This window comes from Symphalangus syndactylus, chromosome 23 (genome assembly GCF_028878055.3).
Source record: "Symphalangus syndactylus isolate Jambi chromosome 23, NHGRI_mSymSyn1-v2.1_pri, whole genome shotgun sequence".
Lineage (NCBI taxonomy): Eukaryota > Metazoa > Chordata > Mammalia > Primates > Hylobatidae > Symphalangus > Symphalangus syndactylus.
Window position 1 is genome coordinate 44,390,808 of NC_072445.2, and position 70,330 is coordinate 44,461,137.

Sequence of the window (70,330 nt, forward strand, 5' to 3'; positions counted from 1 at the left end):
TTTAGAGAAAATAAAGTATGTGTTTCTGCAATAACGCAACATATTATTTTCCTGGAAAGAAAAAAACAACAAACACCTTGAATTCTGCAAATTCTCAGACCCTTCTCTTCTGAGAGAGGGCCCAGTACCCATTTACAGATGACTCCACAGCCCAGATCCCATTCTTAGGAGCAAGGAGAATTTTCTTCATCACATTCTTCCTACAGACTCCAACCAACCATTATTTCCCATCTCCCACCTCCACTTCCTGGTAATGTCTCTCCGAGGTGAAGGCTTCCAGGCCTAGCACACAGGGCCAGGAGTCACATCTCTCTGGTTTTTCAGGCACTTTCTGACATGAATCTTTCAGTCAAACAGATTTGAATCCTAATAAAGAAAGAGGTGAGGGAGGGCTGTGTTTGGGTCCAGAGTCACTTCAACTGGAGAGAAAGACAGAAACAAAAAGTCTGACCATTGGTGAGTGTTATGGCTACAGGACTATTTTTGCTTCTAAGAAACAGAGCACTGCTGTAGGAGTTGACAGGTCTCCTCAGGGGGAGGTCTGTTTGGCCTGCTCAGGGGTCTCCATTCCCCCAGGCTCCCTCTGTCACCAGCAGCCAGAGGGTGATGTTAGAGTTGACTGTGCCCAAGGCTTGTAATGCCTTGTGAGATAATCTCACAGGAAGCTGGACTCTTGGCCATCTTCCAAAGCCCCTCTCTGTGTTTCAAGGAAGTATTAGGCTTTTTTCTTTTTTTTTCTTCCCACAACTTAAAATCTCTGTGTTCATCACTAAAAGGGTATCAGCATTTTTCATTTCCACTTATCTTAGGTCTTTGGATACCTCAGAGGTTAAATCTCAGCACCCAGAGGAGTGCCCAGCCACTGACCTGCACAAGATCGAGACAGTTTCCATTCTATAATAAAACAGAAATAAGAGTCATTGCCAGGTTAAAGAGAAAATCAGCTGGGTATGGTGGCTCATGCCTGTAATCCCAGCACTTTGGGAGGCCAATGCAGGAAGATCACTTGAGCCCAGGAGTTCGAGACCAGCCTTAGGGAACATAGCGAGTCACCATCTCTACAAACAATTTAACATAATAAAGAGACAGAGAGAGAGAGAGAAAAAAAAAACCTTGTGTAATTTAAAGTAAAAGACAAAACTAAACTTCCTCGTTTGTATAGTGGTGTGAAGAAGAAGAAGAGGAAGAAGAAGAAGAAGAAGGAGGAAAATAGACAAAACTCACATAAAAATTACAGGAGCTTCTTTGTAAAATGAATAGAAATTCTTCAATAGGCCTCTGGGGCTGAGATGTGAGGAGGATGAGGAAGAAAACAATAGTGGGAAGGACGCACTGGAGGACTGTTACTATCTGAATCCTATCGCCTACAAAACATCAACTGATCAATCAGGCACAAGAAATGTGTTCTGCTTCTTTCTGTTACCTTAGAAATAACCTGGACGTCGAACATTGGTGAAAAGAAGAGAAAAAATAAAAATTAAATAACTTGGAAGCTCCTGATGATTTGAGATCAGATCTTTACATACTAAGAGATGGTTGCTATATCTGGGGGCCTTGAGTGAAAGGCAGCAGTGGGAGCCCAGCACCCATTTCCAGACAACTCCACAGCCCAGAGCCCAAACTCAGGAGTTATGAGTTGAATTTATTTTGTCAAACAAAAAGGGTCAAACTCTGTAAAATATTGCAAGAGGTTTATTCTGAGCCAGATATGAATGCCCAGTGGCTTGTGACACAGCCCCAGGAGATCCTGTGAACATGTGCCCAAGTGGTTGGGCTCCAGCTTCTTTTTATACTTTATATTTATTGAGATGTTTTAACTCTGCAGGCCAGAGAGAGAGACGTACCTGAAACCAGCTTGGGCAGCTGGAGGAGAATGAGGGTGAGCAGATATCTGGGCAAGCCAGAGTCTGGGAAAACTGCCATCTTCGACCTTTCTGGAGCAGCAAGATACTGGTGTGAGTCTGTCAGGAGCTTCAGCCTAGCTGATGAATGGACAGGAGAGAGCTATGGGCTCTATAGACCCGCTCAGCAGTTCTTTGCAACTTGGAGTGCTCTGGTCATTTGCATCTGAATCCTGCTGTGTCTTCTCTCCAGTGGAGATTTTCAAAGCAGGCTGCCATCAGCACCCATTCACCACCCTAAGTTTGGTAAATGATATATAAAACTTCAAACTGGCCCTACAACTCAAAAAGAGACATAGGAGAAGGGAGGCGTTCATGGGTTGCATATAAATGAGCAAAGCTTGAAATCACTACACTAAAAAAAAATCTTTCAACTATAATAATATGTTATTTACTTTCAGCAATGAGTCAGTCAGGAATTTAGCCCAGGAAATCAACAGAAAAATAGACTCCTCCCTCCCCTGAAACGCTGCCTGCACTGGATTTATGCGAATTTAAATATAAATTTATATTGATGCTCTTTCACCATCCTCCCCCATTATCCTTCTCTCACTTCAATCATAAATGCTCTTCTGTTTGCATTATAAATTTTTCCCCTCAATCCAGTACATTTTTCTTTTTTTCTCATATTTATTTTATTTTATTTTATTTTAATTGTTTAGAGATGAAGTCTCACTATATTTCCCAGGCTGATCTTGAACTTTTGGGCTCAAGTGATCCTCCCATCTCAGCCTCTCAAAGTGCTGAAATTACAGGCGTGAGCCACTACGCCCTGCTGATCCTGTACATTTTTTTGAGTTCATTGTACCAATAGTTCCTCCATTAGCTTGGTTAAACAGTCACAAAACAAAACGAAATGACCCCAAATGTGACAGCTGTGTCCTTGTAGGAAAAATCCTTAAGTGAAGCTTAGTATCTTGGGGTTCATTGCATATTCATATATACATACCTGGGGACCCATGCACTAAAAAGACAGACACCTTTTGTTTACAATAATTCAGCATTTGCTGTTAAGGTGATTAAGGCAAGTGGGTGTGGGTTGCAGAGATAGTGACAAAGGAAGTGAACTAGAGGAATAAAGATCAAAAGATGGGAGGAGGTCACTAGGTCACAGTTAAGCAAGGGCAAGCAGGCAGGAACCAGCCCTGTTGCACTGGTGTACTTGGTCACCTGGGCAGGGTGTTGACAGGCTGTTGTGGGGATGTTGAAATATGGAGTTGAAAATATGGAAAATATGGAGTTGAAAATCTAGAAAATATGGAGTTGAAAATTTACAATATACATATGAATCTTTAAGGCACATCTCTTTTTAGAACCTTTTGGAATACGTTCCTAAACATAACCAGGAGATATTTTAGGAGTCTTTTCCTCTCCTGGCTGGGGGCAGTGGCTTATGCCTGTAATCACAACACTTTGGGAGGCCAAGGTGGGTGGATCACTTGAGGTCAGGAGTTCAGGACCAGCCGGGCTGACCAGACTGGCCAACATGGTGAAACCCCATCTCTATTAAAAATACAAAAAATTCGCCAGGTGTGGTGGTGTATGCCTGTATTCCCAGCTACTCCGGAGGCTGAGGCCAGAGAATTGCTTGGCTGAGAAGGCGGACGTTGCAGTGAGCCGAGATTGTGCCACTGCACTACAGCCTGGGCGACAGTGAGACTCTGTCTGACAAAAAAAAAAAAAAAAAAAAAAATGTCTTTGCTCCTTTCTGACCGTAGTTAGTTCCTAAGAACAAGCAGTTGGAAGGTTTCTCCATTCAGGTTGTCCCTCTTCAGCCAAATCTCAGCCTCTTCAGGTCCTTACCCTTTGCATTCTACCCTCTCCATCCTCACCCCTTTCTCTATGCCAGTTCCCCTCTCAGCTTTTCAGTCCCTCTTCTTCCAGGCCTTGTAGCCCTGGCTCTAAGCAATTTTCCCCACTTACTCCTTAATATTCTTATCTGAAAATCATAGCCCACAAAAAAAGGTAATCAATAGTTTTCTGTTGTTAATAAAAACTTTAGACAAATTAAATTTAGCAGGGTTTAATTTGAACCAAGAACAATTTGCAAACCATCAGAATGATCAGGCAGCCATCAGAGAGGTTCAGTGAGCTCCATTCCACAAGGGAAGTGACATACAGAAACAGCTTAATTGGTTACAGCTCAGAGTTGGCCTTATTTGAACATAGTCTGATCACTTGGCTGCAGGGTTGACTGCAGCCGACTGAAGTTCCGCTACTGGGATTGGCTGAGACTCAGCTATTTGTTACAAAAGTACACTCCCATGCCTTAAGCTTTCAGTTAGTTTACATACTAAGTTAGGTTGCAGTTCATTATTTAAGGGCTCAAGTAAGGAGCCATCCCTCAGGCTAAATGTATACATATCTCATAACAAATTTAGTTTAACACAATTATTTCTGCTTTAGTTAAGATTCTCTGATCCAGAATAAAGGAAAAGAAAGGATGTGCTGTACACTCGGTCTGAGAAACACTAAGAGAATCCTCTTTGTAGGAATTTGTGTTTTGATTGGCTCAGAGGTACCATTTCTCATCAGTTGCTGGGCAGAAGCCACTGGGGACGGTTAGAATGAAAACTGAAACGATATTGAATTGTACACATTGACGAAAAGTTTCAGCCCTACCTCTCAAAGTGTTTGCAGCTCTCTGTGTTTACATATTTGAATCATTGTGTGTGTTATGTGTATAATCAGTGTTTCTTCACATTCAGCTGTCTTTTATATCATAGCAGAAATATCAGGAGAACTGAGTGGAAAAATGAAAAGATTTTAAGAAGATAGGAATTAATTAAAATGATACTGTGGCAGTTTGCAGACATCCCCTTGCATGTAATTGTTACATGGAGGATATTATCATCTTTTTTTTTTGATATTATCATCTTTTACCACAGAGCCAAATGAAAGTATGAACAGAATGAAAACTAGATCTATTGCATCTATTTTAGTACCTCCAAAATTCAGGTCTCAGATCCATTACCGAATTATAGAATTTTCTGGTATCCAGAGTTAGTGCTGTCTGTAACTGCATAATTATTTTTCACAAAATTATTTTGGGTGTGACTGAGGCTTTCTTCACCTCTTGCTCCTTATTTGTGCCATACTGTATCTTCACGTGTATTTGTTTCTCACTCTGACAATGAAATATGTTCTAAGGTTAACCTTTGGGTAGACTGTGGGGGATGTCTTTGTAAGGGGTCCTTGCTACAAACCTTGGGACCTAGTGATAGCAGACAGGAGGCAGTCAGATGCCTAGGCAGGTAGCAATGGGTCCCTGGTGAAACCCCATCTCCAAGCTGAAGACAATTTAAAGCCTGAAAGCCAAACTACAAGGTAAATCCTCAGCCCAGATTGAGAACTTGTTGAGAATTTGTCTTCCTGTTTGGTGCACTTTCCTCTGATTGGTCCCCACCCTTCAACTACTTTCAATATACCCACCCTTTCCTAATTGTTTTTTTACACCACTGTGGCCACCTTTGGGTGGTGTCTTCACTTTAACCTTTTTTGCATACTCACAAACCATTCAGCACACACTTCCCATTCTGAGTCCATAAAACAGGCCTGGACCCAGCCACACAGGGGGAGCTTTCCTGCCTTCAGGTAGGGGTGCCAGCATCCCCTCTCCACTGAGAGCTGTTCAGTCACTTGATAAAATTCTTCTCAGCCCTCCTCACCCTTCAATGTTTAGTGTATCCTCATTCTTCTTGGGCATGGTACAAAAGCTCAGGAACTGCCGAACGTGGGTACAAGCTATAACACAGGTGAGCTGGGGCATGGCAGTGTAGCCAAGCGAGGCTTGGGTGGGGTGTTGCTGGCCAGAGGTCCCCTGCTTGCAAAGTGACAAATAAAAATCCTATATCACTAGCACTTGCAACTTTAGTTGGGTCACAAATAAAATATAAAGGCCTATCATTTGTTTATGTCATAAAACAGACCCTTAAAGTAATTAAAACTCCTAGGACTTAGCTGAAACCTTGGCTGATAGCAAATGATACTACAACAGTTTGAATTTAGGCTCTGTGGTAGAGTTGGCTGGCTGCTTGTTCAATACGAGATCCACTTTTCTCAGTAATAAAATCCCATTTTCTTATTGCAAGGTGTCCATCTCATTTGTAGACAGGGGAAGCCAAGGGACTAAATTTGAGCCAATTGCTTCAGGGTGGAAGTTTATCAGAGAGATTATTTAAGGGGAGGCTAAAACAGCTGGTAGACCCTTACACTCCCCTTACTTTCTACTTCCTCTTATCTAGAATATGGACTTTGGAGCTGGGCAGCCCTTTTGTGACCATGAGGCAACAATGAAGATGCAAGCCACATGCTAAGACAGAAGAAAATAAAGACAGAACTAAGCTGGGGCATGTATGACATTTCAAGCTCTCAGATCAGCCCTGGATGGCCACCATCCATATTTACTGACATGAAAAGAAGTCTTCATTTTGTCAAAGCCAATGATATTCAGGACTGTTATTAATAACAAAATGCAATTCTTCCCTCTACCCACTACAGTGTATCATGAAACTCTTCAAACATATAGGAAAGTTGAGTATGGAATTTCTATCTCCAGCCTTGAGGTCTCACCTGGACTCTTGGTTATTCAATGGACTACTCTGCATCTCCATGTGCATCTCTAATAGGCTCCTCAACCTTAATGTATCTATAACTGAACCTTTGGTTCTGCATCACCCCCATCTTGCTCCTTGTCTCTCCATTTCCCCATCTCAGAAATTAACAACTTCATCTTTCCAGTTACTTTTCCTTCCTTCCTTCCTTCCTTCCTTCCTTTCTTCCTTCCTTCCTTCCTTTCTTCCTTCCTTCCTTCCTTCTTCCCTTCCTCCCTTCCTTCCCTCTCTTTTCTTTTTTGACAGTCTCACTCTGCCACTCAGGCTAGAGCACAGTGGTGCACTGCAATCTCCACCTCCTGGGTTTTAGTTGAGACAGGGTTTTATCATGTTGGCCAAGCTGGTCTCGAACTCCTGACCTTAAGTGATCCACCTGCCTCGGCCTCCCAAAGTGCTGGGATGACAGGCGTGAGCCACCACGCCCGGCCCATCTTTCCAGTTTCTTGGGACTAAAACCAGACATCTACTTTTCTCCTTTGCCATATGAGGACACATTTAAAAGGCTGTGAACAAGGATGCAGGCTCTTACCAGTTACCAAACTGCTGGTGCCTTGATCTTACATTTCCCAGAGTGCAAGAAAAAAATTTTGGTTGTTTATAAACAGCTCAGTCTTGGTATATTTGTCATAGCTGTCTGGACAGACTAAAACATGCACATAAACAACCCTGTTTTTGGCCTTAACAAATCAGGTATTTTAATATATGTTCCTGATTCTTCCCATAGTGTGTCATTTGTAATTTCAGTAATATAATTTCAGACTGTTTAAAAAGCTTTTTGTTCAACCCAGTTTCACAACTGGATTACTGAGTTGTCTAAAATCCAAAACACTGTCATTTAAGCCAGCATTTTAGATGCCTGATTGCTTCAGTCAGGGTTCTCCAGAGAGACAGAACCAATAGGGGATACAGACATGAGAGGGCATTTATTAAGGGAATTGGCTCATGCAATTATGTAGTCTGAGAAATTCCATGACGGGCCATCTGCAAGCTGGAGATTCTGGCAGCTTGGCTCGGTCAAAGTGTGACAGCCTCAGAACCAAGTTGATGGCGTAACTCAGTCCGAAGACCCAAGGCCTGACAACCTCAGGGCCACTGGTGTAAGTCCCAAAGACCAAAGGCCGGAGAGCCTGGAGTTGTGATATTGAAGAGCAAGAGAAGAGTGTTCCAGACAGAGAGAGAGAGACAGAGAGAGAGAGAGACAGAGAGAGAGAGAGACAGAGACAGAGAGAGAGAGAATTCACCTTTCCTCTGCCTTTTGCTCTGTTGGGCCCACAGCTGATTGGAAGGTGCCCAAAGATATTGATGGCAGATCTCTTCCACTCAGTCCACTGACTCACATACCAGTCTTCCCTGGAAAGACCCTCAGAGACACATCCAGAAATAATGCTCCATCAGTTGTCTAGGTATTCCTTAACCCAATCAAGTTGAACCTAAAATTAACCATCACATTGATTAACTTCCCGAATCCTCTATCCCAACTCTCAAATATGGTTTAAGGATTCCTGGGGTGGGGTGGGGGGGGTCTCTGACATAAGTTTTTTTTTCCCCCCCTTTGTTTGAGATGGGAGTTTCACTCTTTCACCCAGGCTGGAGTGAAGCAGCACGATCTCGGCTCACTGCAACCTCTGCCCCACTGGGGTCCAAGGATTCCCTGTCTCAGCCTCCTTAGTAGCTGGGATTATAGATGCCCACCACCATGCCTGGCTAATTTTTGTATTTTTAGTGAGATGGGGTTTTGCCATGTTGACCAGGCTGGTCTTGAACTCCTGACCTCAGGTGATCCACCCACCTCGGCTTCCTAAAGTGCTGGGATTACAGGTGTGAGCCACCGTGCCCGACCTGTGTTTTGCTTTTTTTTTTTTTTTTTTTTGAGACGGAGTCTCGCTCTGTCGCCCAGGCTGGAGTGCAGTGGCGCAATCTTGGCTCACTGCAAGCTCCGCCTCCCGGGTTCACGCCATTCTCCTGCCTCAGCCTCTCCGAGTAGCTGGGACTACAGGCGCCCGCCACCACGCCCGGCTAATTTTTTTGTATTTTTAGTAGAGACAGGGTTTCATCGTGGTCTCGATCTCCTGACCTAATGATCCGCCCGCCTCGCCTCCCAAAGTGCTGGGATTACAAGCGTGAGCCACCGCGCCCGGCCTGTGTTTTGGTTTTTGGAGACAGAGTCTCACTCTGTTGCCTAGGCTGGAGTGCAATGGCAGGATCACAGCTCACTGCAAACTCCAACTCCTGGCTCAAGCAAGGAGTTGGAGTTAGTCTTTTTAGTCTCCTGAAGCAGGGACTACAGGCGTGCGCTACCACACCTAATTTTTTTTGTTTGTTTTTGGTAGAGACAAGGTCTCACTTAGTTGACCAGAACTGTTTTAAGGGGCCTGCAAGGTTAATAATCTTATTTTCATATTAATAATAAAACACAGTTTGTTGTTTTTAATCTCATTCTGTCACTAGAATAAAGTTTTCCTGAGCCTATATAGTCTACGATATCTCAACAGAGTGAGTATAAAGGCAGATATGAGAATCTAGTCATAGTCTTTCAAGACACACATTAGATTTGGAAAAAGTTAATCAATGCCACACTTCTCAATAAAATTTATTTTGCTTTGGATACCATACTTTTTTCACAAACATTCTACTTATATTAACCCGTAATTGGCTTATTCATGCTATTTTAACATAAATTAATAAATGTTGTAAATGTATGTATGTAATGTAAATAAATGTTGTAAAGGTAATAAATTAAAACATTTCTTAGTTTCAATCTCAAATGCCATAAATACCAACAAATGTTAACCCAAATAAACAAAAACTCTTTGGAATCCTCCATCATTTGTAAGATGTCTCAAGATACCATGAGACCAGGAAGTTTGAAGCCACTAGTGTCCCCACTGAAGCTGAATACTGAGGTAGATCTGGTCCATTACTCCTTGGCTCAGCCAGGACCTCAAACTTCAACCACACTCAGGGACTGAGTACTGACTCCTTGCCAACTGCAGGGACACCTGAGCCAAACCACATCCACGTGCATCCATGTTCTTCATTCATCTTCATCCCAGGTCCAGGCCTGTGGATGTGCGCTCTGGAAATCCTGGGGTTGGGTGGAAATGAGCCATCATCTCCCAGGTCCCCTTAGCTGTTATGGTGGGACTTAGCCACCCTTACAACCTTGGTCCGTCCCAGCTCTCTGGTTCCACTTCCTCTATCTCTGACCTGCATATCTTGTTCCCTCTCCTCTCCGGTGGTCCTGTGGATTCCTCTCTCCTCTTACATCCTGGTGAACCCTGTTGGCCTCATTCCAAGTCCATATCATCTGGTGCCAACTGGAATACTGGGCTCAATGTGGCCACCCTGATGTTAAATAGCAGGTTCGCTGCCCATCAACTTCTCACACTTTCTTCTTGGCTGGGAGCTGTGTAATAACTAGTTCCCTATGCCTGGATCCCATCGCATAGTTACAAGCAAAGGAACTACTAAAAACACAGCTTAGTGAGGAGGAGAAAACTGGGGCTGAGGTCTGGAGTGGGTGTGAAAGAGGCAGCTGGAAGACATTCTCTTGTGTGACCAGAGGGGAGGAGGGCGTGTCTTCCACCAGGGGCGTTGTGCGGTGGCTGCTGAGATGACCAGGGCTTGTCTACATGGCTGTGAGACCAAGGAATTGATTCTACAGGCTCTGGTGGGTCCCCACTCTGTGAAGTGTCAGGCCCTCTTCAGGCACCGTGACCCCATTGGCTCCTGCGAGTGCAGGGCAGATGAAGATGGGGTTGTCCTCACACCCCAACCTGAAGAAGGGCCTCACAGGCATGGAAAAGGCTGAACGGGGACATGTGTAGATGTGCGATCTGTCCCTCATGTCGTAGAAGGAGACATCTCCAGCTTCATAGTCCAGGAAGACGCCCACCCGGCAAAGGGACTCCTTCAAAGGGAGGATCCTATCAGGGGAGGACATGGCCCGGTATTGCCCTTTATGCATCTCCAAGGTCCAGAAGCCATTCTGAGGAATCAGCAGGACCTCCCCTTTCCTCTCAACACTGTCTCTACAGACCCCCACGGTCCACTCAATCACTTTTTCCACCTCCACCTCCCAGTAATGTTTCCCTGAAGCGAAGCTCTCCCGGCCTAGGACACAAGGCTGACTGTCGAATCTCTCTGGGTTGTCAGGCACGCTCTCCCCTAGGTGCCTGAAGGGGCACCTTCTCACACTTCTCCGGTCCTCCGACAGGAAGAGATCGGGATGAGCGGTGTCTGGATCCAGGATCACATCGACTGCAGAGGAAGTCTCAGGTTTAGGCCTGGGGTCTCAGGAACCCTGGGGATTGTGTGGTTCCTGATCCCCAGAGAGGTCTCAGATATGTTTGAAGGATCCCCATGTAGTGGCCACTTCCATGAAGGCTCTCTGATCCTAGGCAGCTCACACACTGAGAATTACTGAAGCTGCATGTCTGTCTTTCCAGTGACAGAAGCAGTTCTCTCAGTTCGAGAAGAATTGGAGCTCTAAGAAATCCGGAAAGTTTAGCAAATGAAGTAAAATCAATCATTCTTACTTTCTCTCAGCATTCTAAGATGTGTTCCCCTTTCTATTCAAGACATATGATCTCTGGCCAGGCACGGTGACTCATGCCTGTAATCCCAGGACTTTGGGAGGCCGAGGCAGGTGGATCACCTGAGATCAGGAATTCGAGACCAGCCTGGACAACATGGTGCAACCCCATCTCTACTAAAAATACAAAAATTAGCTGGGCATGGTGGTGCACATCTGTAATCCCAGCTACTCAGGAGGCTGAGGCACAAGAATTGCTTGAACCCGGGAGGCAGAGGTTGCAGTGAGCCCAGATTGTGCCATGGCACTCCAGCCTGCGTGACAGAGCGAGACATCATCTCAAAACAAAACAAAACAAAACCCCAAATGAAGACCTATGATCTCTGGGATTTTCTTTACTTAGAAACTTTCCAACTTGGCTCAAATCAGCACAGAGGCTTTATGTCCTGCTCCTCCTCTCCCCAGTGGATCAACTAAGGTGAGTCTTTCCCTTCACACTATCCTGGAGGGTAAAGGGTCTCTTCATTGGTCCTATGTGTTCCTTTTACCAGATCACAACTGACTTAAATGACTGACAAGGGCACCCTTCAAAAAATAAAGAAGGAGAATAATGTCCCCAAAAGAAAACCTGTTGCCTGAGGGGTAATGTAGGGAGGAACTATTCCCATCAAGTTTTGCTTCAACAACATGGGTCTGATGTCTTCACGTATCACTTCTGTAGGTATAAGAAATGCTCCAGACTCCGGGCATTCTGCAGACCTCTCCCATCTGTATTTATTCTTACTTATTCAGTCTACCTTTCTATTGTGTTAAAATTATTTCCTTCATTCCCCAAGTTAATATGTCTGGCTGTGACAATTTGCTATTTTGTCCCAAGTTGACAGTGGCAATTTTGAAATTCACCTAAAGAGGAAAGCTCCATGTGCCATGGTATCTGGTAAAGCTTGGATTCTGTGGTGCTTACGGGCAGAGGGGCTGAATCATAAGATGAAAAGTGCTCACTGGGAGTGGGCAATTGGGTTCTGTGCTCTCCCACCCACCCGAACCTCCTCCCCTGGCAGGCTATACACAAAGTATCAGTGTTCTCTTAGGAGCAGGAAGGCATTTCTGGCCACCTATTGGTACACCCTTATGTCAGGCTTACTAGGGACCCTCCTGGCCTCTTCCCCACATGGGTCTTCAACTTGGCACAGTCTACACCATCCCCAGGATATAAGCTGCTAAGATAGCATTGTCTTTTTTCAAATTTATCCAGGATCAAAGAACAACAACTACTGAAATGTAACTCTTAGGAAGGCTACTATATATGGGACACCTCTGGTGATCATGCATTAAATTACTCCAAAAGATAGAGGATCCTGGGATGTAAACCATAGGGTTGACTGAGAGCTGCCGGTATTCCCTGACAGAAGAGCCATGATGCATAATTGCTGGGACACTGTTGATGAACTGACCCCCGTTCCCTGCTGTCCCCACCTTCCCCTGGGCCCCTTGCTCATTTCCTCTAAGAAGTCCTGTTAGCTGGCTAGTGGGGAGAAAGCTGAGATCTGAGGGAACATCAGAGGCACTCACCAGCATGTAAGAATGTTCTTCTCCATCCTGCAAGGGACAGACAGAGACGAATGTCATGAGATGTTGCTAATTGAGCAGAACTCAAATTGTACATGGAGTAGTTCAGGAAACGCTAAACTTACGCAATTCTTCTTGAAGTTTCTCTGAAAAACAAACAGAAAGAAAATCATGTCTTTGACAGAAGAACTAAAAGAAGTTGGGTTTATAGTAAACAATGCAGGAACCATCCTTTCTATGAACAGCAACATCTCCTTTCCCTCATGCCTAGGGCACTGTCAGAAACCAGAACTGATGTATGATCAGGTGGCTGGGTAGTACCAGTACATTGTTACACTTGCTTTTGCTCAACCATTTAGTACTTTATGTAGCCAGATGAATGAATGCAAGGTGGGCAGAGTGTAAGAATGAAAGCTCTGAGAGATTCATTCCAAGGACATGAGAGCTCCAAGTCCTTGCTGCTGCTGCTGTGCATTTCCTCTCTCTTCTGTATGCTGGTACCTGAGAGAGTTGTGTCCTTTCTATGGTGGTGAACTGTCCTCCTACTCTTTTTCTTTTCTTTTCTTTCTTCTTTTTTTTTTTTTTTAATTAAACAGGGTCTCACTTTATTGCCCAGGCTGGTCTCCAACTCCAGGGCTCAAGTGATCTGCCTGCCTCAGCCTCCCACAGTGCTGGGATTCAAGCCATGAGCCACCATACTCAGCCTCTTTTACCTTTTACTTGAAGTTCTTCCTCTTTTTGCACACGTTCTTTCTCCAGTTCCTTTACAGCAATTTCTCTTGTTTCCCGTTCAAACTCCTTTTCCCCTGACAGAATCTTTTTTTCCTTTTGGAGTTTGTTGATCCAATAGATGCATATGGCAATGGGTATCATCAGAATAGCCACAATGATAGGCAGGGCCACTGCCCAGGGAGACACACTGGGCATAAAGGATTCTGAAAAGGCAGCCAGAAACGTCCACTTAGTTTGAAACAGAACATCTGGGGTAAGAGTGCCCCTAGGAGCACACCTAAAGAGCTCCTCAGCCACCTGCTTTGTTGCTTTCTCCCTCAGAAAACTCAGATGGAGAAAGTGATGCTGGCTCACACCTGGCTGACACCTCAGTGGCTTCCAGGGCCAAGGCCCAGAGGTAGCAAACCAGTCACCATGGGAAGGACCAGGATGAATAAAGCTAACCCGTCATGCTGAGTCAGCATAGCCACCACCCTGCCTCAAGCTACCATCACTCACGCCTGGAATACTGCAGTGCCCTCCTTCTTATTCTGCCCTTACCTTCTGTATTCTATTCTCAACAGACCAGCCCTAGCGTGATCATAATTCTTAGCTCAAAACCTTCCAATGCTTTCCCCGTCACTCGCCCTAAAAAGCAAAGACTGTTTGTGGCTTACGATACCATGTATAACGTGTTTTCATTGCCTCTGTGAATTCATTTCCTTTCACTCCCTGCACTCACTCCATTTCAGCCACACCAGCATCGCCTTCTGGGGGTCCTGGAAACTGCCAGAGATGTTCCTTCCCCGGGTCCTTTGCATATGCTCTTCCTGTAGCTGGGTTGCTCAGTCCTTAAGCATCTGATGATTCCTTGCCATCAGAAGGGATGGCTCAATTCCCATCTTTACAGTGAAGTCTTCCCTGACCATTCTGTTGAGAATTGCAATGTCTCACATTGCCTCTTTATTCCTTCCTTGCTTAATGTTTCCTATAGATGTTCATCACCATCTGATAGAATATATGGTTAACTAATTATTTAATTACTTTTTGAGGGAAGAGTTCTTAATATAATTTGTTCAATGATTTACCTTTGGTAGAACAGTGTCTTGAACATACGATATGCTTCTTGACCATTTGTTGAATGAATTATGAGTGTGTGTCTATAAGGAATTTGCACAGCTCTGTCCTGTGGAAAATCCCCTGTGCAGGAAGGGATGGCTACAGCATACAGGAACACCAAGTGTAGAGAGTCACTTATCCACACCACCCTCCATGTGTTATGGTTGTTTTCAATGTCTAAAAATTGCTGGCCGGGTATGGTGGCTCACGCCTGTAATCCCAGCACTTTGGAAGGCTGAGGCAGGTGGATCACTTGAGGTCAGGAGTTCGAGACCAGCCTGGTCAACAAGGTGAAATCCCCATCTCTACTAAAAATACAAAAATTAGCCGGGTGTGGTGGCATGTGCCTGTAGTCCTAGCCTTCAGGAGGCTGAGGTATGAGAACTGCTTGAACCCGGGAGGAGGAGGTTGCAGTGAGCCAAGATTGTGCCACTGCACGCTAGCCTGTGTGACAGAGCAAGAACTTGTCTTAAAAAAAAAATTGCAGCAGCGTGAGGACCTCATCGGGGGGAAAACAACAACAACAACAACAACAAAAACAGGTTTACCCTCAGAGAAGAGGCACCTACTCCTTAGTTTTGGGACACTTTGATTCTCCTTTTGTGAGAAGCGGAAAGGCCTCAGCTCAGCTGCAGCCTCCAGGTCCTTAGGGCCCAGGACCATTCCACCCACACTGCTGCCCCCATCCCCGCTCTGGGCTCCATCTGTGTGCTGAGGATCCCCCATGCACTTGACGAGTCTCAGAGGGCAGAGAACTAACCTGGAATAAAAATGACACTTTCTTTCTTCTGGCCGAGCAGGGTGTTGTTGATAGAGCAGGACATGTTCCTCACAGACTTGTCTCTGATGATCACAGCTGTGGTGACCATGAAGAGGCCGTCTGTATCAGGCAGGGAGACCTCCTTCAGGGCAGGCACAACCCCACCACCATAGGGGTCCCTCCACACTGTGAGGGGCTTTGGGTACCACCCTCTAGATGTGCACTCCAGCCGGATGCCCCCGTCCTCGTGGCCCCTCATTTCAACTTCGGGCTTAGAGCCCAGTCCTGTGGAGGGATACCAGGGTTCAGGCAAAAGTCAGTGCCTTTTGCATCTCTTCTGTGCCTATTGCATCTCTTCTGTGAAGCTAGAAAGTAAAGGTAAAAAAGAGGGAGATAGGAAGCAAGAAATAGGAAGGAAGAAAAAAAGGATGAGGATAAGGAGGAAAGAACATTGATGTTGGAGAACACCAGGAGACCAATGGGCCACATAAACTGTAAGCTCTCTAAGAGGAAAGGATCCCATTGCACCCTTTTCTTTGTGGTCCACCTACAGGCCCCATCACAGCACCAAGCATCTATCTGTCTGCCATAAATGCTTGTTCAATGTATCCTGCCAGACTAATTTTCTCACTTCGAGGTGGATGTGTCGACTCCAACTTCAAACAGGCAAGTTTTGGATTTCACTTTCTGCTTCTGGGACAACTTCTCAGTAGACCTCAGCTTCCAGAAGCTCTAGAATAATAACGAGAAGGACGAAAGTCTGCCAGGCGGGCAGAATCCTAAGAAACCTTTTGATCCAAAGACATTGACCCTTCTGTCTAGTTCAGAACTTCACATAACCACCGCTTTCTACCGCCCATAGGAGGTGATGGTTTTTAGGAGACTTGACAGATCTAGCCCGCAAAGCCAACTGTAATCCTAACTCACACTATTTACCTCCCAGAGGCTCCATCCATTAGGCAGTATTGCTTTTGTTGTTTTAGGGACAGGGTTTTAGCTCTGTTGTCCAGGTTGGAGTGCAGTGGCAAAATCATAGCTCATTGTGCCTTGTACTCCTGGGCTCAAGAGATCCTCCTGCTTCAGTCTCCCAACTAGCTAGGATTACAGGCATGTTCCACCATTCTTGGCTAACACGTTGCCCAGGCTGGGTGATTTTCTTATAGTACTTTGAGAACATCAACTTATTAGAAAGATCTGGATGATCCAGGGACTAAGATAACCATACCACTTTTTCAATATCAGAGATCATCACCAAAAATCCTAAGAAACTAGACTCACCCTAACTACAATCCATCTTTAAATGAATCTTCCATAAGAGTGAACACCAGGTATGGAAAAGCTGCAAAAGTGTGGTCCTGGGAGACCTTTCAGCCATGTGTGACCATCTAAACTTCTTCTGAGTAATTCCTTTGTAAAGTCTCCCAAAGAATTTTACCAAAGACAGGAAATTAAACCAATAACTTAAGTCTGGTGCTTTGGCGCAATTTAATTAAAAAAAAAATTTTTTTTTTTTTTTGACACAGTCTCACTCTATTGCCTGGGCTGGAGTGCAGATGCATGATCATGGCTCACTGCATCCTCGACTTCTGAGGCTCAGGTGATCCTCCCACCTCAGTCTCCCAAGTAGCTGAGACTACAGGCATGTGCCACCATGCCCAGCTATTTTTTTTTTTTGTATCTTTTTGTAGAGACTGGATTTTGCCATGTTGCCCAGGCTTAGTTTTATTTATTTATTTATTTATTTATTTATTTATTTATTAGACAGAGTCTTGCTCGGTAGCCCAGGCTAGAGTAAAATGGTAAGATCTCAGCTCATTGCAACCTAGGCCACCTGAGTTCAAGTGATTCTCTGGCCTTAGCCTCCCAAGTAGCATGTGCCACCATGCCTGGATACTTTTTGTAGTTTTAGTAGAGACGGGTTTCACCATGTTGGCTAGGCTGTTCTCCATCTCCTAACCTCAGGTGACCCACCCGCCTTGACCTCCCGAAATGCTGGGATTACAGGCATGAATCACTGCACTCGGCCCAGGGTCACTTTAATTTTTATCAAGAGAAAAAACTACTTGTACATTTAAAGGCTCAGTGGAATAAGAATTAAAATAACTCAGCAAATTGGAAAACGAAGTTCTTCAAAACATTCCATGAGGTTCAATACAGGCAAGCATGACAAAACAGATTGAAGGGCAAAATCAGCCACCAACCAACCTAACAAAGAGAATACAATAAACAAACAAACAAAAAGTCCTAAGCAATCCAATTCAGAGTGGGAAAGGCCAGGCCAGTGTCAGTTTTATAGGCAAAGAATGGCAGATTCCTGCCTCACAGAAACGATAACTGGTCAGCCCTGGAGTGCTGCTACGAACACAGTCATGATGCAGGGTCAAGAAACCCTCCTTCCATGATATTCTGCTTTAATCAGATTCAAGGGTGCCTTTGTGTGTAGCAAAGATGGAGTCTCCTACCTGTTATGATTTGAGGCCCCCAGGGAATGACCCAATTCCCTAGTCCTCACCTCCTCTGGTCTGATGGAGTGAAATGCCACCACAGATTATCCTGTACCTTAAAGGCTTTTTCAGTCCTCAAATATATCTTTTTTGTTGTTGTTTAATTTTTGATACAGTCTTGCTCTGTTGCCCAGGCTGGAGTGATGTGGTAAGATCTCGGCTCCCTGCAACCTCTGCCTCCTGGGTTCAAGCAATTCTCCTGCCTCAGGCTCCCAAGAAGCTCAGATTACAGGCACACTCCACAAAGCCTGGCTAATGTTTTTGTATTTTTAGTAGAGATGGGGTTGCACCATGTTGGCCAGGCTGGTCTCAAACTCCTGGCCTCAAGTAATCCACCTGCCTCTGCCTCCCAAAGTGCTCGTATTACAGGTATGAGCCACCGCGCCCGGCCCAAATATATCTTTTAAAGCATAATACACTAACCCCAAAACTGAAGTAATCACTTAATGTCATTTTAACAAACTCCTAGAAATCCCAGTTTAAATGCATTTTTATCTGGAAGGCTTCCCTATTACCTCCCAGCGAAGTTCGTAGTCTTTCTCTATGGAGTTAGCAGGAACTATATATAATTTTGCTTCTGTATTTCGTCTTGGTTTAATAAAACCATCTATTTACAATAAGTCACTCTCTCTGCAATCAGCATTTTTGGAAAGAAGAAGTAAAGACTAATATTTATCAAGAAATAAGATTTGATATGTTGTAGTTCTCTCGGTAATCATTGTTTACTCCAGTTATCTTGGAACAATTATTGACAGTGTCTCCTCTCACTCTCAGAAGTGCAACCTGGGAGGCAGAGGTTGCAGTGAGACAAGATCGTGCCAGCGAGGGTACAACAGAGCAAGACTCTATCTCAAAAAGAAAAAAAAACCCAAAAGAAGTGCACAGTTCAATGCTAAGGCAGGTATAAGACTTCTTTTCCGAGACTGACCATTTTCCCCTGCTCACGGCCTCAGCTGAATTCTGCATGTGCTTCTCAAGAAGTGAAGCCCTTGGCCTAGCAGGGCAAACCCACTCATGTGGCCCTTGTGCAGGAGGAAGGATTTTTCCCTGGAATTCCATTTCCACAGGGAGAGTGTCCCTGTGGAATCTCCCTGTGGAAAGGGGAGTCCAGACAAAAATTTGCTGGTCTGCAATGGGCCTGAGGTTAGGAGAGAAACTTTCCCCAAAGGCACACTGTGCCAAAGTAACAAAGCAAAATGAAGTGACGCACCTGCCACTACAAGGTGCAGGATGGCCTCATCGGAGGACCTGCCTTCTTGGAAGTAACAGCGGTAGGTGCCGTTCTCCTGGGCTGTGATGTTGTGTATGACCAGGGCCACACTGCCCCTGCTGATATCTTTGCTCACAAAGGTGGTTCTTCCTCGGTACTCCTCCATCTGCTCCTCTGTTCTCTGTCTCCCACCTTTATACACAAACACTGCGGGGGAGAACTGAGACCGGAACCACCGCACCTCCATGTCCTCAGCATTTTTCTCGGGTGACAGATGGCAGCGTAACATAGTGTTTTCTCCAACTGTGGCCAGGATGGGATCAGTGGGCCCCACGACAACAAACTGGGCTGTTCAACAAAGGGGTAGAGTCAGACAAAGACACCAGCCTTCACATCTCTAAGGCAAGAAAGGAAGCAGATATTCTAGGGAGAAACATATTTTTTCCATGGCCATAGGGTCTCTTTGGGCTGAGAAATCTGGGGACCAATAGCTGTGGCTAGTCGACAGCACCCCTGGGAGCAGTAACTATAAAATGTGCTTCTGCTTCATGAAGGAAACCCTGGGGAACCCGCCCTGAGCACCCTCTGTCCACCCTGTGCCCTTGAGGGGTTTTTCCTCGATTTCCCAATCTAGTGCTGTGCCTGAGTGTACTGTAGACTTGAGCTGTGCAATAGGGCACATATCCACTAGCTAGTTCCAACTGAAATGAGCTGTAAGTGTAAAATAGACACAGGATTATGAAGATTTAAAATTTCAAAATGTTGACTATCTCATTGGTAATATGGTATATTAACTAAGTAAATATTCATATTTGATTATTTGGGGTGAAACAAAATACAGTACACACATTTATTTCATGTTTCTTTTTACTTTTTAAAATAAAAAGTAAAATTTAATTTTTTTTGAAAATTTGCAATTGTACGTGTGCTTGGCCTTTGTGCCTCACTGTGTTTCTTTTGGACAGTGCTGGTATAAATTCAGTGAACATGTTCAGAATGAAAGGGTAAGTCAACAACTCCACAGTCCTTCTTTCTTTCCCTTTGCACACTACAGGGTTGATGTTCCTTTCTGATGGGTGACAGCAGCAAGTGGCACACATCCCTACCTGAGACCAGTGCACACAGGCTGAGGAGGAGGAGGAGGAGGAGGAGGAGGGAGGCTGGCCGGGAGAAGTGCAGAGCAGCAGCTGGTTCCATGAGCACCCAGAGCAGGAAGGGACAGGAGGCCTAGGGTTACAGAGGAGAATTAGCCTAGGAGTCTTGGCACCTCAGTGCTGGTCGGGCCCAACCTCTTCTGTCACTCAAGTAGGTCTCATCAGTGCCCCAACTTCAGGGAGTTCCCTGCATCCGAAGGCTCAGGTATCTCCTGAGAGAGGGATTCCTTAGACATTCCATGAAGTAAGCCATCAATGCAAAGATCAAGGGGGACTTTTTCCGCCCTCCTCAGCTCACTTTTCTGGCCAGAATGCAGTTTCTTCAGTTGTCGCTGGATTCTATCACACCCTCCTCCCTTCACTTCCTCCTCCCCGTGACCCACGCCGGGCAGCCTGAGGCAAAGCCAGGCGAGGCCGCGCCTCCCCACCGGTGGGCCTTCTCTGTCCCAGGACCCCGTCTCGTGTCCACAATAGATCCCGCTTCCCCCACCTACTGTGCCCACCCCGGAGCTGTAGCGCCTCCCCTCCGTTTCCTACCTTCTAGAATTAACGTTGCGTTTTCTTTTCTCCGCTGGTTCTCGACGATTCTCCAGTCGTCCCTCTTCTCTCCAAGCCGCCCAAGGGCACAGGCACTACTAGACACAAACCTTCCCAAAAGAGGAGAAAAAACTGTTCTTTCCTTTCTCCTAGGTCGCCATGTCTGGAGTTGCAGGAACCGGGATCTGGTCCCCTGGGCTTCCACAGTCACGAGTTCCCTAAGTATTTTAGAGTCCAGGATTGGCCGGGTGTGAGTGAACCAGCCAATGGTGTCGAACCTTATTTCTCAGCAGTTACTAGGTAGAATACACCGAATCACAAATTTCAAGCAGCAAATAACATTTTGAGATTATCGGGTATTTTTATTTCCTTTTTCTTTGTTCGAAAGCAACTCTCTCTCTCTCTCTCCCTCTCCCTCTCCCTCTCCCTCTCCCTCTCCCTCTCTCTCTCCCTCTCTCTCTCTCTCTCCCTCTCTCTCTCTCTCTAGATTCCCTGCAGTTTGTCACCGAGGTCGGTGGCTTTGCTGGTGTCCACAAGGAGAGGCCTCTCTATGTAGAGGGCAATTTTGCTCGGGAGGACACATCAGGAGCAAAACATAAGCCGCCCTCTTTCCAAAGCCAGAGAACTCTTGTTCAACTTGCTGGCTTTGGAGATTGGGCCTGGAGCGCAGGAGGGCTTCCGGGAAGCAGGCATGGCTGGAGTGGGAGGGGTAGCAAAGGAAAGGAGACAGCAGTTGCAGTGGCTGTTATGAAGGCCTTGTCATTCATTCCAAAGCTATTGGATAAGAGGTGCTGAGAATCCTGAGTGAGGATCAAAAACACTTTCCCTCAGAGAGGTGGCATTCTGGTGGTGGCAGAAGATGGAAATAAGCAAAACTTTCTAGTTGTCCGTCACCTTCTAGATAGTAGCTGGTCAGGTTGGGTCCAAGAGCCACACACAAGCACACACACCAGCACACATACCATCCTCCCGTAAACATCATTCTTCTCCCAAAGGCTCCAATCTTGTAATTGTAAAGATATCTTCCAGAATAATCTTCCCGAGGCCCAGTTATCAATATTCCCCTCAAGTGTCTAAATGCTTAGTCTGGAGGGCTCCAATTCCCTTCTGATTCAATTCAAAACTTTGCAGTTAATATGCTAGCAATGGCTCCACAGTGGCCTTGCATCACAACGTTGCACTCCCTGTGGCCAGCGCTCCCTTTCCATGCCGTGCCTTTCACTTGAATTGTTTGCTCCATCTCTGCCCCATGAAATCCTGCCCAGCCTTTGTGCCTACCTTCTCCAAAAAGAACTCTGAATGTTCCTGCCTGAAGTGTTCTCAGCCTCTTGTGACACCCAAATCTTTTGCTGTTCCCATGTCCTGTCTTGTATTATTGTTACTCAGGTATCCACTGTGTCTTTGCTGTGACAGGAGTACCTGCTTCTCAGGACAGACTTCTGCAGGATGTGATTCCTCTTACCTTACAGGGCCCGGCTCTAAGCTCTAAGCTCTGCTGTCAGCTGTTGTCCAATGCATGAGTGACATGCTCAGGGTAAGGTCATTCCCACCACGTCATGGCCCAGTTCCTGGAGTCATTTGGCACCAGAGTGCGAGAGAGAGATGCTAGCAGGATTAAGCCACTCTAGGTCAGGATTTCTAGGACTGGGAAGAAGGAACCAGTCGGTTCCTTCTGCAGAGAAAGCTCTTTGATGAGAATAAGCTAAAGAAAGCTCTGAGAACTGTTTTTTCCATTGGACTGACCCTTAAACTGTCTCTTTCTCATACAGTAGTCTCACACATCACCTGATGTTTCTGGATTATAATTCAAATAAGATTCTGGGTTGAGTCGCTCATGAGGGTAAATACATCAGTATTAGAACTGTATGTATATGAATTCCAAACAGGACTGGGCAGCTGTTGAGAAGAGGCAGAAGAGAAGGATGCAAGGGTCTAACAGCATGGCCAGCCAGGATGAGATCTGACTTTATATTTTTTTACCTGAAGAAATAAGGCCCAGGGCTTTGAAGTAGCCCTTTTGCCAGAAGCATCCAGCTAAGCCAGGCCTCAGCTTCTACCAAAGTTGATCTGAGCTAGAGGGAAACATGTGTGTTCTGAGAAGGAAGAGGATCAGTTGACGATGGGGTAGCTTAGAAAGCAATCAGGCTCTACTGGGGTGTGCCCGGTTAGGTAGTAACAACCTAACCCAACCATGCTCTATAGTGGGATGGATAGAGACAGGAATGGTCACTTTAGCAAGGTTCTTTATGGACCTGCCAACCCTAGAAGAACCAGGATACAGGGCGAGCACTGATTTCCTTTTGCTTTGCAATAAACTACAGTCTTTAAAGGTAATATAGCTGTGTAATCTCCAGCTATGGAGTAGTCCCAGGGGAGGCCTAGACATCTTGGCACATAGAAAATCCATTCCTACTCTGCCCCGTAATTCTAGATTCCTGACTCACAGAATCACTGAACATATTATAATAGTTGCATAAGCTTCTGAATATTAGGACTACAAGCAATATTAATGAGTACATTTACCTTGCCTCAAAAGAACACATTTTTTCGAAGAGAAGAAATGATACTGGGCTTCTAAAAGAACCAAACGTGAGAAATTTGCCTAAACTCTTTCCATCTTGTAGCCTTCTCTCTGCTCATCGGCTTTGGTGTTCTCTCCGCAATCCACCATTGTTTAGTCCACACCATGAATGGAACATTTCTTCCCACAGCTCCCATGCACATCTGCTACAGGAGTAACTGGCCACATGTCACTTGGTCCTCTGGCCTAGCCTGGGTCAGGTGTCCATCCCAGACCCAGTCCATGTGGTGAGGCTGCAGGGCCATGTGATATGGGCATGTACTGGAAGAGAAGAGGTCACTAATGCTAAATGTGATACAGGGAGGGCAGAGAGACCTTGAAAGGCATTCACTATATTCTCAGAGGCAGAGCCCTTATAACAGACCCTGTTGATGCCCCATCCCATATTCTCTTGGCCTATCACAGTTTGCCAATAGCTGAGGCACAGTTTTCTGCAAGGATGACAACCTTTCCACCTCCAGTGAGTATCTCCCTTCTCCTTTGCCTGTGAGCTTTATCACACCCGTGATAGTTGCTTTTCTGCAGTTACATAGCCCAATCTTAAAGTGCATTAGAATTAACACTCCCAGGCCAACCTTCAACCAGTTCAAGCAGAGGAGGATGGGAAGTGGAGATAAAGTCCCAGGCCCTGTAGTCCTTAGGAAGATTCTGAGCTATATCACACATTTCATATGGTTTCTTAAGAGAGTCCTAAAAGGGATTCAGCCAAGTTATCCACATGATAACTGACTCATGAGTGAACGCTTTATCCCATTTCTCATGTAATTGGCTTTTTTTCATTTCTCAATTTGTTTCTGCATTTGTGTTTCCTGGGATCACTTCCCAAATCAGTGTGGTGAGCTGAATAGTGCTCCCCGCACCCACTCTGAGCTATATCCACTATGAAAGTTATGAAAAGAATGTATAACACGGTAAAATGAATTTTACACAGATTTAAGGTTATGGACCTTAAAATAGAGAGATTATTCTAAATTGTCTGGGTGATCTCAGTTTAATCATAGGAGTCGTTAAAAGTAAAAGGCAGACTGAGTGTGGTGGCTCATGCCTATAATCCTAGCACTTTGGGAGACCAAGGTGGGCAGATTGCTTGAGCTCAGGAGTTTGAGACCAGACTGGGCAACATGGCGAGACCCTGTCTCTACAAGAAAATACCCAGGCATGGTGATGTGGGTCTGTGCTCCCAGCTGCTTGGGAAGCTAAGATGGGTGGATTGCTTGAGCCCAGGGGACAAAGTATGTGGTGAGCTGAGATCACGCCACTGCACTTCAGCCTGGGTGACAGAGCGAGTCCTTGACAAAGAAGAAAAAAAAAAAGAAAGGAAGGAAAAAAAGGAGAAGGTAAAAGAATCAGAGAGATACAATGGAGAAAAAGACCTAGGAGATGAGCCTCAACTCACTGTTGCTGCTTTGAAGATACAGGAAGGGAGCTAGGAGCCAGAGTGTGGCAGCCTCTAGAAGTGGGTACAGCCCTTAGCTAAAAACCAGGAAACAACTGAGACCTCAGTCCTGTAAATGAAAGGAACTGATTCTGCCAGTAGTCTGAATAAGCAAGGAAACAGATTCTTCCTTAGAGACTCCAGAAAGGAATCTAGCCTGCAGACACCTTGATTCTAGCCTGGTGAGATCCCTGTGGGACTTCTCACCTACAGAACAGTGAGATAATAAATTTGTATTGCTTTAAGTTCATGAATTTCTGAGGCCAGGCGGTGGCTCATACCTGTAATCCCAGCACTTTGGGAGGCCGAGGTGGGTGGATCATGAGGTCAGTAGATCGAGACCATCCTGGACAACATGGTGAAACCTTGTCTGTACTGAAAACACAAAAAATTAGCCAGGCTGGTGGCACGCATCTGTAGTCCCAGCTACTCGGGAGGCTGAGGGAGGAGAATTGCTTGAACCTGGGAGGTGGAGGTTGCAGTGAGCTGAGATCGTGCTACTGTACTCCAGCCTGGGAGTACAGTGGCACAATCCAGTCTCAAAAAACAAACAAACAAACAAAAAAGTCTATAAATTTCTGGTAATTCAGATAGCAGCAATAGAAAATGCATCCAATAAGGGTTTTCTGAAAATGCTACAGTGAGGTAAACTGAGACTGTGGTGAGTACAGTGGGTGTGCAGACTACTCTACTGTGCTGAGTAGACACCACAGTCTAGAAAAAGCCAAGTTGAAGAGTAAGCATTATTAACACATTTATTGAACAACTAGAACTTGACAAGCACTTGCCCAGTAGAGGGGATACAGTGGTGAGCAATAATAGAGATAATAATGAGGAGCAGTTTTCCCTAGCAGGCAGCAGTTGAAAGGAATATGGGTTTAACATCCACCAATGAACAGGGGTGGACAGACCTATTTCCAAGAGACTGAGTCCATAGTGGGATTAAAAACCTCCCTGTAATTCTTTTAGCTTCCTTCATCCAAATTTCATATATCACAGAGAATCTTTAGGGTATTTGCTCTGCCTGGAAACCTTGATTGTAGGAAGGCTGGCTCTGGCTGCACGATCACTTATCACATTTGTTGGGTGGGAACACATCTTTTCCCCATGATTTATCAAGTGTGGCCTCTAGTCTCTTTCCAAGTCACATGTCATGTCGGTACTATGAGGTTATTCTCTCAACCAAGACACTCTGCAGAGCTAATCCAAGGAGTGCTGGGTCTAAGGCTCTGATAATCAGTTGGGAAAGAGTCAATAGGGATGTCAACTCCACAAGCACTTACAATGATCTCTACCCTGGAGCTGTCCTGGGAAGGAAACCTCAAGGCTACATGTGGGCTCTTCCTGTGGGAAAAAATCAGGCTGGAAAAGAACAGGCAATTAGCCAGGGACTAAGGCTGAACATCTCCCAACTGCACAAATTACTGTATGAGTTATGTAAGTTACTTCATGTTGCCTTGCCTCAGCTTCCATACTTGCAAAATATGACTACCCAATAGGGTGTTGTGAGGATTAAAGGAGTGACATCCACCAAAGCGTATAACACAGCACTCAGAACATTTTAAATTCTCTGTTAATGTTAGTTATTGCTGTTTAGATCCCAGCTCTGTTGTTCACTAGTCATGTCTACTTTGTAAAGTTAATTCACCTTTCTGCACCCCAGTTTCCTTATCTGTATTAGGGGACAATAGGTGGTACCAAACTCAAAACAACTGTCATATGGAATAACGGAATGAATATCAGTAAAGTGCTTCAGTGTGTGCCTGTAGCTTATGGTTCTGATTGGTTGTTGCAGAAGGGGAGACCCTCAGCTCCAGGGTGGGCAGGGAGAAGCAGAGATGTTACTTCAGCCTGAGGCTCCCCACTTTCATTAGCTAAGCCCGGGGTCACTGGTGTCTCCAGGGAATGATCAGGCACTAGGTCGGGATTGGGGGAACTCTCTACTTTTGGTATTGGGCAAATGGTCAGGGCAGTGGGCTCCAAGGTCAAAATTCTGAAAACAGGATATAGAGGCTCAGAGAAAGAGGTGTGTGGAAAGGTGTAGATATGAGATCCATCCGTGGCATTGTAGAACGAGATCTCTCCAGTCTCATAGTCCAGGAAGATCCCCACTTTCCTAGGGGGCTCAGGAAGTTTCAGGTTGGTTCTGGGCTCAGTGAGAGCCCGATACTTATTCCCATCAGTCAGGCCCATAGTCCAGTATCCATTCTCTGGTGTCATTTTGACCCAACCTTTTTTCCTCTCCACGTTCTTACTACATACCCCAATATGCCACTCTTTTCTGTCCCCCACTTCCACCTCCCAGTAATGTCTCCCTGATGTGAAGTTTTCACAGCCAAGGACACAGTAACGCCATTCAAATCTCTCAGGGTTGTCTGGCAGATCCCGCGGCTCTTCAGCACGCTGCACACTCCTCTGGTCCTCAGAAACAAGGAGGATGGCGTTTGCCGTGTCTGGATCCAGAATTACATCTGCTGCAGAGAGTTTGAGAAGGTGTCCATGGGGTCAGCCATTTTTCCTGGATTTCAGAGCCTCAGCATGCAAGGCCTGGACCATGCTGAGGAGGTCCTTCCAGAACCTGGTGTCCCTAGCCTGCTCTGAATATGACTCTCTCATCAATGTCATGGGAGAAAGCTCAAGGGGTCTTTTGTCCAGAGGTGAAATGAAAGTAAGGTCAGTATCTGCCTAACCCAATACCCTGATGCTGTGTCAGGAAGCAATAAGGATCCTCTTGCTACATTTTTCTTGTTTCCCTCCCCACATTGACTCTGCCCCCTAATGCCTTATAATCAGAGGTTAATTTTCAATCTTCACTCGATCACTCATGAACTAAATGAGCTCCCCTTTTCTGCAGTCTATTTTTCCATACATCCAATTTATTTAACAAGGTGGAGCCTCATCTGAAGCATTTTGTCACCTGAAAAATGGGGATAAAAATATGAATCTCTAGCGTAGTATAGGGGAATCATGTTATTTACTCAGCCCACAGCAGGCCATGAAGGAAGCTCCTGATGTTCTAATAGCTGCAAGGCCGTCTCTGTGCTGGGCTCCATGAGGGGCCCCAGATTCACTCTCCAGCCTCAGCTTTTTCCACCCTCTTCTGGGTCCCAGGAATCCGTACTCTAAGGATAGTGCCACTGGGCTCCCTTGTCCTCTGGTTTGCTGTTGGGTTTGGCCAATTAGAGGCCCTGATAGAAGATTGGAAGGAGAAAGAAAGGAGAGACACACCGTTCATTCTCCTGCTTCCTCCCTGCCAGCAGCAGCTGGTGCTGCTCTAACAAGGCCTGACGACTCTTCTCAGGGAGCCCTCTCTTTGAGCTACCCTTCTCTGGGTTCCAGTAAATGCCTCCCCTTCCTAGCCCTCCCAGGCTAGGAGTGAAGACAGCTCCCCACTGTTGGGAACCATGGGGGCACTGCATTTTTCCTTGTTGCTTACCCTTAACCCTCCTTTCCGCAAACCTTTTTTCAACCAACCAGTTTGAACTTGTCATCTCTTTCTTACTAGGTTTTTGACCAGTGGGTATTTATTATTCCTTCAGTATTCACCTCAACCCCACAAAACACAGATTGCAATTTTCATTTAAAAATGTGGAGGCGAAAGCTCGGAAGCATTAAATCATTTGAGGTGACACAGGCAGTAGGTGGCATGAGAAGCCTGGGAAGTGCAAAGTTCTTTGGGCAGGCATCACCTCCTCTCCTTGGCATTTGCATCCTCACTCTCCCTGCAGTATCACTCAGTGCGTGTCTCCTTCCCCTCAGCTCCACCCTTTATGTGTCTTCCTTCCCAGGAAGGTCTGAGGAAGCCCAAGAGAGCAATTCTCCCTGGTTCCCTGGGCTCTCAGCGGGAAGGGTCTTGGAGATGGGCCCAATTTTCAGATTGGGATTTAATGTTGTCTACCCCAAACTTTCTTAGTCAAGGGAAATTTTCTTCCCCAAATCACAAGAGTTGGAGGAGGAAAAAGGAATATAGTCCCTCAGGTTGTTGATCCAGGGAACATACAGTGATTTACTCACCAGGCTTGAAGAGGGCCATTTTCCATTCTGAAAGGAAGGAGACACAGATAAGAAAAAGATCAGTATTTTTGTTCTTTTCTCCACTTCATTCTCCTTTCACTACACGTTTTCTCTCCTTTTCTTCAGCTCTCTTCCAGGGTTCAGCTTCCCTCCTCTACAGCTCTGATAGATCAGAGGTGGCACCTTCTAAACAATGTCAGGCTCGGCTCCCTGTGTCATGGGGGGTGCAGGCTGCATGGTTATGCTTTGCCTGGGCATGTGCAGGGTCAGGAGTCTCTCAGAGGCTCCAGAAAAGCAGAAGTCAACCCCCTACCACACAGAATTGAGTCTATGGGTTAGATCTGATTAATCCAACTGAGAACGTTAATGGGTCACAGCAGAGAAAAAGTTGAAATGTTCATGGTACATGACCCAGCAAACCCAGAGAGCATCAGGCTCACTCACCATGATAGGCCAAAGACTTCTCTCCGCCTACAATGAAAAAAAGGTAGAGATGTCACCTGAACACTGCCTTTACTCGGTTGGCCCCTTCCCCTTCCTCTCGCATCCATTTTTGACCATTCCACTCTTCCCTATGGTCTCACTCTGCAGGCTCAATTCTCTCTTCACCTCATCTTCTTAATATCAAGTCTCCGAACATTGGTTGAATGCTAGTGGCAGGGCAGTCACTGTGAGTTCCTTCCCAATGGAGTCCAGCTAATCTATTTTGAATCTGTCTATACTCCTGTATCTGGGCATAGGTGTCACCATGTCTGTATGTGTATGTCCAGGAGTACAAGATCCACCCTTCTCAATCTGTATCATTTCCTGCCTTGCTCTAAAAAGAATTTGGGAAATTTAATGAGCAATTTCAGGAACTAGTTTTTGAAAGCAGTTATGATCAATCTATATCAACTGAGCCACTGTAGCTACTTCTCTTTATTAGACCCACTTGTCTCCCTCTCTCTTTTCTGATTTTCTTATCTCTTAAATCTTCCATTCTTGTTTTCCTTTCAACATCCTCTAGATTATGGAAAACAACAAGTAAGTTTCCTGCCATAGAAAATGCACCTCACCCTTCTCTCTTCCTTTTGAAGTGTACCCCTGGATATTCCTCAGTGCTTTTTAGGGCATAAAGGTCTGTGGCCCCTAGTACAAAGAGATTTAAGACCTCTTTTTCTTTTCTTAGAGAGAGAGAAAGAAGAGAGAGACTCCTTCTGGGGGGTTTCTCCAAAGAGCCAAACTTTCTTTTCCTGAGTAAAGGCATCTAGGACCATTTTTCAACCCTGGGCAAAGACTTATGGGCTGGAAAATTTCCAAGCAGAAGAGAGTCATAGATTCAAATTCAGAGAAAATGTCAGAGTCACTCACGAGCCATGTACTGGATTTTTCTCCACTCTGCAATGGAATGAGCAGGGAAGGGTTATCAAGGCACTCAAAGTGGGGATAAGAAGACATTCCTGGGTCTCCTGGGGAATGGGAACTTACTGAGTTCCTCCTGGAGCTTCTCTGGAAAATAAGCAGAATAAGAAGAAGAAAAAAGAACAGTTATGGGTAAGGGGGGTTTCAGGAAAATAAACCTTAAACTTGATGCAGTGCCAGGGTGGGAATGGGGGTGAGATCTTCAGGCTGGGGCATGCAAGCCAGGGGCTTAGATTCTCTGCTCGCATTGGATACCTCTTAGGCTTATTTCCTGCTCTGTTGCAGCATATCCCATTTCTTTCATCTCTCGCTCTCTTTCTGTCTCCCTGGACAGAGCGATTTTTTCCTTCTGTTGTCTCCACAAGAAGTAACTGGCTCCGGCAAGAAGCAGCAATGAGATAGGCAGGGTCCCTGCCAGGGCCGCGATCCAGGGCTGGGCGCTCCTGAAGAAGGGGTCTGTGAAGGGGAGAGCTGTGGGTCATGGGAGCTAGTGCACTCAGCCTCCCCAGCCTCAGCACCCCAAGCTTTAGCTGCTCAGCCCAGGTCGGGGGCATGGAATCTATCTCATGAGGTTAAATAAGCGTTCTCTCCCTAAAGCCTCAGAGGACTGTAGAGAAGACTTTGGTAAACCCTCACTACAAGCTACTACTATTACTATCTTGAGAGGTCTGCCTCTCGTATGGAAATTAACTTGATCAGAGTCATACTCATTTTTTTCTAAATATTTTTTCCACCAGTAACACATTTACATGGTTCAAAAACTTCATGTACATAAAGTCATGCAACTCTCCAATCTACCTAGTCCACCCTCCCTCCATCTATTAACTTTTCCTTAGTCCACTTAATATGATGCTTAGGGACATAAACTGTGGAGTCAGAGGGGATGGGTTTCAATGCTGGCTCCCCCATGCAACAAGCAGTGTGATGTTGGACTACTTACATAACCTCTCTGTTTGTAGTGGCCTAATCTATAAAATGAGGGTGATGATAATGCCTATCTCCTGAGGTTAGAAGAATTAAATTAATACTTAAAAAGGGCCTAATGGGCTGGGTGCAGTGGCTCACGCCTGTAATCCCAGCATTTTGTGAGGCCGAGGCAGGCAGATCACTTGAGGTCAGGAGTTCGAGACCAGCTTGGCCAACATGGTGAAAACCCATGTTTACTAAAATTACAAAAATTAGCTGGGCGTAGTGGCATGTCCCTGTAACCTCAACTACTTGGGAGGCTGAGGCTGTAGAACTGCTTCAACCTGGGAAGTGGGGCTTGCAGTGAGCCAAGATTGTGCCACAGCATTCCAGCCTGGGTGACAGAGTGAGTTTCTGTCTCTAAATAAGTAAATAAAGTACTTGATGTACAGTGAGTATTACAAAATTGCTTGTTAAATTTTAAAAATGTAAGTTAAATAACACAATCAAGAACTAAAAAAAGTAAATTAAAATATGTTCCTAATTTTCCTCTTGTTTAAACTAAAAATAACATTCTATACACATCACTCTGCATCTCACTCTTCTGTGTAAAGTGTGTCTTGGAGATCTTTCCATATTAGTATAGAGATAATTATCGCTTTTTTCTTTCACAGTTGGGCAGTATTCCCTTGTATGGAAGTTCACCATCAGTGAGCATCTGCATAGCTTCTAACCTTATACAATCATAATCAATGCTATAAGAAACTTTTTATAGGCCGGGCTGGTGACTCACACTTGTAATCCCAGCAACTTGGGAGGCTAAGACAGGTGGATCAATTGGGGTCTGGAGTTTGAAACCAGCCTGGCCAACATGGTGAAACCACATCTCTAGTAAAAATATAAAAATTATCCAGGTGTGGTGGTGCATGTTTGTAATCCCAGCTACTGGGGAGGCTGAGACAGGAGGATCTCTCGAACCCAGGAGGAGGAGGTTGCAGTGAGCTGAGATTGCGCCATTGCACTCCAGCCTGGGCAACAGAGTGAGACTCCCTCTCAAAAACAAACAAACAAGAAAAACCCCAGAAACCTTTTACATGGATCATCTCATACAAATGCAAGCATATCCCAGAACTGGAATTTTAGATCAATAAATATGTAGTTTGGATAGATCCCCCAATAGAGCTTGTGCTAATGCACACCAAAAATACAAGTGACACGAGCAAATGACTGAGAGTCACTGCCTTCCTACACTGCTGCCATAGCCATGTGCAAGGCAGTGGGGTTTTGATTTTTGCCAATATCATAAGTGAAAAATGATTTCAGATATGTTTCCCTAATGAGTGAGAATCAGCACCCTTTTGTGGGTTATTTCCTTTCCTGTGAATTAACAATTCATGACCTTTGTTAAAATTTTTTATTCAGTTTTCAAAATCTTCTGTTTCACAAAGATTAGGTCTTTCTCTATGAGTTTGTAAATTTATACATGTTTTCCCATTTTGTCATTTGACTTTACATAAAGAGCTTCTCTTAACGTTTTTCCCCAATTCCCACTGCCTGTCACACCTTCTGTTTCTGTCAGACAGGAAGTGATCAGTAAATGTTTGTGGCATGAACAGCTTTGTGGCGTGGGGAAGCTCCCCTAAAGCAGCGAGTAGCCTCCAGGTCCCTGCTTTGAGCCTTACATGCAGTGCAGAGACCCAGGTTGACCGCAGAGACTCATACATCTATGCTGCATATCAAGAGACATCAGAAGGTGTGGGACAGACACTATGGCCTGGAAGAAGCTTTAGGATTCTGCATGGAAATGTCCACTTCCCCAGGGCTAACTCAAGTATGGTGACCAAAGATCTTACCTCTGCCAAAAATGTCTGTCCTTGAGTGTCTTTACCTTTGAGTTCCAGTATAGAACACATCCCCCTTCATTACCTGCCACAGCTCGGCTCAGTAAAGCTGAGGCCAAGCAGGTACTGACCTGCAATGGAAATGCTGGCTGTCTTTTCCAGGCCGAGGAGGGAATTTCTGATGATGCAGGATACACCCCCACCAGAGCTGCCTCTCATGATCACAGATGCTGCTACTGCATACAGGCCCACTCCATCTGCAACCACAGGTGCTTCCACAGCCGGGATGTTCTCTCCCTTGGTGTTGCTCCACTGTATTTGGGGTTGGGGGTACCAGCCAGTGGACCTGCACTCCAGATGGATCCCTCCATCCTCATAACCCTTCACTTCAACGTGAAGATCAGAACCCAATGCTGTAGAAGGATAAATTGGCCTACATTCTTGAGAGCTCCTGTATCAGGGAGGGTCTCAATGGGAATCAATGGCAGACTCACATTTGATAATCCAAGGAAGATTTCATTCAGGAGCTATTTACACAAGTGTGGTCATGATGAAAAGAAAACTAAATGGGCTAGTGCAGTATCCCAGGGTCAGTAATGTGGGGCTATTCCCATCCACCCCAATTACCAGAGGGAGGAGGAGAGGGATCTGTTCCGGAGACATAAAAGGGAAGATTGATGCATTGAGGACTTTCTTGAGTTGACTTGTGACCTTCAGCAAGGCAATGCAGCCAGCCTGAGGGTATCTTGCAGGAAGGAAGCCACGGAATAAGCACCCAGACCTCTCCCTTTTCTCTTCTTCCTACCATTGTCTGCTACAGCTCCCCTTAAACCAAACCCAACCAGAAGCCATGAGGCAAGGGATTGCACTGAGAAAGAAAAAATCTCTCCTTGGCGTCTGGAACCTGACACCAGGTCTTGGTATCCTCCTGTTGAACATGAGTAATTTCACAGAACACAAAAAATAGTACTTTATCACTGTGACAGATCATGGGAAATACAAGGCCACCCCAATCCTCTGTGAGTGTGGAGAAAAACATGAACATTGTACAAACGACAACAATAACCAGACATCCCCCATCAGCAATGAGGAATTGCTGCCTCTTCATCATTTACAGCTTTAGTCTCACCCTAGTCTCCTTCCTCCTAGATAAGCTTGATTAAGGCTCCCACTCTCAGAATTCATCTCCCCACACCTTCCTGACAGTATCTCATCCAGAGCAGAGAGCTAAGTCTATAAACCCTCCCCCAAATCCCCTAACACAAGCCCAAATTGTATAATAAGTCTGCTCTAAAACCTTCTTACTGAGACCCTGCCACAGCTCCCCATGATGTGTGTTTTTCCTCAAAGCAACAAGTAAGAAACATGCCTCATTATACTACAAAAATGTTTCTGGGAGTCACTGATTGGAAAACACTGGCAGCAGATACAGTCACTATTCCACCTCCCAGGACCCATGGTAATGTGCACTTGGAGACACAACAGAAGCCGTCTGTTACACAACTAAACCAAAATGACTGTGTACCAGTCACTGAACTGATGATTTCTAATGTTTCCTATATGTCGTCCTTCATTTCCCTTATATCTCTGGTTGTCAGCAGGAGGGAGTTGTTTACTTCAGCATGTAGGGTACAGCAGGAATTCTTTCTAAAGAAAGAATGTGTCTTTCTTAAGGGTTGCAGAGAAGCTAAGTTGGAAGGCAGTGCAGGCAATTGCTAGTGAGCAGCCATGAGTGTCTGCAGTGCTTTTGGAAGAGGGACTCTGCATCTGCTCTAGATCCTACAGAAAAATGTTCTCAGAACAAAACCTGGAGGCTCACCTGCAACCTTCAGCTCCACCAGGGCTTTTTCATAGAAGTCACCATCTTGGAAATAACACAAGTACTTTCCACTGTCAGAGGCTGTGACATTGTGTATTCGGAGAGCAGCCTTCCCTGCAGTGATGCCATCCCGTAGAATCGAAGTTCTCCCTCGATACGGTGCACTCTGCCTGTCTTCCACTTCCTTTCCATCTGCATACACGTTCACCACCTGCCTTAGGCTGGAACTCACCCACCTCAGCTCCATGGTCTCTGCACTCATGGTCGGGAACAGGTGACAGGGCAGATCAGCGTCTTCACCCACCATGGCCAGGATGGGCCCAGAGGGTCCAAGCACAGAAAACTGAGCTGTCAGCACAAGGGGGAAGCTCCATCAGAGGGTTTTGGAGTTGGGGTCACGAGAGGAAGGGTGCTTCTCAGACAAGGAAGGCGAGATACAGAGATCCTAGAGGGGAACACAATCCTAACAGAAGGACCATTTGTCTCTTTGTGACAGGTGATCCTTCAGGTTGGGATGGACTTCCAGGTATGGGAATGAGTTAAAGCTTCTAAGAGGGCATTTAGGTAATTGTCTGCTTAATTAGGTAATTGAGATAATTGTCTGCTTCAGAAACATAAGTGTGGAATCGTGGAATCATTCCCTACCTGAGCAAGGAGTGAGCAGCTGGACCAAGAAGAGGGAGACATGAAAGTTGAGCAGAAGGAAGGCCAGGGAACTTGCCATTTTCATCTATGCTGCATATCAAGAGACATCAGAAGGTGTGGGACAGACACTATGGCCTGGAAGAAGCTTTAGGATTCTGCATGGAAATGTCCACTTCCCCAGGGCTAACTCAAGTATGGTGACCAAAGAAGATCTTACCTCTGCCAAAAATGTCTGTCCTTGAGTGTCTTTACCTTTGAGTTCCAGTATAGAAAACCATCTGTAAAAATAATATCTGTTATCTGATCAGGAAATCTCTGACTCTACTGCATTCAAATATTAAAATATTCAGAATCCTATCACTTCCCCACACTTCCCTTGCCAGGTCCAAGCTTCCATCATCCCCCTCTGATTCATGAAGGACCCTCTTCATTGGATTCACTGGTTCCGCCCTCGTTCAGCTCTGTGGGTGTCCAACACTGTGGACTCCTCAAGTGTCAAACTCTTGGCCATTACCACGGTCAACTTATGGCCTGGTGGCTCCTGGTGGGATCCAGGCAGACTGCCTGTCAGAGGCTCTGAAGTCAGTCAGGGGCTGAACCCACCACGTTTAATCACAAAGATTTTGATTAGGAGAGCTTTGAATAAGACCAGGCCTTACTCATCTTTTCTTTCTTCCCTTCATAAAGTCATTCAACAAATATTTACTGAGCACCCACAATGGGTGAGGCCTACTATATTAGTGTTAAGGACATAAAGAAGGTAAGCAATAGGTAAAGACTCTAAGATTCGTAAGCTGTGTGATCTTGTTCATGGGACAAAACCATTGGAACTTTATTGATTCATACAATATCATGAAGTGTGAAATTTAGAATGTGCACAATTGGGTCCAGCAATTCCACTTTCTGATGTCTAGTCTAGGAAAGTACTTGCATGAGTGCAGAGAGAAGCCTCTGTGAGAATGACACTGCAGCACTATTTTTAAAGTATAAAAGTGGTTACCAACTGAACCAATCACCCAACAGGAGACTGCTTAGAGGAACGACGGCTCATCCCTCAGAGGGAATTCAATGCAGCAGGTAAAAAGAATTGATTTATTGTCATGAATGTAGATAATGGTGATACACTAAGCGGTCAAAAAGCACGTTGCAGAACTATACTAATGATTCAATTGAAAAACAAAAACAAAGCTATATATTTCTGCATATTTATAGATGTAAACGCCTGAAAAAGTCTAAAAAGATGCATGCTAAACTGAAGATCGGAGGTTAAGTGAGCAAAAGAACACTTTGGCCTTTTGCTCCCTTTACTTTTAAAATATTGAAATGCTTTAAATTTAAAATTTTTCATGTATTACTTAACAGTAATTATTATGAGTGATAATACTGACTGGAATATATAAGCTGCTCAGTAAATACTAACTCCTCAACAGTTTATTCCAAAGCAAAGGAGCATGAGGCCTGCAGCCACGACACCCACTGCTGTAGCTACCTGAGTCTGGGAGTGGCCTCTGAGAACAAGGTCTGCAGAGGGAGGTGGGGAGGGATGAAGAGGAAGCACCAGAACAGAGGTCTGTGCAGCCAGCCATCCTCCACCTTCGCCTGGATCTTGCACCGACCCAAAATAATATTGCATTTCACATCTTCTGTTCCTCAAAACTGCTCTTTATGTTGCTATAGAAGGGGTATCATTTTTATTATCATTGGTTTCAAAGTTAACAATTTCTCTGCTCTGCTTAGAGTGAGACATATGTTTTCATTCTTTTTAAAGGATGTTTATGTTTTTCTTCCTGATTATAGTCAATATTGCAAATGAAGAAAAGCATAAAGGAATAAAAGTTTAGTGGCTCATGCCTGTAATCTTAGCAATTTGGATGGTCAAGGTGGGAGGATTCCTTGAGCCCAGGGGTTTAAACCAGCCTGGGCAACATAATGAGACCCCCATTTCTACAAATTAGTCAATCAATAAAATTAAAACTCTGTAGTAGTAATCATATACTTTGGTAGTAGAAATATAAATATTTCTCGAAGCATTTTGGTCATATATACAGCAAGCATCTTTAAAAAGTTACATGCTCTACCAAGGAAATGCTATTAAAAAAAAAAGAAGTTGTATGCTTTACTCAAAAGTTCCACTTATAGGAATTATTGTTGAAGCAAAAAAAAAAAGTCAGAAATTAAGACAAAAATTTATGTCTGAGGCTGTTAAATATAATAAAATCTATACAGTAGCCAAATGTAGATAATTGAAATAGCCAAAATTAGTAAAGTATCACAAAATAATTATATATTCACACAATGAAATAGATTGTGTCCATTGAAACACATATATTGGGTTATGAGGAAATGATTAATGGAAGGAAAAACAGATACTGTACCTAAAACATACAAAACAAGGTTTAATGTATGGATCTAATGCTGTTAAAATGAGAAATAATTGCCCTTCATTAAAAATATGATTCCTAAAAGCTGCATGGAAATATCTTTTATGATAGAACCATGTACTGTTTGTCTACCCCCTGCCTGTTGTATGTGTATGCTGGTTCAGATTTTTCTATATTACAAGTATTTCTGTAATGAACAAATTTACATATGAATCTATAAGGCACATCTGTTTCTAGAATCGCTTAGAATAGATGGCTTGTGTTGGCCAAAACAGATTTTAGAGACTTCTTTGCCCTTTTCTGACTACAATAAGTTCTTAAGAACATGCAGTTGGAATATTTCTTCATTTATGTTGTCTCCCTTTCCTTCCACCAAATCCCAACATCTGCAGGTCTTTATTCTTTGCACTACTTGCCTCTCCCCCATGTGCCCACATGTGTGTGTGGGTGCCCATGCGCACACATGCACACACACACACACACACACACACAGAGGCACTGCACCCCTTTCCCTGGGCAAGCACTCTCCCTGCATGCCCACTCACCACTCTCAGCGATTCAGTTCCTGTCCTCCCAGGCATTGTAGCCCAGGCTCTAATCAACATTCCCCACTTACTTCTTAGTATTCCCCTCTGAAAATCACAGCCCACTGAAGAAAGGTGGTTAATAGTTCTCCATTCTTTCTATTATGATTGAGTCTCTCATTCCGAAGAAAGGAAAAAGAAAGCAGAGGCTCTCTGGCTATTGTGAGGAATAATAACAATCTCTCTTTGGAAGAATTAGTTTTTTGATTGGCTCAGAGGTGATGTTTCTCATCAGTTGCTGGGAAGAAACCACTGAGGAGGGTTGAAATGAAAACTGAAAGTACATTGAATTGTACACGTTGCAGAAAAATTCCAGCCCTACCTCCCTTAGTGTTTGTGTTTCTGTGTTTATCTATTTGAATCATTCCTGCGTGTCCATGTATATAAGTGTTTCTACGTATTTACTTGTTTTTTATCAGAATAGAAATATCAGCAGAACAAAATGAGAAAAGATTATAATGTGGTGAAGACAGAAAGATGTGCACTAATTAAAATGCTACTGTGGCAGTTTGCTAACATTTGCTTGCATGAATATGGGCACCTGAAGGAGGAGGAGATTTTCAAATAAATGTATATACATGGAAAGAAAGCCAGACACAATGCACATTTTTTAAGCGCTTCCAGCATCCAGACTTAGGATCTGTTATCAAATAATATAATGTTTCTGGTTTCCAGAGGCAGTGCTTGCTGCTTGACATTTTTTAGCTTTTTCAGGAAACTTTTAGTGCAGGTGTTTCTGAGCATCTTCATTCGCCCTCAGTTCCTGGTTTGTGCTATATTGTATTTTCCTGTGTATTTATTTCTCGTGCTGCCAGTGGAGTACATATTATCTGAAGCTGGACTCTACATAGACCGCGAATACCATCTCTGTAAGAGGTCTGTGGGACAAACTGGTTCTTCCTGTGGCCTAGGACCTTAAAACACACTTTTTGGATTTGCAAGTCAGTGATCAAAACTCCTAAGATTAAGATGTGACTGGGGTTGATGAAATTTGATTATATTGTAACAGTTTGAATTTAGGCTGTGCAGTATCTGGTTGAGATAGCTGGTCCCTTCTGCATCATGCAGTCTCCCTTTCTTCTTGGTGATCAAGCCTAATTTTCTTGGGTACTGCAATAGGCTCTGCTATCTCATAGATACCAGAGAGCAAGGGACTAAGTTGGAATGAATAGTTTGTAGGTAAAGTTGTGGGCTTGTGCTTCTCCCAGAGATCCTTCAGAATGGAGGCCAAGATAGCTGGGAGCATGAGTGCACACTCTCCGTACTTCCTTCTTCCTCTTGCCTTGGATGTAGACTTTTGAACTAGAGGTGCGGCAGCCCTCCTAGAACCATGAGGCAATCTTGAGGTTGGAAGCCACATACAGAGACAGCAGAGAATGAAGTCAGAAGCAGGCTGGGGCATGAATGACATCTCTGAGCTGCCAGGTCAGCCCTGGACTACTGCCATCTGAATTCATTTTACATGAAAACAAGCAACAACATCAAGAAAAAACAAGAAAACCCTTGTTTTGTTTAAGCCAATGGTATTTCTGGTCTCTGTTACCAACAGAATTCCACAATTTTTCCCTCCCCCTTTTCCTTACCAACAGTTTATCATAACACTTCTAAAACATAAAGCAAAGGTGAAAGAATTTTTGTTGAATACCAGTATGCCTACCATATAGATTATAGTGATATACTTAATATTTTATGAAACTTTCTTACTTTATTATAATCCATACCACGTTCATTCCCTATTCATCCATCATACTTATTTATTTAAATGTTCATTTGCTCATTTTCATTTTATTTATTTATTTTTTTTGGCGAGACGGAGATTTATTCTTGTTGCCGAGGCTAGAGTGCAATGGTGCGATCTCGGCTCACCACATCCTCTGCCTCCGAAGATTCAAGTGATTCTCCTGCCTCAGCCTCCTGAGTAGCTGGGATTACAGGCATGTGCCACCACGCCTGGCTAATTTTGTATTTTTAGTAGAGACGGGGTTTCACCGTGTTGCCCGGGCTGATCTCAAACTCCTGACCTCAGGTGATCTGCCCGCTTCGGCCTCCCAAAGTGCTGGGATTACAGGCGTGAGCCACTGAGCCCGGCCCATTTGCTCATTTTTAAATTCACAGTCTATCAGAAGCTGCACTGCTTGAAATTATATCAGTAAGAATGATCACCCCACTCTTGCCTGAAAGATCCAAGTCATTTTGACACAGCAGGTGAGGTGCTAAGCTCCAGATTAGGAGTTTCTGGGACCAATACTTTGTATCGTTGAACTTTGTAGTTTCCAAAGTATGAGGCCCTGGGTCCATTTCTCATGCAGTCCTTTATACTGAACTCTGAGAAAGAAGTCTTGGGAAAGAAATGGATGTGAACTGGGGCAGAAATATTTCAGTGATTCAACAAATTTTTATTGAGAACCTACCATGTAGTAGGTCTCAGCCACTGAAGTTCAAAACTAGTGAGGAGAGGTTGAATAATAGAGTGGATAAGAGCACTAATTCTGAAGCCAGGTGGCCTGTGTGACCTTTGGTCAGTTCCCTAACTTCTCTGTGCCCCAGTTTCCCTACCTGTAAAATAATGACAGTAATAGTACTTGACTTTTAAGAGTTGTTGCTGTGAGCATGGAATGACACAACACATGCAGTTTGCTTACAACAGTGTATGATAAAAAAGTAAGTCACAAGAATGTACGCTAAATGAAAAGTGCACTCAGCCCTCCTTCAAGACCTAGGCACTTGATTCTATCTTCTCTTTGTCTTTTATAAGATCTAGTGCAGTGTCCTGCATGCAGTAGGTGTGGCAAAATGCCCAGAGATTTGTCTCCTTTATCGAGTTAGTCTCATCAAGAAATGTCCATTTCTCATGGTTATCTCACCTCTTGCTGCCATTAGGACCTCCCATGAACACCAATTTTCTTTATGCTACATCTAGATATCTGTCAGCATGTCCCAGGCAGACTGGCTTACTATCTACTGTCTCTAGGCTTTTTTTTTTTCTATCTTCATCTGTTGTCATGCACAACTCATTAGCCCTGGAACCCAAAGCTGGTTAACTAATTACTCAATGTTTCTGTTTCTTCGTCTGTAGGGTGGAAATGAGACCTGGTCCATAAGTTATTTAAGGAAGAGTTAGCACAGCACCTGCATGTATTAACCCTAAATGAATTTCATTGTCTTCCATTCTGAAAGGCTTAATTCTGATCCCTGCATTGATGACTCCTAAATCCACCTCCACTGGAGACAATATCAACAGTTGCCTGCTGTGAGTTGGAGTTTTAGTTTGAAGGTAAAGGGAAAATCTCTGAAAAGTATGATGTGAGAAAATGTGTACACTGAAAATAGCAGTGGGGCAGGTGCCAGGGAAGATGGGAGGTAGGGGGCACCTTTTACATTGTATTCCATGGGATGATGCCTGCTGGGGTTGCGCAATATATCCCGTCCTCATCTGGTGGGCCACACGTTAGGAGATAGGGAGACCAGAAAGGAAGCTACTGTGACACTCTAGGCAAGAAATAATGGCAGCTTGGCGATGGAGGAGAGGAGACTTGATTGATTACTCACATTAATACTAGGAAATACTTACATAGAACCTGCTACAATGCTGGTATTGTGCTTAGAGATTTACACGTATTAACAAGATTCACAACAACACTAAGAGGTACCTTATTTCTCACATTCTATACATGTAAAAGCTGAGGTCCAGGGAGGTTAAATGACTCCCCAGGTCACATGAGTAGTTTCTTTCTGAGCTGGGCCTTGAGCCCAGGCTGTCTCGCTCCAGAGTCTGTGATCAAACCACTAAGCTGGACTATTGAAAGGAAGTGCAAATAGCAGGGCTTGGCTATCAGTCGGATGTGGTGGGTTAAGAGAGAACAAGAGAAGGCTAAAATGACTCCTAGGTGGTGTCACTCATTCAGATAATGATGGGTAGGCAGAGTTGATGGGAATTTTATTTTGGATACACACATTGTGAGATGCCTAGTGGGCACTGAGTTCAGGGAATGTGTGGGGCTGGAGACAGAAATACAGGTGCCAGTGGGGGTCTGCTTATGGGATAGACCTCTGAAAATGGATTGGACCATCTGAGTATATGTGGTGTGAAATGAGAGCCCAGGACCAAAGCCTAAGGAATTTCAGCAGTTCTGGAGCAAGTGGAGCAAGAATTCTGAGAAATATCTCCCTAGGAGTAGGGAAAGACCAAGAAGAGGGCCCTAGGGATTGATGAGGCAGACGCCACATAGGCAGGAACACCTACTCAGGCAGGTCTATGAAGAACTCAGGGTTGTCCATAAAGAAAGGACAGAAGTGTATAAAGACAAGCAAGGCCCAGTGTCTCATAGCTACAATCCCAGCACTATGGGATGCTAAGGCAGGAGGATCACTTGAGCCCAGGAGATCAAGGCTGCACTCAGCTATGATCACATCACTGATCTTTAGCCTGGGTGACAGAGCAAGATCCTATCTCTCTCTAAAAAAAAAAAAAAAAAAAAAAAAAAAGCATGGCAATGGGAGGGGAAAATAGAAATGTATAACGGATTTAATGATTGGGAATCCACTAGTAACTGATAAATAAGGATACCCAAAAATGTGGAAGTGACTTTGAAATGGGTAACAGGCAGAGGTTGGAACAGTTTGGAGGGCTCAGAAGAAGAACGGAAAATGTGAGAAAGTTTGGAAATTCCTAGAGACTTGTTGAATGGCTTTAACCAAAATGCTGATAGTGATATGGACAATGAAGTCTAGGCTGAGGTAGTCTCAGATAGAGATGAGGAACTTGTTGGGAAATGGAGAGTAAAGGTCACTCTTGCTATGCACAAAAGACTGGTGGCATTTGTCCCTGCCCTAGAGTTCTGTGGAACTTTGAACTTCAGAGTGATGATTTAGGGTATCTGGTAAAAGAAATTTCTAAGTGGCAAATATTGTCGATATTCCCCTCAAATGTCTAAACGCTTCGCCTGGAAGCCTACAATTCCCTTTCACTTCAATTCAAAACTTTGCAAGTAATACACTAGCAATGGCTTCACAGTGGTGGAGGAAGCAGAGCATAAAAATTTGAAAAATTTGCAGCCTGATGATTTGATAAAAAAGAAAAATCCATTTTCTGAGGAGAAAGGCAAGCTGGCTGCAGAAATTTGTGTAAGTAACAAGGAATCAAATGTTAACCACCAAGGCTATGGGGAAAATGCCCCTAGGGCCTGTCAGAGGTTTTCCTGCTAGACCCTTCCGTCACAGATCCAGAGGTCTGGGAGAAGAAAATGGTTTCCTAGGCTGGGGCCAGGGTCCCCCAATGCTGTGTGCAGCCTAGGGATTTGGTGCCCTCAGTTCCAGTTGATTCAGCTCCAGCTATGGCTAAGAGAGGCCAATGTATAGCTCAGACTGTTGCTTCTGAGGGTACAAGCCCCAAGCCTTGGTGGCTTTCGCATAGTGTTGGGTCTGCAGGTGCACAGAAGTCAAGAATTGACGTTTGGGAACCTCTGCCAAGATTTCAGAGGGTGTATGGAAACATCTGGATGTCCAGGCAGAAGTTTGCTGCAGGGGCAGAGCCCTCATGGAGAACCTCTGTGAGGGCAGTTTGAAACAGACATGTGGGGTTAGAGCCCCCACACAGAGGCCCCACTGGGGCACTGCCTAGTGGAGCTATGAAAAGAGGGCCATCATCCTCCAGATTCCAGAATGGTAATCCACTGACAGCTTGTACTTTGCACCTGGAAAAGCAGCAGACACTCAATGCCAGCCTGTGAAAGCAGCTGGGAGGGGGGCTGTATCCTGCAAAGCCACAGGGATGGAGCTGCCCAAGGCCGTGGGAGCCTACCTCTTGCCTCAGTGTGACCTGGATAGGAGACATGGAGTCAAAATACATTATTTTGGGTATTTAAAGTTTAATGACTGTCCTACTGGATTTTGATCTTGCATGGGGCCTGTAGCCCTTTTGTTTTGGCCAGTTTCTCCCATTTGGAATGGGTGTATTTACCCAATGCCTGTGCCCACATTTTATCTAGGAAGTAACTAACCTGCTTTTGATTTTTCAGGTTCATAAGGGAAAGGGACTTGCCTTACCTCAGACGAGACTTTGGACTTGGACTTCGGGTTAATGCTAGAAGGAATTAAGATTTTGGGGGACTGTTGGAAAGGCATGATTGTGTTTTGAAATGTGAGGACATGAGACTTGGGAGGGACCAGGGGCGGAATCATATGGTTCAGCTGTATCCCCACCCAAATCTCATCTTGAATGGTAGGTCCCATAATGCCCACATGTCATGGGAGGGAACCAGTGTGAGGTGTTGTGGGGTGGGGATCTTGGCAGTGGTTACCTCCTTGCTCTTCTTGTGATAGTGAGTTCTCACAAGATCTGATGGTTTTATAAGGGGCTTTTCCCTCTTTTGCTCAGCACTCACCCTTCCATCATGTGAAGAAGGACATGTTTGCTTACCCTGTCACCATTATTGTAAGTTTCCTAAGGCCTCCCCAGCCAGGCAGAACTGTGAGTCAATTATATCTCTTTCCTTTATAAATTACTCAGTCTCAGGCAGTCATTCATAGCAGTGTGAAAACAGGCTAATACACCAGGTTCTACTGGAGTGTGCCACATTAGATAGTGACAGCCTGACACAATCATTCCCTGTCATGGAAGGGATAAGCACAGAGGAAGGGTCACTTCAGCAAGATTCTCTGTGGATCTGGTGTATATGGTACCCCTGGTAAAACCAGGACCCAGACTGAACACTGATCCCTTTTTGCTTTGCAAATGAGTTTCAATTTTTGATGACAATTTGGGCATGTCTTTTTTTTTGAGTCACCTCTAGCTATGGAGTCCTTCCAGGGGAGGCCCAGACTTTTTGGTGAAGAGAAAAACCATTCCTACTTTGCCCCTTTCATATTCCAGATTCCTGACTCACAGAATCAATGAGCATAGTGCAATGGTTGTGCAAGTTGCTAATTTTCCATACTTCAACAATATTAGTCAATACATTTACCTTGTCTCAAAAACAAATTTCCCAGAACATACTAGAATGATACTGGGACCCTAAGGGAAAAAAAGATGAGAAAATTGCCCAAACTCCTTCCATCTTCAAGTTTCCTCTCTGCACATGTGCTTTGGTCTTCTGTTTCTGCAGTTCAACTTCTTCTCCTCTTTTGGACCATAATGTGAGTGGAAGAGTTCTTCTGACAACTCCCATGCACACCTGCTACAGGTGTAGCTAGTCACATGTCACTTGAAGGTCCCCTGCCCTAGCCTGGGTCAGGTGTCCATCCCAGACCCAGTCCATGTGGTGAGGCTGCAGGGCCATGCTATACGGACATGTATTGGAATACAAGAGGTCACTAATGCTAAATGAATGTGGTGCAGGGAGGGCAGAGGGACCTTGAAAAGCATTCACTGTATTCTCAGAGGCAGAGCCCTTAGAAGAGATGCTGTTGATGCCCCATTCCATATTCTCTTGGCCTGTTACAATTTGCCAATAGTGGAGGAACACAGTTTCCTTCAAGGATAACAATGTCTGACCTCAGTTATTTCTGTCTCTCCTCGTCCACTTTCTCTAACACCAGTGATATTTGCTTTTTTTTTTTGCAGATGCACAACCCAACCTTGAAGTACAGCAGAACCAACATTCCCAGGGGCAAACTTCAACCAATTTAAACAAAAGAGGATGGCAGGTGTTGATAAATGTACAAGGGTCCACAGCCCTTAGGAAGATTCTGACATATATTCCACAATTTCATATAGTTTCTTACAGTGCCTGTGTGGCATAAGCCTAGTTGTCCATATGGTGACTCATTAATGAACTCTTTATGCCATTCCTCACACAACTGGCTTTCCCCCTTCTGTAATTCACTATTTCTGCACTTGTATTTGCTGGGATGATTTCCCAAATAAGTGGTAGCTTCAATAGTGCTCATCCCTCCATACACACCTAGTGATGTTTACTGTAAAACATATGACAATGATATATAACATGGCAAAATGGACCTTATAGAATTAAGGTTATGGACCTTAAAATTTAGTGATTATTCTAAATTATCTGGGTGGACTTAATCAAATCACAGGAGTTCTCAAAACTAGAAGGCGGAAGAATCAGAGAGATGCAATGGAAAAAGAACCAGAAAAACTTCAGATTGACAAGTCCTCAATGCATAATTGCTGCTTTGAAGACTGAAGAAGGGAGCTGTGAGCCAAAAAACAGCAGCCTCTAGAGATGGGAACAGCCTTCAGCTGTAAATCAGTAAGCAACTGGGACCTCTGTCTTGTAATTGCAAAAATTGAATTTTGCCAGCAATCTGAATAAACAAGAAAACATATTGTTCTCTAGAGCCTCCAGAAAAGAATCCAGCATGCAGACACATTGATCTTAGCCTGGGGAGATCCCTGCTGGACTTCTGAGCTATAGAACTGTGAACCAAAAACTTGTGTTGCTTTAAGTCTAAGAATTTGTGCTAATTCATCATAGTAGCAGTAGAAAACACATACAATAAAGGTTTTGTGAAAACACTGCAATGAAGTAAACTGAAACTGTGGCGAGTACAGTGGGTGTGTAGACTATTCTACTGTGCTGAGTAGACTTATTAGAGTCTAGAAAAAGCCAAGTTGAAGAGTCAGCATTATTAACAAATTTATTGAACAACTAGAACTTGACAAGCACATGCCAGGTAGAGGGGATAGAGTGGAGAGCAATAATCATGATGATAATGAGGAGTAGTTTTTCCCTAGCAGGCAGCAGTTGAAAGGAATATTGATTTAACATCCACCAATGAGCAGGGGTGGATAGACCTCTTTCCTGGAGACAGAGTCCATAACGGGCTTAAAAATATCCCTGTAAGCCGGGCACCCGGTGGCTCAAGCCTATAATCCCAGCACTTTGGGAGACCGAGGTGGGTGGATCATGAGGTCAAGAGATTGAGACCATCCTGGCCAACATAGTGAACCCTCATCTCTACTAAAAGTACAAAAATTAGTTGGGTGTGGTGGCGTGCACCTATATTCCCAGTACTCGGGAGGCTGAGGCAGGAGAATTGTTTGAACTCAGGAGGTGGAAGTTGCAGGGAGCCGAGATCGCACCACTGCACTCCAGCCTGGCAACAGAGTAAGACTCCGTCTTAAAAAAAAAAAATCCCTGTATTTCTTCTAGCTCCCTCCATCCAAATTTCCTATATCACAGAGAATCTCTAGGGTATTTGCTCTGCCTGGAAACCTTGATTGAAGGAAGGCTGGCTCGGCTGCACAATCACTTATCACATTTGTTGGGTGGGCACACATCTGTTCCCCATGATTTATCAAGTATGGCCTCTAGTCTTTTTCCAAATCACGTGTCATGTGGTTAAGGTGAGGTTATTCTCTCAACCAAGACACTCTGCAGAGCTAATCCAAGGAGTGCTGGTTCTAAGACTCTGACAATCAGCTGGGAAGGAGTCAATAGGGGTGTGAACTCCACAACCACCTGCAATGACCCTTACCCTGGAGCCGTCCTGGGAAAACCTCAGGGCTACAGGTGGGTTCTTCCTATGGGGGAAGAATCAGGATGGAAAAGAATGGGCAAATGGCCAGGGACTGAAGCTGAACATCTCCCAACTGCAGAAATTACTGCATGAGTTATGTAAGTTACTTAATGTTGCCCTGCCTCAGCTTCCATACTTGCTAAATGAGACTACCCGACAGGGTGTTGTGAGTATTAAAGGAGTGACACCCACCAAAGCTCATAACACAACACTCAGAACATTTTAAGTTCTCCATTAATGTTAGTTATTGCTGTTTAGATCCCAGCTCTGTTATTAACTAGTCATGTCTACTTTGTAAAGTCAATTCACTTTTCTGCACCCCAGTTTCCTTATCTTTAAAAGGGGACAATAAGGTGGTACCAAACTCAAACAACTGTCATATGAATAATTGAATGAGTATCAGTAAAGTGCTTCAGTGCGTGCCTGTAGATTTATGGTTGTGATTGGTTGCTGTGGAGGGGGAGGCCCTCAGCTCTGAGCTGGGCAGGGAGAAGCAGAGACAAGTTACTTCAGCCTGAGGCTCCCCACTTTTGTTAGCTAAGCCCGGGGTCACTGGTGTCTCTAGGGAATGATCAGCACTCGGTCAGAATTGGAGGAACTCTCTTCTTTTGGCACTGGACAAATGGTCAGGGCAGTGGGCTCCAAGGTCAAAATTCTGAAAACAGGATATAGAGGCTCAGAGAAGGAGACATCCAGGAAAGTATGAATATGCGATCCATCCACAGCATTGTAGAATGAGATATCTCCAGTCTCATAGTCCAGGAAGACCCCCACTTTCCTAGGCGGCTTAGGAAGTTTCAGGTTGGTTCTGGGCTCAGTTAGAGTCCGATACTTATTCCCATCAGTCAGCCCCATAGTCCAGAATCCATTCTCGGGTGTCATTTTGACCCAACCTTTTCTCTGCACATTCTTACTACACACCCCTATATGCCATTCTTTCCTGTCCCCTACCTCCACCTCCCAGTAATGTCTCCCTGACATGAAGCTCTCACAGCCGAGAACACAATAATGCCAATTAAATCTCTCAGGGTTGTCTGGCAGATCCTGGGGCTCCTTGGCACGCTGCACACTCCTCTGGTCCTCAGAAACAAGGAGGATGGGGTTTGCTGTTTTTGGATCCAGAATCACATCCGCTGCAGAGAGTTTGAGGAAGTGCCCATGGGGTCAACCATTTTTCCTGGATTTCAGAGCCTCAGCATGCAAGGCCTGGGCCATGCTGAGGAGGCCTGAGTCCAGAGCCTGGCATCCCTAGCCTGCCCTAAATGTGACTCTCTCATCGATCTCAGGAGAGAAAGCCCCAGGTATCTTGTGTCGAGAGGAGAAGAAGAGGGTGAAATGAGAGTTGCCTCAGCATCTGCCTAACCCAACACCCTGATGCAGCCTCAGGAAGCAGCAAGGATCCTCTTTCTATGTTTTTCTTGTTTTCCTCCCCACATTGACTCTGCCCACTAATGCTTTATACTCAGAGGTTAATTTTCAACCTTCATTCGACCACTCATGAGCTAAATGAGTTCCCCTTTTCTGCAGTCTATTTTTCCATACATCCAATTTATTTAACAAAGTGGAGCCTCATCTGAAGCATTTCCTCACCTGAAAAATGGGTAAAACATATGAATCTCTAGCGCTGTAGAAGGCAATCATGTTATTTACTCAGCCCACAGCAGGCCATGAAGGAAGCTCCTGATCTTCCTGATAGCTGCAAGGCCATCTCTGTGCCGGGCTCTATGTGGTGCCTTATATGCCCTAGATTCACTCTCCACTCTTCAGCTTTCTCCACCCTTTTCTGGGCCCCAGGAATCTGTCCTCTATGCACAGTGCCACTGGGCTCCCTTGTCCTGGGGTTTGCTTTTGGGTTTGGCCAATGGGAGGCCCTGATAGGAGATTGGAAGGAGAAAGAAAGGAGAGACACACCGTTTAATTTCCTGCTTCCTCCCTGTCAGCAGCAGCTGGTGCTGCTCTAACAAGGCCTGACGACTCTACTCAGGAAGCCCCCTCTTTGAGCTACTTCTTACTCTGGGTTCCAGTAACTGCCTCCCCTCCCTAGTCCTCCCAGGATAGGGGTGGAGACAACTCCGCACTGTTGGGAACTATGGGGGCACTGCACTTTTCCTTGTTGCTTACCCTTAACCCTCCTTTCCGCAAACCTTCTTCAACCACTCAGTTTGAACTCATCATCTCCTTAAGGTTTTTGACCAATGGGTATTTATTATTCCTTCAGTCTTCACCTCAACCCCCACAAACACAGATTGAAATCATCACCTAAATATGTGGAGGCCAAAGCTCAGAAGCATTAAGTTTTCTGAGGAGGCACTGGCAGTAGGTGGCATGAGAAGTCTGGGAAGGACTAAGTTCTTTGGGCAGGCATCGCCTCCTCTCCTTGGCATTTCCATCCTCACTCTCCCTGCAGTATCACTCAGTGCGTGTCTCCTTCCCCTCAGCTCCACCCTTTATGTGTCTTCCTTCCCAGGAAGGTTTGAGGAAGCGCAAGAGATCTAATCGCCCTGGTTCCCTGGGATCTCAGCGGGAAGGGTCTCGGAGATGGGCCCACTTTTCAGATTGGAATTTAATGTCACCTACCCCAAATTCTCCTAGTCATGGGAGCTTTTCTTCCCCAAATCACAACAGTTGGAGAAGTAAAAAGGAAAAAGGAATATAGTCCCTCGGGTTGTTGGTCCAGGGAACATACAGTGATTTACTCACCAGGCTTGAAGAGGGCCATTTTCCATTCTGAAAGGAAGGAGACACAGATAAGGAAAACGTCAGTATTCTTGTACTTTTCCCCACTGCATTCACCCCTCACTACATGTTTTCTCTCCTTTGCTTCAGAGTCTCTTCCTGGGTCCAGCCTCCCTGCTCTACAGCTCTGATGGGTTAGTGGTGGCACCTTCTCAAAAATGGTGGGCTCTGTTCCCTCTGTCATGAAGGGTACAGGCTGCATGGCCAGGCTTTGTAAAGGGGTGTGCAGGGTCAGGAGTCTCTCAGATTCTCCAGAAAAGCAGAAATCAACACCCCACAACACAGAAATTGAGTCTTTGGGTTAAATCTGATTCATGCAAATGAGAACATCAATGGGTCACAGCAGAGAAAAAGTTGAAATGTTCATGGCACGTGTCCCAGCAAACTCAGAGAGCATCAGGCTCACTCACCATTATAGGCTGAATGTCTCTCTCCCCCTACAATGAAAGAAAGGTAGAGATATCACCTGAACTTGCCATGTTTGATTTGGCCCCATTCCCTTAACTTTACATCCAACTAATCTTTTTTTTTTTTTTTTTTTTTTTTAACCACCTGTATCTCCCTCCTCTGCAGGTTCAATTCTTTCTACTGTGTTGTTCTTAATATCAAATCCAGGAACATCAGTCGAATGCTAGTGACATGGCAGACACTGCGAGAGTTCCTTCCTGATGGCGTTCAGCTGATCTATTTGGAATGTATCTATACACCTGTACCTGGGCATAGGTGTCTCCATATCTATATGCACATATATATATATATACAATTAAATGTGTGTGTGTGTGTGTGTGTGTTTGCAAGATCCTTCTATATCAATCTAATTTCGTACCTTACTCTGAAAAGAATTTGGGAAATTTAATGAGCAATTTCAGGGACTAGTGTTTGAAGCCAGTTAGAATAAATTGGTACCAACTGAGCAACTGTTCAAGCTACTCTTGCTTATTAGACACACTTTTCTCCCTCTCTCTTTTCTGATTTTCTTGTTCTTTATTATCTTTTATTCTTTTTCTTCTGTGGAGCCTATAGATTATGTAAAATGACTAGTGAAGTTCCTACCATAGAGAATGCACTTCATCTACCTCTTCCCCCTTCCTTTACAAGTGTGCCCCTGGATATTCCTCAGTGCTTTGCAGGGCTATAGAGTCTGTGGCCCCTGGTAGAGAGAAATTGAAGACATCTTTTCTTCGAGACCAGTCAAGAGAGAGAAAGAGAGGGAGAAAGAAACACTCCTCCTGGGTGTTACTCCAATCAGCCACACTCTTTTTCTTTTCTCCTTTCTTTTCTTTTCTTCTTTTTTTTTTGGCAATAACTAGGAATCGGCACATCTATTTTCTTTCCTTAGTCAAAGGGATCTAAGACCACTTCCCAACCTTGGGGAAAGAGTTAAGAGTGGAAACTATTCAAGCACAGACAGTTATAGATTCAAATTCAGAGAAAATGTCAGAGCCACTTACCAACCATGTACTGGATACTTCTCCATCCTGCAATGGAATGAACAGGGAAGATGCATCAAATCGCATAAAGCAGGGACGGGAAGACATGCCTGGGTCTCTGGGGGAACGGGAACTTACTGAGTTCCTCCAGGAGCTTCACTGGAAAATAAGCAGAAATAATAATGAACTGTTACAGGTGAGGGAGTTTTCTAAAAATAAACCTTAAAAACAGCTCAGCTCTGGGGTGGGGATGGGCACGAGGTCTTTGGGCTTTGGTCTGTAAGCCAGGGGCTCAGATAAACTCCCAGGGTCAGCTACCTCTTGTGCTTTGTTCTTGCTTCACTGTGCTCCATGCCATTTCTCTCAACTCTTGCTCTCTCTTTTTCTTTACGAACAGAGTCTTTTTTTCCTCCTGCTGTTGCCACAGGAAGTAACAGGCTCCCCCGAGAAGCAGCAGCAAGACAGGCAGGGTCCCTGCCAGGGCGGTGATCCAGCTCTGGGCACTCCTGAAGAAGGGGTCTGTGAAGGCAATGGCTGTGGGTCATGGGGGCTGGTGCACTCAGCCTCCCCAGACTGCAGCGCCCCAAGTGTTAGCTGCTCACCCCAGGTCACAGAGCAGGGAATCAATCTCATGAGGTTAAATAATCTTTCTCATGCTAAAATCTCAGAGGACAGTGGGTAAGACTTTGATAAACCCCCACTAGAGGCTGCTACTATTACTTCTCTTGAGATGTCTGCCTCTCATGTGGAAAGTGAGTGACTTGAGGATATCAAACACATTTTTTTAACTCAACTTTTTAATAGGTAACACATGTACATGGTTCTAAAATACATGTATAAAAAGATGCAAGTCTCCCATCCACCCAGTCCTCCCTCCCACCCTGTCCTCCCTCCCACCCTCCCTTTCTTAACTTCAAATTAGTCTGCTTAATATGATGCTTAAGAACAGGAACTTTGGAGCTGGAGGCCCTGGGTATCAATGCTGGCTCCTTTGGGTGACTTGCAGCGTGACTTTAGACTAATTACTTAACCTCTCTGTTCCTACTGCCCTTCTCCTGAAGTTAGAAGGATTAAATTAATACTTATAAAGTGCCTGACACCTAGTGAGTGTTATGACATTACTTGTTAACTTAAAAAAATGTAAATAAAAATATATTCTTGTTTTTCCTCTTACTTGCACTAAAGATAGCATTCTATACACACCACTCTGCATTTTGCTCTTTCTGTGCAAAGTTAATCTTGGAGGTTTTTCTGCTTCACTATAGAGAGAATTATCTCTTTTTTTCTTTCACAGTTGAGTGGTATCCATTGCATGAAAGTTCCCCAGCAGTGAACATCTGCATAGTTCCCAACCTTGTGCAGTCATAATCAGTGCTATAAAAAATAACTTTTTACATGGATCATCTCATACAAATGCAAGCTTATCTACCAAATAAATTCCCAGAAGTAGAATTTTGGATCACTAAAGATGTAGTTTGGATAGATATTGTTATATAGCCCCCAATAGAGGTTGTGCTAATGCTAATGCACACCAAAAATACAAGTCATCCCAGCAGATGCCTAGGAGTCACAGCCTTCCTACATTCCTGCCATAACCATGTGTTATCAACCAACAGACATTTGTTTTGATTTTTGCCAATACCGTAAGTGAAAAATGATTCAGTATGTTTCTCTAATGAGTGAGAACGAACACTCTTTTGTGGGTTATTTCCTTTTCTGTAAATTAAATAATTTATGACCTTTGTTAACATTTTTTTACTCAGTTTTTAAAATCTTCTGTCTCAAGGAGATTAGCTCTTTCTCTATGAGTGTATAAATATATATATATATATATGTTTTCCCCTTTTGTCATTTGACTTTACATACGCAGCTTGTCTAAACAATTATCCCCTAATTCCAATTGCTGGTATACTTCTGGCAGACAGGAAATTTTCAGTAAATGTTTGTGTTGTGAACAGCTTTATGGAGGAGAGAAGCTCCCTTGGTGCAAGGAGGAGCCTCCAGGTCCGTGCTTTGGGCCTTATATTCAGTGCAGAGACCCAGGTTGACTGCAGACACTAACACCTCCCTCTTCGTTCAACTGCCACAGCTCAGCTCAGAAAACCTGAGGCCAAGCAGGTACTGACCTGCGATGGAAATGCTGGCTGTCTTTTCCAGGCCGAGGAGGGAACTTCTGATGGTACAGGAAACACCCTCCCCAGAGCTGCCTCTCATGATCACAGATGCTGCTACTGCATACAGGCCCACTCCGTCTGCAACCACAGGTGCTTCCACAGTCGGGATGTTCTCTCCTCTGTCGTTGCTCCACTGTATTTGGGGTTGGGGGTACCAGCCGGTGGACCTGCACTCCAGATGGATCCCTCCATCCTCATAACCCTTCATGTCAATGTGAAGATCAGAACCCAGTGCTGTGGAAGGATGAATCAGCATAAATTCTTGAGAGCTCCTGTATCAGAGAGGGTCTCAAAAGGAATCAGGGCACACTCACATTCCATAATTCAAGAAAAATTTCATTTTAGAGCTGCTTACAAAAGTGTGGTCCTGGTGAGAAGAAAGCTACATGAATGAGTGCAGTATCCCAGGGTCAGTAACAGTGGGGCTATTCCCACCGACCCCAGTTACCAGAGGGAGGAGGAGAGGGAGCTGTTTTGAAGACATAAAAGAAGAGATTTATGCATTAAGGACTTTCTTGAGAGGGGCAGTGACCTTCAGCAAGGCAATGCAGCCAGCCTGAGAGTAGCTTGCAGGAAGGAAGCCAGGGAATAAGCACCCAAACCTCTCTTTTCTCTCCCTCCCTTCATCGTCTGCTACAGATCTCGACTGACCAAACCCTTAAACAGAAGCCACAGGGAAAAGGATGGCACTAAGAAAGAAAAGAGCAGCCCCCTTATCTGGAAGCAACAACAGGACTCAGTGTCCTCCTGTTGAACAAAAGCAATTTCACAGAACACCAGCATCAGATGATGGCACTTTGTGACTATGATGGATCGTGGGAAAAACAAGACCACCCCACATCATGTGTGAGCATAGAGAAAAACATGAACATTGTCCAAATCACAGCAATGACCAAAAATCCCCCATCAGCAATGAGGGATTGCCACCCCTTCATCAATTACAGCTTTAGTCTCACCCTGGTCTCCTTCTTCCTACATAAGATTGATTAAGGTTCTCACTCATATAATTAACCTGCCCCCACCTTCCTAGCAGCATCTCATCCAGAGCAGAGGCCGAAGTCTATAAACCCTCCTCCCAAATCCCCTAACACAAGCCCAAATTACATACTAAGTCTGCTCTAACAGCTTCTTACTGAGACTCCACCACAGCTCCCCATGATATGTGTTCTTCCTCACTGCAACAAGTAAGAAACATAGTTCCCATGACTACCGGTGTATTCTATGGTCATTGGCTCGAGAACATTGGCAGCAGATACAGTCCTGATAGCCCAGTCTTCTAGGGTCCACAATAGCATGTACCTACAGAAGCCATCTGGTACAGAACTAAACACGATAGTCTGTGTACCAGTCACTGAAGAGATGATTTCTTTTTTTTTTTTTTTTTTTTTTTTTTTTTTTTTCAGGGAAATATTTACTTATGTTTATTATAAAGGATATTGTAAAGGATACAGATGAAGAGATACATAGAGTGAGATATAGGCATGGGGTGTGGGGCTTCCATGCCCTCCCTGAGCATGCCATCCTCTGGGAATCTCCACCTGTTCAACTATCTACAAGCTCTCTCCAACTATTACTGAATTGTCTATTTCTTCCTCAATTCTGTCAGGTTTTGCTTCATGTATTTTGAGGCTCTGTTATTAGGTACATATGCATTTACAATTGTTATATCTTTTTTTTTTTATTAATTTTTTTTGCATACAAAAACAATAAACATTTTCCAAAAATACATACAAACAAAAAGATGCGTATCAAACATATTAGGAAGGTTGCACACGGGAAGTTGGGGAATAGAAATGGGGGGTGGGAGTTAAAATAAATGAGAGAGGGACTTTATATGGATCAGTGATAATAACTCAATCCTCTATTTGACAAAGAAGAGGGAGAAGGAAGAGGAAGAAAAAGAAAGTGGGATAACGGATCAGAAAGGGAGGAAAATAGAAAAAATTAGAGTATGACTCCAGGGTAGACCTGTTTTGTTGTCACTGAGTTGGTTGGTTGGTCTGTCTGTTGTATTCTTCATGTTTCGCCAAGTTGGCCAGACTGGTCTTGAACTCCTAGCCCGAAGTGATCAACCCGCCTCGCCCCCCAGAGTGCCGGGACCACAGGCGTGAGCCACCACGTCCAGCCCCCACATTGCTTCTGGCCTCCGTGGCAGACCTCCCAGACGGAGCGGCCAGGCAGAGGAGCTCCTCACTTCTACCCAGACACGGGGCGGCCGGGCAGAGGAGCTCCTCACTTCCCAGACGGGGCGGGAAGGCAGAGACGCTCCTCACTTCTTCCCAGACGATAGGTGGCCGGGCAGAGGCGCTCCTCACTTCCCAGACGATGGGTGGCCGGGCAGAGGCGCTCCTCACTTCCCAGACGGGGCGGCCAGGCAGAGGCGCTCCTCACTTCCCAGATGGTGGGTGGCCGGGCAGAGGCGCTCCTCACCTCCCAGACGATGGGTGACCGGGCAGAGGCGCTCCTCACTTCTTCCCGGATGGGGCGGCCGGGCAGAGGCGCTCCTCACTTCTTCCCGGATGGGGCGGCCGGGCAGAGGCGCTCCTCACTTCTTCCCGGATGGGGCGCCCGGGCAGAGGCGCTCCTCACTTCTTCCCGGACGGGGCGGCCGGGCAGAGGCGCTCCTCACTTCCCAGACAGGGCGGCCGGGCAGAGGCGCTCCTCACTTCCCAGACGATGGGTGGCCGGGCAGAGGCGCTCCTCACTTCTTCCCGGACGGGGCGGCCGGGCAGAGGCACTCCTCACTTCCCAGACAATGGGTGGCCGGGCAGAGGCGCTCCTCACTTCCCAGATGGGGCAGCCGGGCAGAGGCGCTCCTCACTTTCCAGACGATGGGTGGCCGGGCAGAGGCGCTCCTCAGCTCCCAGACGATGGGTGGCCGGGCAGAGGCGCTCCTCACCTCCCAGACGATGGGCGGCCGGGCAGAGGCGCTCCTCACCTCCCAGACGATGGGTAGCCGGGCAGAGGCGCTCCTCACCTCCCAGACGGGGCGGCCGGGCAGAGGCGCTCCTCACTTCTTCCCGGACGGGGCGGCCGGGCATAGGCGCTCCTCACTTCTTCCCGACGGGGCGGCCGGGCAGAGGCGCTCCTCACTTCTTCCCGGACGGGGCGGCCGGGCAGAGGCGCTCCTCACTTCTTCCCGGACGGGGCGGCCGGGCAGAGGCGCTCCTCACTTCTTCCCGGACGGGGGCAGAGGCGCTGCTCACTTCCCAGACGGGGCGGCCGGGCAGAGGCACTCCTCACTTCCCGGACGGGGCGGCCGGGCAGAGCCGCTCCTCACTTCCCAGATGGTGGGTGGCCGGGCAGAGGCGCTCCTCACTTCCCAGACGATGGGTGGCCGGGCAGAGGCGCTCCTCACTTCTTCCCGGATGGGGCGGCCGGGTAGAGGCGCTCCTCATTTCTTCCCAGACGGGGCGGCCGGGCAGAGGCGCTCCTCACTTCTTCCTGGACGGGGCGGCCGGGCACAGGCGCTCCTCACTTTCTCCCAGACGGGGCGGCCGGGCAGAGGCGCTCCTCACCTCCCGGACGGGGAGGCGGGGCAGAGGCGCTCCTCACTTCCCAGAAGATGGGTGGCCGGGCAGAGGCGCTCCTCACTTCCCAGACGGGGTGGCCGGGCAGAGGCGCTCCTCACTTCCCAGACGATGGGTGGCCGGGCAGAGGCGCTCCTCACTTCCCAGATGATGGGTGGCCGGGCAGAGGCGCTCCTCACTTCCCAGACGGGGCGGCCGGGCAGAGGCGCTCCTCACTTCACAGACGATGGGTGGCCGGGCAGAGGCGCTCCTCACTTCCCAGACGGTGGGTGGCCGGGCAGAGGCGCTCCTCACCTCCCAGACGATGGGTGGCCGGGCAGAGGCGCTCCTCACCTCCCAGATGATGGGTGGCCGGGCAGAGGCGCTCCTCACCTCCCAGACGATGGGTAGCCGGGCAGAGGCGCTCCTCACCTCCCAGACGGGGCGGCCGGGCAGAGGCGCTCCTCACTTCTTCCCGGACGGGGCCGCCGGGCATAGGCGCTCCTCACTTCTTCCCGACGGGGCGGCCGGGCAGAGGCGCTCCTCACTTCTTCCCGGACGGGGCGGCCGGGCAGAGGCGCTCCTCACTTCTTCCCGGGCGGGGCGCCCGGGCAGAGGCGCTCCTCACTTCTTCCCGGGCGGGGCGGCCGGGCAGAGGCGCTCCTCACTTCTTCCCGGGCGGGGCGGCCGGGCAGAGGCGCTCCTCACTTCTTCCCGGGCGGGGCGGCCGGGCAGAGGCGCTCCTCACTTCTTCCCGGACGGGGCGGCCGGGCAGAGGCGCTCCTCACTTCTTCCCGGACGGGGCGGTCGGGCAGAGGCGCTCCTCACTTCTTCCCGGACGAGGCGCCCGGGCAGAGGCGCTCCTCACTTCTTCCCGGACGGGGGCAGAGGCGCTGCTCACTTCCCAGACGGGGCGGCCGGGCAGAGGCACTCCTCGCTTCCAGGACGGGGCGGCCGGGCAGAGGCGCTCCTTACTTCCCAGACGGGGCGGCTGGGCAGAGGCGCTCCTCACTTCCCAGACGGTGGGTGGCCGGGCAGAGGCGCTCCTCACTTCCCAGACGATGGGTGGCCGGGCAGAGGCGCTCCTCACTTCTTCCCGGATGGGGCGGCCGGGTAGAGGCGCTCCTCACTTCTTCCCGGTCGGGGCGCCCGGGCAGAGGCGCTCCTCATTTCTTCCCGGACGGGGCGGCCGGGCAGAGGCGCTCCTCACTTCCCAGACGGGGCGGCCGGGCAGAGGCGCTCCTCACTTCTTCCCGGACGGGGTGGCCGGGCAGAGGCGCTCCTCACTTTCTCCCGGACGGGGCGGCCGGGCAGAGGCGCTCCTCACCTCCCGGACGGGGAGGCCGGGCAGAGGCGCTCCTCACTTCCCAGACGATGGGTGGCCGGGCAGAGGCGCTCCTCACTTCCCAGACGGGGCGGCCGGGCAGAGGCGCTCCTCACTTCCCAGACGGTGGGTGGCCGGGCAGAGGCGCTCCTCACTTCCCAGACGGTGGGTGGCCAGGCAGAGGCGCTCCTCACTTCCCAGACGGTGGGTGGCCGGGCAGAGGCGCTCCTCACTTCCCAGACGGGGCGGCCGGGCAGAGGCGCTCCTCACTTCCCAGACGGGGCGGCCGGGCAGAGGCGCTCCCCACCTCCCAGATGGGGCGGCGGCCGGGCAGGGGCTGCAATCCCAGCACCCTGGTAGGCCAAGGCAGGCGGCTGGGGGGCAGAGGCTGCCGCGAGGCCAGACCACGCCACCGCACTCCAGCCCGGGCAACACCGAGCACTGGGTGAGCGAGACTCCGTCTGTAGTCCCAGTACCTCGGGAGGCTGAGGCGGGCAGAGCACTCGGCGTCAGGAGCTGGCGACCAGCGTGGCCAAGATGGCGAACGCGTGCGTGCAGCGAAAGGAGAAAAGGCAGGGAGTGGTCGCGCCCGCCGGCAGTCCCAGGCAGTCCGCGGCGCGGGCGGCAGCAAGCCGAGTAGATTGTAGCCTGGGCCAGAGAGGGAAAGAGAAGAAAGAAAGAAAGAAAGAAGGAAAGAAAGAAAGAAAGAAAGAAAGAAAGAAAGAAAGAGAGAGAGAGAGAGAGAGAGAGAGAGAGAGAGAGAGAGAGACGGAGGGAGGGAGGAAGGAAGGAAGGAAGGAAGGAAGGAAGGAAGGAAGGAAGGAAGGGAGATGATTTCTTATGCTTCCTAATCTTTGTCCTTCACTTCCCTTATATCTCTGGTGGCCAGACGAAAGTTCTTTACTTGAGCATGTAGGGTACAGCAGGAATTCTTCCTAAAGGAAAACCTGTGCCTTTCTCAAGGGCCTCAGAGAAGCTAAGTTGGAAGGCAGTGCAGGCAATTGCTAGTGAGCAGCCACGAGTGTCTGCAGTGCTTTTGGAAGAGGGACTCTGCATCTGCTCAAGATCCTACAGAGAAATGTTCTCAGAACAAAACCTGGAGGCTCACCTGCAACCTTCAGCTCCACCAGGGCTTTTTCATAGAAGTCACCATCTTGGAAATAACACAAGTACTTTCCACTGTCAGAGGCTGTGACGTTGTGTATTCGGAGAGCAGCCTTCCCTGCAGTGATGCCATCCCGTAGAATCGAAGTTCTCCCTCGATACGGTGCACTCTGCCTGTCTTCCACTTCCTTTCCATCTGCATACACGTTCACCACCTGCCTTAGGCTGGAACTCACCCACCTCAGCTCCATGGTCTCTGCACTCATTGTCGGGAACAGGTGACAGGGCAGATCAGCATCTTCACCTACCATGGCCAGGATAGGCCCAGGGGGTCCAACCACAGAAAACTGAGCTGTCGGCACAAGGGGGAGGATCTGTCAGAGGGTGTTGGAGTTGGGGTCACGAGAGGAAGGGTGCTTCTCAGACAAGGAAGGCGAGATACAAAGAAACTAGTGGGGGAAACTGATCTTAACAGAAGCACCATTTGTCTCTGAGTGACGCGTGAACCTTCAGGTTGGGATGGACTTCAGGTATGGGAAGGAGTCAAAAGTCCTATGAGGACATAATTAGGTAATTGTCTGCTTTAGAAACAAGCATGGAATCGTTCCTTACCTGAGTGAGGCATGAGCAGCTGAAGCAAAAGGAGGCAGACATGAAAGTTGAGCAGAAGGAAGGCAAGGAAACTTGCCATTTTTATTCATGCTGTGTATCAGGAGACACTGGAAGGTGGGGGGCAGACTCTATGACCTGGAAGAAGCTATAGAATTCCAAATGGAAACCTCCACTTCCCCAGAGCTAACTCAAGTATGGTGACCGAAGAAGATCTTACCTCTGCCAAAGATTTCTGTCCTTCAGTGTCTTCACCTTTGAGTCCCAACACTGAAAATCATCTGTAAAAACATGTTTATGTGAAATGCACATCTGTTATTCGATCAGAAAATCCTCACTGTACTGTTTAACAATATTCAGAATCCTATGACTTCCCCAAACTTCCCCTGCCAAGTCCAACCCACCACAATCCCCCTCTGATTCATGCAGAACCCTCTTCACTGGGCTCCCTGGTTCCACCGGGGTCCACCACTGTGGGTGTCCAACACTGTGGATTCCCCAAGATCCCCAACTCTTGGCCATCACCATGGTCAACTCATGGCCCAGTGGACTCCTGGTAGGATTAAGGAAGACTTCTTGGTGGGGAACCTGAAGTCAGTCAGGGGCTGAACCCACCACATTTAAGGCTGATGATCAGAGAGCTGCAAATAAGACCAGGCCTTACTTACCTTTTCTTTCTTCCCTTCATAAAGTCTTTCAACAAATATTTACTGAGCACCCAAAAGGGGCCAGGCCCACGATATAAGGGTTAGGGACACAAAGAGGGTAAGCAATAAGTAAAGGCTCTAAGATTCACAAGCTATTTGGTCTCAGACATGGGACAAAACCATTGCAACTTTATTTACTTATACAATATCATGAAGTGTGAAATTTAGAATTGCACAATTGGCCCAGCAATTCCACTTCCTGATGTCAAGTCCAGCAAAGTACTTGCATGGGTGCAGAGAGAAGCCTCTGTGAGAATGACACTGCAGCACTATTTTTAACGTATAGAAAAGGTAACCAACAACCAGCCACCCATCAGGAGACTGCCTAGAGGAATGATGGCTCATCCCTTGGAGGGAATTCAATGCAGCAGGTAAAAAGAGTTGATTTATTGTCATAACCTAGATAATGGAGACACACTAAGTGATCAAAAAACAACTTGCAGAACTATACTAAAGTTTTAATTGAAGAACAAAAGCAAAGGTATGCATTTCTGCATAACTATTTATGTAAATGCCTGAAAAACTCTAAAAAGATGCATGCTAATCTGAAGATCAGAGGTTAGTGAATGAAAGGACACTTGGCCTTTTGTTCCCTTTACTTTTAAAATATTGGAATGCTTTAAATTTAAAACTTTTCATGTATTGCTTAACAATAATTATTATGAGTTACAATAGTGATGGGAACATATTAGCTGCTCAGTAAATACTAACTCCTCAACAGTTTCTTCCAAAACAAAAGAACGTGAGGCTTGCAGCCATAATCCCTCTTGCTGTGAGTCTGGGAATGGCCTCTGAGAACAAGATGTGCAGAGGGAGGTGGGGAGGGATGTAAAGGAAACAAGGGAACAGAGATCTGTGCAGCCGGCCATGCTCCACCCCTGCCTGGATCTTGCACCCACCCAGAGTAAACAATGCATTTCACCACATCTTTTGCTCCTCGAAACTGCTCTTTATGTGGCTATAGAGGGGGTATCATTTTTATTATCATTTTCCCTGAGTTAACAATTTCTCTGCTGTCCTTAGAGTGAGACATAAGTTTTTCTTCTTCTTAAAGGATATATTTTTTTCCTGATTATAGTCAGTATTGCAAATGAAAAAAAGCATAAAGGAATACAAGTTTAAGTAGTGGTTCATGCCTGTAATCCTTGCAATTTGGGAGGTTGAGGTGGGAGGATCCCTGGAGCCCAGGAATTCAAGACCAGCCTGGTCAACATAATGAAACCCCATCTCTACAAATCAATCAATAAATAAAATAAAATATCTATAGTAGCAGTCATATACTTTGGTAGTGAAAACGTAAATATTTCTGGAAGTATTTTCACTACATATATATATCAAGGGCCTTAAAAAAAGTTATATGCTTTACTAAGGAATGGCTATTAAAAGAAAAAAAAAAAAGTTGTGTGCTTTGACCCAAAAGTTCCACTTGTAGGAATTAGTGTTGCAGAAAAAAGAAAATCAGAAACTAAGACAAAAATTTATGTGTTAGGCTGCTCAATACAGTAAAATCTACAATACCCAAATGCAGAAAAGAGAAATAGTCCAAACTAGGGAAGTGTTAAAAAATAATTGTAAAGGCTGGGTGTGGTGGCTCACACCTGTAATCCCAGCACTTTGGGAGGCTGAGGCGGGCGGATCACCTGAGGTCAGGAGTTTGAGACCAGCCTAGACAACATGGCGAAACTCCGAATCTACTAAAAATACAAAAACTAGCTGGGTGTGGTGGCGTGCACCTGTAATCTCAGCTACCCAGGAGACTGAGGCAGGAGAATCACTGGAACCCGGGAAGCAGAGGCTGCAGTGAGCTGAGAACGTGCCACTGCACTCCAGCCTGGGCTACAGAGCAAGACTCCATCTCAAAACAAACAAAAAAATTGTATATTCATACAATGAAATAGATTGTATCCATTGGATAGCATTCATTAGGTTTGGGGGAAATGATGAATAAAAGGAAAAACACATACTGTTCCTAAAAGATTTTAAAACAAGGTTTAATGTGTGGATCTAACATTGTTAAAATTATAAATAATTGCCCTTCATTAAAAACACGATTCCTAAAGGCTGCATGGAAATCTCTTTTATGATTGAACCACGCATTCTTTGTCTATCCCCCGCCTGTTGTATATGTATGCTGGTTCAGATTTTTCTATATTTTTAATATTTCTGTAATGAACAAATTTACATATGAATCTATAAGGGACACCTCTTTTTAGAATCTCTTAGAATAGATGCCTTGAGTTGTCCAGAACAGATTTTAAAGATTGTTTGCCCTTTTCTGACTACCATACGTTCTTAAGAACATGCAATTAGACTATTTCTTCACCAAATCCCAAACTCTGCAGGTCTTTATTCTTTGCACTACTTCTCCCCTTTCCATGTGTCCACATGTGTGTGTGTGAACTCCATCAGGCACACACCCCTTTCCCTGGGCGAGCACTCTCCCTGCATGCCCACTCACCACTCTCAGCGATTCAGCCCCTGTCCTCCCAGGCATTGTGGCCCAGGCTCTAATGCACTTCCCCCACTCACCTCTTAGCATTCCCCTCTGAAAATCACAGCCCAATGAAGAAAGGCGGTTAATAGTTCTCCATTCTTTCTATTATGGTTGAATCTCCATGTGGAAGAAAGGAAAAAGAAAGCAGAGGCTGTCTGGTCATCGTGAGGAATAATAACAATCTCTCTTTGGAAGAATTAGCTTTTTGATTGGCTCAGAGATGATGTTTCTCATCAGTTGCTGGGTAGAAACCACTGAGGAGGGCTGAAATGAAAACTGAAAGTACATTGAATTGTATACGTTGAAGAAAAATTCCAGCCCTATCTCCCTTAGTGTTTACGTTTCTCTCTTTCATTCTTGCGTGTATGTGTATATAAGCACTTCTATATATTTACTTGTCTTATGTCTTTTATCATTATAGGAATATCAGCAGAACAAAATGGGAAAAGATTTTAATGTGGTGAAGAGAGAAAGATGTGCACTAATTAAAATGCTACTGTGGCAGTTTGCTAACATTTGCTTGCATGAATATGGGTACATGAAGGAGGAGGAGATTTTACTACGGAGTCAAATAAACGTATAAATGGAAAGAAAACCAGACACAATGAACTTTTTTTTTTTTTTTGAATGGGAGTGTCACTCTGTCACCCAGGTTGGAGTGCAGTGGCAAGTTCTCAGCTCACTGCAACCTCCGCCTCCTGGGTTCAAGCGATTTTCCTGCCTCAGCTCCCTAATAACTGGGATTGCAAGTGCTCGCCACCATGCCCAGTTACTTTTTGTATTTTTAGTAGAAATGGGGTTTTGCCATGTTGGCCAGGCTGGTCTCAAATTCCTGAGCTCAAGTGATCCTCCTGCCTCGGATCCCAAAGTGCTAGGATTACAGGCTTGAGCCACCTCATCTGGCCCACCATACATATTTTTAAGTACCTCCAGCATCCAGGCATAGGATCTGTTATCAAACAGCATAATTTTTCTGGTTTCCAGAGGCAATGCTGCTTGACATGTTTTACCTTTTTCAGCAAATTTTTAGTGCAGGTGTTTCTGAGCATCTCCATTCACTCTCAGCTCCTGGTTTGTGCTACATTGTATTTTTCTGCGTATTTGTTTCTCGTGCTGCCAGTGGAGTACATATTCTCTGAGGCCAGACTCTAGATAAACTGTGAATGCTGTCTCTGTAAGAGGTCTACGAAACAAATTGGTTCTTTCTGTGGCCTAGGACCTCAAAACACACTTTTTGGCATTGTAAGTTAATGATCAAAGTTCCTAAGGCTAAGATGTGACTGGGGCTAAGGCAGTTTGATTATATTGTAAATGTTTGAATTTAGGCTGTGTAGTATCTGGTTGAGATGGCTGGTCGCTTCTGCATCATGCATTCCCCCTTTCTTCTTGGTGATAAGGCCTAATTTCCTTAGGTACTGCAACGTGCTCTTCCATCTCGTAGACAGCAGAGGCCAAGGGACTAAGTTGGAACCAGTGTTTTGTAGGTGAAAGTTGTGGGCCTCTGCTTCTCCAAGAGATCCTTCAAAGGAGGGGCCAAAAGAGCTGGGAGTGTGACGGTACACTCTCTGTACTTCTTCCTCTTGCCTATGATGTAGGCTTTTGGTCTAGAGGTGCAGCAGCCCTCCTGGGACCATGAGGCAACCTTGAGGTTGGAAGCCACATGCAGGGGCAGCAGAGAATGAAGTCAGAAGGAATCTGGGGCATGAATGACATCTCTGAGGTGCCAGATCAGCCTTGGACTACTACCATCTGAATACATTTCACACGAAAAGAAAAAACCAAGAAAACCGGCCAGGCGCTGTGGCTCATGCCTGTAATCCCAGCACTTTGGGAGGCCAAGACGGGCGGATCACGAGGTCAGGAGATCGAGACCATCCTGGCTAACACGGTGAAACCCCGTCTCTACTAAAAATACAAAAAAATTAGCCGGGCATGGTGGCGGGTGCCTGTAGTCCCAGCTTCTCAGGCGGCTGACGCAGGAGAATGGCGTGAACCCGGGAGGCGGAGCTTGCAGTGAGCCGAGATCACGCCACTGCACTCCAGCCTGGGCGGCAGAGAGAGACTCTGTCTTAAAAAAACAAAACAAAAGAAAACAAAACAAGAAAACCCATGTTTTGTTTAAGCCAGTGGTATTTCTGGTCTCTTATCAGCAGAGGTACACAATTTTTCCCTCTCCCTTTTTCCTCCCCAACAGTTTATCATAAAACTTCTAAAACATAAAGCAAAGGTGAAAGAATTTTCAGGGAATACCAATATACCTACCATGTAAATTGTATTGATAGAGTTAATATTTTACTAAACTTTCTTACTTTATTATAATCCATATCAGTGTTCGTTCCCTATCCATCCATCATCTTTATTTATTTGTTCACTTTCTTTTTTTTGAGATGGAGTCTCACTGTGTCTCCCAGGCTAGAGTGCAGTGGCATGCTGTCGGCTCACTGCAACCTCTGCCTCACAGTTTCAATCGATTCTCCTACCTCAGCCTCCCGAGTAGCTGGGATCACAGGCACCTCCCTCCACACCCAGCTAATCTTTGTATTTTTAGTAGACAGGGTTTTGCCATGTTGGCCAGGCTGGTCTCGAACTCCCGACCTCAGGTGATCTGCCAGCCTTTGCCTCCCAAAGTGCTGGGATTTCAGATGTGAGCTACTGCACCTCATTTGCTGATTTTTAAATTCATAGTTTATCAGAAGCTGTGTTGCTTGACATTGTATCAGTAAGAGCGATCACCCACCCTTGCCTGAAGGATCCAAATCACTTTGACACAAAGAAGCAGCTGAGGTGCTAAGCTTTAGATTAGGAGTTTCTGGGCCAAATACATAGTATCTCTGAAGTTTGTAGTTTCCAAATTATCAGGCCCCTTGGTCCACTTCTCATGCAGTCCTTCACACAGAACCCTGGGAAAAAAGTCTTGGGAAAGAAATGGATGTGAAATGGGGCAGAAATAAATTCAGTGATTCAACAAATTTTTATTGAGAAACTACCATCTAGCAGGTCTCGGCCACTGAAGTACAAAATTAGTGAGTAGAGGTTGCATAAATGCAGTTGATAAGAACACTAATTCTCAAGCTAGGTGGCCTACGTGACCTTGGACTAGTTACCTAACTTCTCTGTGCTCCGGTTTCCTTATCTGGAAAACAAGGACAGTAATAGCAGTTGACTTTTAGGGGTGCTGTTGTGAGGATGGAATGAGATAATACATGCAGTTTGCTTACAATGGTGTATGAAAAATAAAAAAAATAAGTCACAAGAATGTACGCTCAGTGAAAGTGCACTCAGACCTCCTTCAAGACCAAGGCACTTGATGCTATCTTCTCTTTGAATTTTAGAAGACCTAGTGCAGTGTCCTGCATGCAATAGATGGGGCAAAATGCCCAGAAATCTGTCTCCTTTATTGAGTTAGTCTCATCAAGAAATGTCCATTTTTCATGGTTATCTCACCTCTTGTTGCCTTTAGGATCTCCCATGAACACAAATTTTCTTTATACTACATCTAGATATCTGTCAGCACGTCACAGGCACACTGGCTTACTATCTACTGTCTCTAGGTTTTTTTTAAATTCTATCTTCATCTGTTTTCATCCACAACTCATTAGCCCTAGAACCCAAAGCCAGTTAACTAACTACTCATGTCTCTGTTTCTTCGTCTGTAGGGTGGAAATGAGATGTGTCCCATAAGTTATTTAAGGAAGAGTTAGCATAGCACCTGCATGTATTAACCCTCAAGGAATTTCATTGTCTTCCATTCTGAAAGGCTCAATTCTGATCCCTGAATTGACTTCAAATCCACCTCCCCTGGAGACAACATCAATAGATGCCTGCTGTGAGTTGGAGTTTTAGTGTGAAGATGAAGAGAAAATCTCTGAAAAGTTTGACATGAGAAAATGTGTACATTGAAAATAGCAGTGGGGAAGATGCCAGGGAAGATGGGAGGTAGGGGGTGCCATTTACATTGTATTCTATGGGATGATGCCTGCCGGGGTTGCACAATATATCCCGTCCTCATCTGGTGGGCCAGATGTTAGGAGATAGGGAAACCTGGAAGGAAGTTACTGTAACACTCTAGGCAAGAAATGATGACGGCTTGGAGATGGGGGAGTGGAGTCTGGATCAGCTATTAATATTAATACTAACAAATACTTACATAGAACTGACTATGATGTTGGTATTGTGCTTTGAAATTTACATGTATTAATAAGATTCAAAACAACACTAAGAGGTACCTTATTTCCCACATTTCATAGAGTAAAAGCTGAGGTCCAGGGAGGTTAAATGACTCCCCAAGGCCACATGAGTAGTTTCTTTCTGAGCTGGGCCTTGAGCCCAGGCTGTCTCACTCCAGAGTCTGTGATCAAACCACTAAGCTGGACTATTGAAAGGAAGTGCAAATAGCAGGACTTGGCTATCAGTCAGATGTGGTGGGTTAAGAGAGAACAAGAGAAGGCTAAAATGATTCTTAGGTGGTGTCACTCACTCAGATAAAGATGGGTAGGCAGGGTTGATGGGAATTTAGTTTTGGACACAATAATTGAGAGATGCCTAGTGGGCATTGAGTTCAAGGAATGTGTGGGGCTGGAGACAGAAATGCAGGTGCTCTTGGGGTCTGTTCATGGGATAGAGCTCTGAAAATGGATTGGACCCTACAAGAGCATATGTGGTGTGAAATAAGATCCCAGGACCAAAGCCTAAGGAATTTCAGCAGTTCTGGAGCAAGTGGAGCAAGAATTCTGAGAAAGATCTCCCTAGGAGCAGAGAAAGACCAAGCAGAGGGCCCTGGGGATTGAAGAGGCAGACGCCATATAGGCAGGAACACCTACTCAGGCAGGTCTATGAAGAATTCAAGATTGTCCATGAAGAAAGGGCAGAAGTGTATAATGACAAGCGAGATCCAGTATCTCACAGCTATAATCCCAGCACTATGGGATGCTAAGGCAGGAGGATCACTTGAGCCCAGGAGATCAAGGCCACACTTAGCTATGATCACACCACTGAACTCTAGCCTGGGGCAGAGCAAGATCCTGTCTCTAAAAAAAAAGCATGGGGGTGGGAGGGGAAAATAGAAATGTATAAAGGATTTAATGGTTGGGAGGCCATTAGTAACTGATAAAACAATGTTTATGGTGTGGTACAGCAGTGGCCATCATCATGGCAAACAGTGCCTGACGACCATGCATGTGTTCTCTTTCTGAGTCTTTGCTTGTATGGAAGTAGAGACCTAGTATTGCCCAGGGAAAGGGGAAGCAGGCCAGTTACAATGGGAGAAACTTGAGCTTCTTATATGGTGTGGCCGACAGACTCTGGAGTGTACCCCTTACGATTACTTCTCTTGCAGTTTGCAGCCTGTACTTTCCCTGAGGGTGAGCTGAACCTGTGGCTTGCTGCTAACCAATAAAATATGGTAAAGCTGATGGGATGTCCCTTCCATAACTACATTATGTAGCATAAGACTGTCTTGCTAGCTGACCCACTCTAGAGGCTCTGTCTTTCTAGCTGGCTATGAAGAGGAAAGTAGTCACCATGGGAGACCCACATAGCAGGGAGCTGAGGAGGCCTTTAGGAGCTGAGAGCAGACTCCAGCTTCAGCCTGCAGGGAACCAGGGCCCTCAGTCCTACACCTGTAATTAAATGAATTCTGTTAACGACCTGAGTGATCTGGAAAGAGGACTCTCCCACAGTTGAGACTCCAGATGAGGCTACAGCCTGACCAATACCTTGACTTTTGCTTTGTGAAGTTCTCAGCAGAGAAGCCCACTAAGCTCTGCCTGGACTTTTGACTCACAGAAACTAAAATGATAAGTGTGTGCTGTTTTAAACCATTAAGTTTGTGGTAATTTGTTATGCAGCAATAGATCACTAATGCATTAAAGTGAAACAGGCAGTGGCAGCAAACATGAAGATACAGAAGACAAAGAGAATAACTTGTGTTTCCAGCCCTGACCTGTTGCCAGGACTGCACATTTATCATTTGTTTATTTGTTTGTTTATTTATTTATTTATTTATTTATTTATTATTTTTTGAGATGGAGTCTCGCTCTGTCTCCCAGGCTAAAGTGCAGTGGCATGATCTTGGCTCACTGCAACCTCAGCCTCCCAGGTTCAAGTGATTCTCTTACCTCAGCCTCCCGAGTAGCTTAGATTACAAGCACATGCCACTGCACCCAGCTAATTTTTGTATTTTTCATAGAAACGGGGTTTCACCATGTTGGCCAGGCTGGTCTTGAACACTTGACCTCAGGTAACCCATCCCCTCAGCTTCCCAAAGTGCTGGGGTTACAGGCGTGAGCCACTGTGCCCGGCCTGCACATTTATTATTGACCTGCCTACTCTGCATCTCCACAGGGATCTCTAGTAAGCTCCTCAACCTGAACGTGTCCAAAACTGACCGTGGATTCTATGCTGGCTCCTTCCCTGGCCTCCAAAATGGACTTCTCCCTCAGTTTCCTCATCTCCATAAGTGGCAACTCCATCTGTATTGTTTCTTAGGACCAAAACCTTGTGGTCACCCTTGATGCCCTCCTTTTTTACACCCCACATTTATCAG

At 45.8% G+C, this 70,330-nt stretch overlaps 3 protein-coding genes across 28 annotated transcripts; all 3 read right to left on the minus strand.

Moving 5' to 3' along the window:
- Window positions 1–1,673: 1,673 nt before the first annotated feature.
- Window positions 1,674–20,681, minus strand: BTN2A1 (butyrophilin subfamily 2 member A1). Of its 13 annotated transcripts, none has more exons than XM_055264178.2 (8): window positions 20,613–20,633; window positions 20,028–20,148; window positions 18,922–19,269; window positions 15,208–15,492; window positions 13,331–13,552; window positions 12,743–12,763; window positions 12,621–12,647; window positions 1,674–2,177 (listed from the first exon to the last, which is right to left on the minus strand). In XM_055264178.2, exons 2-8 carry the CDS (start codon window positions 20,116–20,118, stop codon window positions 2,167–2,169), a joined length of 1,005 nt encoding a protein of 334 aa, XP_055120153.2. In that variant the 5' UTR covers window positions 20,119–20,148; window positions 20,613–20,633; the 3' UTR covers window positions 1,674–2,166. The 13 variants fall into 13 exon arrangements, with proteins under 13 accessions (XP_055120153.2, XP_063488817.1, XP_063488815.1 ...); XM_063632747.1 differs by having other exon boundaries at window positions 2,116–2,138; XM_063632745.1 differs by lacking the exon at window positions 1,674–2,177 and adding an exon at window positions 7,184–7,641.
- Window positions 20,663–38,563, minus strand: LOC129473547 (butyrophilin subfamily 3 member A3). Of its 14 annotated transcripts, none has more exons than XM_055264172.2 (12): window positions 38,252–38,423; window positions 35,472–35,532; window positions 35,255–35,344; window positions 34,610–34,957; window positions 32,922–33,203; window positions 30,299–30,499; window positions 30,110–30,130; window positions 29,993–30,019; window positions 29,087–29,113; window positions 28,643–28,669; window positions 24,910–25,003; window positions 20,663–20,722 (listed from the first exon to the last, which is right to left on the minus strand). In XM_055264172.2, the coding sequence occupies exons 3-11, from the start codon at window positions 35,337–35,339 to the stop codon at window positions 24,948–24,950; spliced, it is 1,074 nt and encodes a 357-aa protein (XP_055120147.1). In that variant the 5' UTR covers window positions 35,340–35,344; window positions 35,472–35,532; window positions 38,252–38,423; the 3' UTR covers window positions 20,663–20,722; window positions 24,910–24,947. The 14 variants fall into 14 exon arrangements, with proteins under 14 accessions (XP_055120147.1, XP_063488805.1, XP_055120145.1 ...); XM_063632735.1 differs by lacking the exon at window positions 20,663–20,722 and adding an exon at window positions 22,448–23,454 and having other exon boundaries at window positions 38,252–38,553; XM_055264170.2 differs by lacking the exons at window positions 20,663–20,722; window positions 24,910–25,003 and adding an exon at window positions 25,370–27,816 and having other exon boundaries at window positions 38,252–38,563.
- Window positions 38,564–46,799: 8,236 nt separating this feature from the next.
- Window positions 46,800–63,967, minus strand: LOC134735722 (butyrophilin subfamily 3 member A1-like). The gene is given in 12 exon segments (XM_063632729.1): window positions 46,800–48,275; window positions 48,278–48,832; window positions 50,400–50,426; window positions 50,846–50,872; window positions 51,887–51,913; window positions 52,004–52,024; window positions 52,184–52,384; window positions 53,992–54,273; window positions 59,981–60,328; window positions 60,589–60,733; window positions 60,806–60,866; window positions 63,822–63,967. Coding segments are annotated over 10 exon segments (1,731 nt in total). The 5' UTR covers window positions 60,668–60,733; window positions 60,806–60,866; window positions 63,822–63,967; the 3' UTR covers window positions 46,800–48,111.
- Between the last annotated feature and the right edge of the window lie 6,363 nt (window positions 63,968–70,330).

Coding starts and splice junctions, on each gene's coding strand:
- BTN2A1 (XM_055264175.2), bottom strand. CDS start 20,118: ATGGAACCAGCTGCTGCTCTGCACTTCTCCCGGCCAGCCTCCCTCCTC. Junction 15,493..18,921: donor CCTGCACCTTGTAGTGGCAG/GTGCGTCACTTC, acceptor ATCCCTCCACAG/GACTGGGCTCTAAGCCCGAA. Junction 10,775..12,620: donor AAGAACATTCTTACATGCTG/GTGAGTGCCTCT, acceptor CTTCCTCTGCAG/TCGATGTGATCCTGGATCCA.
- LOC129473547 (XM_055264158.2), bottom strand. CDS start 35,339: ATGAAAATGGCAAGTTCCCTGGCCTTCCTTCTGCTCAACTTTCATGTC. Junction 34,958..35,254: donor GCTGCTCACTCCTTGCTCAG/GTAGGGAATGAT, acceptor TTGTGCTGACAG/CTCAGTTTTCTGTGCTTGGA. Junction 33,204..34,609: donor GGTGGAGCTGAAGGTTGCAG/GTGAGCCTCCAG, acceptor ATCCTTCTACAG/CATTGGGTTCTGATCTTCAC.